Genomic DNA, 69,181 nt, shown 5'->3' with positions numbered 1-69,181 from the left:
TAGGAAGATTCTATCCTCGAGACTTATTACGGTGGGATATATTCAGAAGTCAGAGAATGTATGGATAATATCTAGTGAGGAAACACTAGAACTACACGTGGATACACATTCTCCAACGGACAACGTGGCGCCAGAAGAGTTTTCTCACTGGTGTGCATTCTTCGGAAGTTATTGGGGAAATTCTGTCTGAGCCGAAAATCCTTTTGGGCGATAAAGACTTTGACTCCTTTAAGTCGCCAGGCCCTGTTAATGTATCACCGTTTGAATGACAATCTGTGTCTGACAGACAGGCTCCTTGGCTTAGGGAAATATACTCTGCTTGTCTCAGCATGACATATATACCTATGGGGTGGAAGGACACAAAGATCATTTTCATTCCGAATACAGGAAAACCTTACCACCAAAGGCGTAAAGATTTTCGACCTATTAGTCTGTCGTCCTTTATGCTGAAGACTCTTGAGAGGTTGTTAGAAACATATCTTATCGGACAAAAATTGTGGCTTCGATGGGCTCAGGAAGTCCAATCGGCAGATCGATTTATATGGGAGCTATATCAGGTTATAGACCGATTTGAACCGTACTTGGTTCCGTTGTTGGAAGTCATAACAGAATACTATGCGCAAAATTTCAGCTGAATCGGATGAAAATTGAGACTTCCAGTGGCTCAAGAATTTAAATCGGGAGATCGGTTTATATGGGAGCTATATAAGTTGTTTACCGATTTGGAATGTACTTGTTGGAAGTCATAACAAAATACTATGTGCAAAATTTCAGCCAAATCGGACACAAACTGTGGCTTCCATGAACTCAAGAAGTTAAATCTGGAAATCTGTTTAAATGGGACCTATATCAGCTTATAGACCGATTTGGACCGTCCTTGGCACAGTTGTAGAAAGTCATAACAGAACACTGTGAAAAATTTCAGCCAAATTGGACAACATTGTTGCTTCCATCGACTCAAGAAGTCAAATCGGGAGATCGGTTTATATGGGAGCTATACCAGGTTATAGACCGATTTGGACCGTGCTTGACACAGATGTTGTAAGTCATAACAGAAAACACAGGACAACAGGACAAAAATTGCTGCTTCCAGGGGCTCAATAAATCAAATCGGGAGATCGATTTATATGGGAGCTATGTCCAAATCTGGACCGATATGGCCAATTTGCAATCCCCAACGATCTACATCAATATAAAATATCTACAAAATTTCAAGTGGGTAGCTCTACGCGTTCGACTGCTATCGTGATTTCGACAGACGGACGGACATGGCTAGTTCGAACCAGAATTTCGAGACGATCAAGAAAATATATACTTTATGGGCTCCTAGATCAATATTTCGAGGTGTTACAAACGGAATGACTAGATTAGTATACCCCCATCCTATGGTGGTGGGTATAATAGCTAAAGCAATTAACACCTTGTTTGAAATGATTTTTTAAGTTAATACCATGTTTAATCGGTCAAATTTAAGCATATTTTTTTCTGTGTGCCATATATGTATATACCGATCTCTCGATTTAGGATATTGGGACAATAAAAGTACGTTTATTACTATTATTCGCTGAAACAGTGGGCTGTGTTTGGCTCTTCGATATTCGTGTTCAATATGGTTCAGATCGGTTCAAATACATATACATATATCGATCGCGCGATTTAAGTTCTTAGGCCCATAAAAGGTGAATTTTTAAACGATAAATTTGTAACAACGAGTTGTGTTAGACCCTATATAAATATATATATATCCCAGGTGGTGGGTATCCAAAGTATATATATATATATATATATATATATATATTGGGTTGCCCAAAAAGTTGCGGATTTTTTAAAAGAAAGTAAATGCATTTTTAATAAAACTTAGAATGAACTTTAATCAAATATACTTTTTTTACACTTTTTTTCTAAAGCAAGCTAAAAGTAACAGCTGATTACTGACAGAAGAAAGAATGGAATTACAGAGTCACAAGCTGTGAAAAAAATTGTCAACGCCGACTATATGAAAAATCCGCAATTACCCAATATATACATATCCCAGGTGGTGGATATCCAAAGTTCGAATTTAATGCCTTTTTACTTGCTTTTAAATAGTTTCGGCAAAATTTCATTAAAATTTTTCTTTCGGGAAATTTTTATTAAACTTCTTACGTTATTAAAATTTTTATTCAAATGTTCTCGTTAGAGACAATTTTATTAAAATTCTTGCTTAGAACTTTTTTTTTATTGAAATTTAAAGAAAATTTTATTGAAGTTTTATATTAACAGATTTTTATACCCTTTACCATAAGATGGGGGGTATACTAATTTCGTCATTCTGTTTGTAACTATTCGAAATATTCGTCTGAGACCCCATAAAGTATATATATTCTTGATCGTCGTGACATTTTATGTCGATCTAGCCATGTCCGTCCGTCTGTCCGTCCGTCCGTCCGTCCGTCCGTCCGTCCGTCCGTCCGTCCGTCTGTCTGTCGAAAGCACGCTAACTTCCGAAGGAGTAAAGCTAGCCGCTTGAAATTTTGCACAAATACTTCTTATTAGTGTAGGTCGGTTGGTATTGTAAATGGGCCATATCGGTCCATGTTTTGATATAGCTGCCATGTAAACCTATCTTGGGTCTTGACTTCTTGAGCCTCTAGAGTGCGCAATTCTTATCCGATTGGAATGAATTTTGGCACGACGTGTTTTGCTATGATATCCAACAACTGTGCCAAGTATGGTTCAAATCGGTCCATAACCTGATATAGCTGCCATATAAACCGATCTTGGGTCTTGACTTCTTGAGCCTCTAGCGTGCGCAATTCTTATCCGATCAGAATGAAATTTTGCACAACGTGTTTTGTTATGATATCCAACAACTGTGCCAAGTATGGTTCAAATCGGTCAATAACCTGATATAGCTGCCATATGAACCGATCTTGGGTCTTGACTTCTTGAGCCTCTAGAGTGCGCAATTCTTATCCGATTGAAATGAAATTTTGCACGACGTGTTTTCTTATTATATCCAACAACAGTGCCAAGTATGGTTCAAATCGGTCCATAACCTGATATAGCTGCCATATAAACCGATCTTGGGTCTTGATTTCTTGACCCTCTAGAGGCCGCAATTCTTATCCGATTGGAATGGAATTTCGCACGACGGGTTTTGTTATGATACCCAACAACTGTGCCAAGTATGGTTCAAATCGGTCCATAACCTGATATAGCTACCATATAAACCGATCTTGGGTCTTGACTTCTTGACCCTCTAGAGGGCACAATTCTTATCCGATTTGAATGAATTTTTGCACGAAGTATTTCGTTATGATATCCAACAACTTTGCCAAGTATGGTTCAAATCGGTTCATAACCTGATATAGCTGTCATATAAACAGATCTGCGGATTTGATTTCTTGAGCTTCTAGAGGGCGCAATTCCTATCCGATTTGGCTGAAATTTTGCATGACGTATTTTATTTTTACTTTCAACAACTGTGTCAAATAAGGTTCAAATCGGTTCATAACCTGATATAGCTGCCATATAAACCGATCTGGGATCTTGACTTCTTGACCCCTAGAGGTCGCAATTATTATCCGATATGCCTGAAATTTTGTACGATGGATCCTCTCATGACCATCAACAAACGTGTTTATTATGGTCTGAATCGGTCTATAGCCCGATACAGATCCCATATAAATCGTTCTCTCTATTTTACTTCGTGAGCCCCAATGGGCGCAATTCTTATACGAATTGGCTGAAATTTTACACAGGTCTCCAACATATAATTTAATTGTGGTCCGTACCGGACCATATCTTGATATCGTTTTAATAGCAGAGCAACTCTTTTCTTATATCCTTTTTTTGCCTAAGAAGAGATGCCGGGAAAAGAACTCGACAAATGCGATCCATGGTGGAGGGTATATAAGATTCGGCCCGGCCGAACTTAGCACGCTTTTACTTGTTTTTTATTTTGCTTTTCTTAACAAAAAACTTTTATTGAAATTTTGTTGTATTTTATCTGCCATAGATCCATTAAAATACAAACATTTAATGTTTTTTCTTTTATGTCTTTTCAATATTTCGGTAGACTCTGTCTACCATTTTCAACGCTTAATGGATTTAAACAAAAACAAGTAAAAAGGCCACCACCTCGGGTATATATGTAAAATACATTTCGTCAAAATCCGGTGAAAAATGCATACCTTATGCCCCATAGCAGCTATATCGAAATATGTTCCGATTTGGACCAAGTACTTATAAGTACAAGTCATTTTTCAATTGCGTATAACAAAATATTGGTCTTTTAAATAGCTATATCTAAAATTAAACCGATTTGAACCATGTACTAAACGGATGTCGAAATGCTTAGCATAAGTCACTGTGTAAAATTTAAGTGAAATCGGATTATAAATGCGACTTTATGGGACCAAGACAATAAATCGGGATATCGGTCTATATGGCAGATCTGGACGGATCTTGATCAAATTTAAAAAGGATATCGAAGGGCCTTATACAACACACCGTCCCAAATTTCGGCGTCATCCGACAATAAACGCGCCTTTTATGACCCCAAAACCTTAGATCGAGAGATCGGGCTATATGGCAGCTATATCCAAATCTGAACCGATCTGTGCCATATTGCAGAAGTATGTCGAAGGGCTTAATTTAACCACTGTCCCCAATTTCGGCTACATCGGAGAATAAATTCGCCTTTTATGGGCCAAAACCTTTAATCGAGAGATCGGTCTATATGGCAGCTATATCCAAATCTGAACCGATCTGAGCCAAATTGACGAGGGATGTCGAAGGGCCTAACTCTACCCACTGTCCCAAATTTCAACAAAATAGGGTAATAAATGTGGCTTTTATGGGCCTAAACCCCTAAACCAGGTGATCGGTCTATATGGCAGCTATATCCAAATCTGGATCAGATCTGTGCCATAATGCAGAAGTATGTCAAGGGGTTTAACTTAACTCACTGTCCCAAATTTCAGCAAAATCGGATAATAAATGTGGCTTTTATGGGCCTAGGACCCTAAATCGTAGGATGGTCTATATGGCAGCTATATCCAAATCTGAACCGATCTGAGCCAAATTGACGCAGGATATCGAGGGGCCTAACACAACTCACTGTCCCAAATTTCAGCAAAATCGGATAATAAATGTGGCTTTTATGGGCCTAAGACCCTAAATCGGAGGATCGGTCTATATGGCAGCTATATCGACATCTGAACCGATCTGGGCCAAATTGACGAAGGATGTCGAGGGGCCTAACATAACTCACTGTCCCAAATTTCAGCAAAATCGGATAATAAATTTGGCTTTTATGGGCCTAAGACCCTATATTGGCGGATCGGTCTATATGGGGGCTATATCAAGATATAGTCCGATATGGCCCATCTTCGAACTTAACCTGCTTATAGACAAAAAAAGAATCTGTGCAAAATTTCAGCTAAATATCTCTACTTTTGAAGACTGTAGCGTGATTTCAACAGACAGACGGACAGACGGACGGACATGTCTAGATCGTCTTAGATTTTTACGCTGATCAAGAATATATGTACTTTATAGGGTCGGAAATGGATATTTCGATGTGTTGCAAACGGAATGACAAAATGAATATACCCCCATACTTTGGTTGTTGGTATAAAAAACAGAAAAACACAAATTTTAGTTAAAACGAATTTCACAGTAATAAGAGAAACTTTAATTGACCTTAAGAAAAATGTATTAAAATCTTATCTTCGCAGAAAATTTCATAGAATATTAGTATGTTTATTACTTTATTTGTGACTCTGTAATTGCATTCTTTCTTCTGTCAGTTATCAGCTGTTACTTTTAGCTTGCTTTAAAAAAAAAGAGTGTAAAAAAAGTATATTTGATTAAAATTCATTCTAAGTTTTATTAAAAATGCATTTACTTTCTTTTAAAAAATCCGCAATTACTTTTTGGGCAACCCAATATTTGTCTAAGACCCCTTCAAGTATATTTATTCTTGATCGTCATGACATTTTAAGTCGAACTAGCCGTGTCCGTTCGTCTGTCTGTCGACGGCTGCTAGCCGCTTGAAATTTTACACAAATACTTCTTATTTGTGTAGGTTGGTTGGGATTGTAAATGGGCTATATCGGCCCACGTTTTGATATAGCTACCATATATACCGATCTGGGATCTTGACTTCTTGAGCCGCTAGAGGTCTCAATTCTTATCCGATTTGGCTGAAATTTTGCATGAGGTGTTTTATTATGACTTCCAATAACTGTACTGAGCATGGTTCAAATCGGTCTATAACCTGATATAGCTGTCATATAAACCGATCTGGGGTCTTGACTTCTTGAGCCTCTAGAGGGTGCAAATCTCGTCCGATTTGAATTTTGCACGTGGTGTTTTGGTATATTTGGTCTACAGGGAGCAATTCCTACCCAATTTGGTTGAAATAATGCATGAAGTGTTTTGTCATGACTTCCAACAACTGTATTAAAAATGGTTCACATCGGTCCATAACCTGATATAGCTGCCATAAAAACCGATCTGGGTTCTTGACTTCTTGAGCCTCTAGAGGGTGCAAATCTCGTCCGATTTGAATTTTGCACGTGGTGTTTTGGTATGACTTCCAATACCTGTGTTAGGTGTGATACAAATTGGTTCATAATCTGGTATAGCTGTCATATAAAACGATCTTGGATCTTGAATTCTTGAGCCAATAGAGCGCGCAATTCTCATCCGATTTGGCCGAAATTACACGAGGTGTTGTTGTTTGACTTCCAATAACTGTGCTAAGTGTGGCGCAAATCGGTACATAACATGATATAGCTGCCATATAAACCTTTCAGGGATCTTGACTTCTTGAGCGTCTAGAGCCTCTCATCCAATTTGGCAGAAATTTTGTACAACGGCTTCTCTTGCGACATTCAACATACGTGTCTAATATGGTCTGAATCGATCAATAGCTTGATACAGCTCCCATATAAACCGATCTACCGATTTTGCTTCTTGAGCTCCAAGGCGCAATTCTTATCCGAATGATCTGAAATGTTACACAATGACTTCTTGAATGTTCAGCATTCATTTATGGTCCGAATCGGACTATAACTTGATATAGCTCCAATAGCATAACATACCTCATTCAATATTCTTTGTTTGCCTGAAAAGAGATACCGCGCATAGAACTCGATAAATGCAATCCATGGTGGAGGACATATAAGATTCGGCCCGGCCGAACTTAGCACGCTCTTACTTGTTTTTGTCATTATATTTATTTGCGAAAAAAATATAAAACCATAAATGCAGATAAAGCACGTAAATATTTTCGTATTAAAATACACTCCACCAAATTTGTTATTCAAAACAGCAAAAATTTTTGCTAAAACTGCAGTCTTTGTCTGCTGAAAATGGGAAAGCAGACATTAATGTTGTTTCAGCAAACATAGGGCTGCTGTGTTAGCTAACATTTCTTACTGACATTCAACTAACAAAATCTGCTGTTTTAAGTACACAAGACTGCTGAAAAAAATTGTATTTATGGTTGCCGGTTACTTGTTTTGATTACTTTGGGCATTTTTTAGATTTTTTTTAGAAATTGTGTTGGAAGAGATGATTTTAATTTGAGGAATATTACTGTAAAGAAACTAGCTGATCCATCCATTGGTATACATTTCGAAATGTAGCTGGGCTAGCTTGCTTTTTTTAAACCCACCACCGAATGAGGGGGTCCATAAGCAGGTTAAGTTCGAAGATGGGCTAATACGGACTATATCTTGATATAGCCCCCATATAGACCGATCCGCCGATTTAGGGTCTAAGGCGCATAAAAGCCACATTCATTATCCGTTTATGCTGATATTTGGAACAGTGAGTTGCGTTAGGCACCTCGACATCCTTCTTCTATTTGACACAGATCGGTCCAGATTTGGACATAGCTGTCATATAGACCGATCCACCGAGTTAGGGTTTTAGGCCCATAAAAGCCACATTTATTATTCAATTCTGCCAAAATTTGGGACAGTGAGTTGTGTTAGGCCCTTCGACATCCTTCTTCTATTTGGCTCAGATCGGTCCAGATTTGGATATAGCTGCCATATAGACCGATCTGTCGATTTAAGACTTTGGGCCCCTAAAAGGCGCATTTATTGTCCGATGTCGCCGAAATTTGGGACAGTAAGTTAAGTTAAGCCTTCTGCAATATGGCACAGATCGGTCCAGATTTGGATATAGCTGGCATATAGGTCAATCTCTCGAATTAAGATTTTGGGCCCATAAAAGGCGCAAACATTGTCCGATATCGCCGAAATTTGGGACAATGAGTTGTATTGGGCCCTTCAACATTCGTTTTCAATTTGGCTCAGATCGGTACAGATTTGTATATACCTCGATTTAAGGATTTGGGGCATTAAAAGGCGCATTTGTTGTACGATTTCGCAGAAATTTGAGACTGTGAGTTGTGTAAGGCTTCGACATTCTTCTGCAACTTGAACCATATCTGTCCAGATTTGGATATAGCTGCCATATAGACCGATATCTCGATTTAAAGTTTTGGCCCCATAAAAGGCGCATTTATAATCCGATTTCACTGAAATTTTACACGCATTTTTCAACGAATCTCAAATTTTTACACAACAATTTCCTCTATGATTCTAAAATATATGCGATTCCTTCAAAATTCTACATAGAGACCAGATTTTAATAAAATTTTTCTATAAACAAAATTTCAATGCAAATTTTTAATGAAATCTTTAATACAGCCTAAAAATTAAATGTAATTATAAATTAAATATAAAATTACTGTTTTCGAAATAAAAACAAAAAAACGATGCGTTTACCTCTGCGTATGTTCATTCGCTGCTGTCTCAACAACCATGACATAATAACCAGGTAGGGTACCGTTAACAGCTGAGTACAATTTTTTCTCGCGAAGTGCACTATCTGTCAACGAGATTTGGTTGTGTGTGTGTATTAAATATACATACAAACAAGGAAAAATGGCGCGAACTAGTAACATACTCAAAATCAAAGTTGCACTAATCACTGATTTTGACAGATAGTGCACTCAATATTTTGTTGTTGGGCAACTGCCACTACCTGTAAATGAATATATCTTGCTCAACAACGACTGAAACAAATAGAATAATGCTGAGTTTACATTGCACATCTGATGTATGGTCATTGTAAAAGTTTTGGTGTAAACAAAGGTGTATTCGTCATTCCCAGTCCATCGCACTTATGCCTTACAGGACGTGCGATGGACTGGGAATGGCGTTACTAAAACACCAAACGGTGACGAACTATACTATAGCTGCCATAACATGAGTCATAAAGTTGGCTGTGGATTTGTGGTTAGTAGGAGACTGAAACACTTTGTCTCCAGCTTTACTTCGGTGGATGAGAGGCTAGCCACAATCCGCATGTAGCCAAATTCTTTAACAGCAACCTTTGTTTGTGGCCATACTTCGAATGACAATCGCTTTGAAGCTTCAAAGTTTAAAATTTTTTAACTTTTTCGTGGTGCTTTTGTTGCATTTTTGAAACGCGACGAACAGAAAAGTACGCAGACGGGCTATATAATTTATCGTCTGTGTTTTGGCATCGCATTTTCGACTAGTATCGATTTTACAATTAAAAAGTCGAATAATCGATAAGTCACCTTTTAGAAAAAACAAAACTCAGCTGTTTGTTTTTAATACTGTTTCGTTTAATTTTTCTACTTTATACGAGTAATTTACAAAAATGACATCGGCATTTTCTAGCCCTGATGCGGCTGTCTTGGAAAGAGAAGCAGATCTCGCAGATAACGAAGCACCGGAAGTTACAATCGATCTAATATGGGGAGAAGACCAAAGCAAGAAATGCATGGAATGGATAAGAGCTAATAAATACAAGAGGGTAAATACGCAATAGGTATTTCCACGATGTAGTCTAATGATTTCCCTGCGATTCTATTGAAGGTGTGTTTACAGTTTCCCGATAGCTATTTGAAATGTAGTGAAGCGATTGCCTCAAGCATAAAGGATCAATTGGGGGAACCAGATGATGTTAAAACTTTTATTTTGGCGGACACCTCTTATGGCAGTTGTTGCGTAGATGAAGTAGGTCTCCCTTTTAAATATTTTTCTCGAGTGGACTCTGCATTATTTTCATTTACTATTCAGATAGCTGCTGCTCATGTGGATGCCGATAGTCTAGTTCATTTTGGAAATGCATGTCGCAGCAAGGTATGCCGTTTGCCCGTTTTATACTGCTTTCCTCAACTGCACACAGACTTGTCCAAATTCAATGAATATGTAAAATCCCTTGTCGAGCACACCGAAGAGAAAAATGTCACTGTATACTTGGATATTGGCTATCATCAATTGCTTAGTGACTCTTTAGAACAACAGTTAGTGGGCATTTTCCAACAACTTAAAGCTAAACAAGTTGACATTATATCATATTGCGGTGACAAACATGCAGCCATTACAGAGGGCAAAATTTCCATTACGGCCGAAGGCGAATTGGCAAATGAAATGGACCCCTCAAGATTGTGCCTATTTGTGGGTGGTGACAACCAACGATTCTTCAATCTGTCACTTACAACCAAGGCAGCTAAATGGTTTATTTATGATACATACAAAGCTGTTGGCAGCGAAAAGAATCCTCTCACAGCTAATTACATAAGGCGCAGATATTTCTATATAGAGAAGTGCAAGGACGCCCAGATGTTGGGCCTGGTAGTGGCTACCCTAACCTCCAATGGCTACTTAGATGTCGTCAAACGTTTACAGACTATGGCCAAGGCTAGAGGCATCAAAACGCAAATTATCTCAGTTGGTCGCATAAATCCAGCCAAACTTGCTAATTTCCTAGAAATTGACTGCTTTGTCCTGATTGGCTGTCCATTCAATAATATGTTCGAGTCAAAAGAGTTTTATAAACCAATTGTGTCTGTTTTTGAAGCCGAAATGGCGTTGAATCCCGCTTGGCATATGCGTTATCCAGAATCCTATGTTACTGATTTCATGGATTTGCTACCAGCAGGTCGATGTTTTCTTGAATTCAACGCCAACGATGTAAACCCAGAAGATGTTAGTTTGCTCACCGGGCGTCTGCGCTCCAATGGCACAAATGGCAATTGTGTGGAAACGGCTAATTTATCGGCTTTATCCGAACAACAACAATCAGTGGCAACTCAAGCGAGAATGGAAATGATGACAACAAACACTGGGTTAACATTCGAAGACCGAACTTGGCGAGGACTTAATCCCGCCCTGGGACAAACGGAACCAGCAAAATTAGAAAAGGGATTAAGTGGAATACCCATTCGATATACACACGATTAACAGAATAATTTAACGCCAAGTACTTAATTACAATTCCACGAACAACATCGTCCTATGTATTGTATTCGTTTAATAGTATAACTTTGATATGTAACTTTTTATGTATATGTCCATAGTGGCATGGGGCGGATTTGTATCCGCATCCACTTTTCAACCTAAACTTTTATGCTTTTCGTATAATTTAATAACCATAAAATTTGCAAAAATAAGAGATTAGGACTATGCATTTTTGGAATTTATAAGGATCATACATCTAAATATAATTGTCATTTCAATTTCTTCCAGCCATCGGTTTATTCTGTTTTCGCTATACACATGTACAGTGCTGCTCAAAACGTTTGCAAGCACCACATTAAAAAAAGTGCCAATGAAATCGAAATTTTTTATTATTTCTATAAACACAGTGTTCCTTTTTACACGACAAAAAATAAATGTATGTATATTAAAATTCCATGACAGCCGGTTGCACGTACTGAATTCACCCGATGGAGTCCTTAATCGGCAAGGGCTGCCGCCTCAGTGTACAACACACAATTTGTAGCCTTCCGAACGGCTAAATGCAGATGATCGAAGTCGTAATGTCATCTACAGACTTTATCGTCATTATGATCATTAGTTATTTACAGGTGACAATTACTCGCCTTGTCATATGGAGTATCTTAGCCACTCAGTATGTAAGCTCACATTGAGACTCTCCACTCGATACCGCCGATTTTCCGCGACTGAGGTTAAAGCTTCTCCACTTTCACTTCGTCCTTAAAAACAACTTTAGGTTATCGCTCGAATAAAGTGCAAACGCATCATAAGTTTTCATCACATGATTTATGAAATTAAATTCATTGATTCTTTTCCCCAACAGACATTCATTTGGCCATATTTTTCACGTGATGTTTATTTTTAAAATTGTTTACAAGAGCGTGAGGCGAAACCAACGACTATTCATCCGTGTTACTGCACGGGATTCATCCCGACACGGGATAATTGTGAGCACCCCACAGGCTGGAACACTGAGGTCCAATCTGTGTGGTGTTCATTGCTGACACGAGAAGCTTAGCTGCGAGCTATTGGGCGCGTCCACAGGTTGCGGATAGTGGAATAATCCATATAATGGCAGTCGCGGACAATTAGCGGTATCAAGCGGAGAGTCTCAATGAAAGGCTTGCACAAATACTGAGTGCCTATGATGCTCGATATGACAAGGCGAGTTGTTGGCGCCTTTAAATAACCAATGGCCCTGACCCTGTTCCCGCGGCGATCGGTCTTTGGACCGGAACAAGCTTGCTCACCTACAGGAGTCGATTTGGATCGGCAATATATACTAAATATTGTCGTCAGTTATTTTTTCTTGGATAGCTTCGTCGGTGCTACTAACCAATGGCTAAGGATGGATTAAATTTCCGTATCTAGTCCAAACCACTTTTTTCGTCAGACTAACTTCGCATTATCTCTGGTGAACATATTTCTGAATTGAAAAAAAAACCGAAATGATTGAATGACTTATTCACCTGTTCTGGGTACCGGGCCACAGAGATATCCCAGGGAATTGTAAAGCAATAAAACTTGCGAGAATAGGAACTACCTTACTCTTTCCAAGAGAACTGGAATATGTGGTAATGGCTCAAGCGACATGTAAGATAAGTCTACAGAATCAGGCCCAAAGGACATATGTTCACAAAGTGCGGTTTGTGAACACTCCAGAATTATGCGGCCCAATCTAGACTTGAAGAGTTCTACCGAAGAAGCTGTAAGGAGTTCCACTTTAAGCGGATGTGAATATTTGCAGAATTTATTGGATTTGTAAAGCGATCCGGATGGTTCAACGGTAGGACCTCCAGTTCCTGTGGTATCACAATGGATTTAAACGTATAAGTGAGTCTGATGGCAGACTACCACATGCACCTAACCTAGCCTACCTTCGTCGTAAACCTTGACCGTTTCTCTAACTTATTTATATGTATGCATTAAGGTTTTCGAAAAAAAAATTATTTGATAAAACGCCCCATGGGTTGTTAGAGGTAGGCTTCTGTTGCCTTAAAAGAAGAAATGGGCTTCCTTTTCGGGTCGGTCAACAGTGAATTGAAATGCCATAATGCAAGTCAAATCATGATGTAATATGTGATAACAAATGCAAGATAAAACAGTCCGATATTACCAGGCGAGTCAAGAAATAAACTAATCTCTACCATGCTATCACAATGGACCAACAAAGTCTTCGTAGGTCTGATTGCAGGCTGCCGCTATTACTATTACCTATCCAAGTAAATGATACATTTGACAAAACACAACTGGAGGCGATTCCTTATCCTTTGCACCAATCAACTGGATAACTCGAGGTCATAATCAAATTTTTGATTTTGCTTCACTTCTTAGAGACATGAAAAGGGAATGGCTGTCGCTTTTTATCATTTATCGTCCTTCTTACACATTCCTTTTTATGTTGTATTTAACAAGATAATTGTTTTATTTTGTTTAGGTATTATGATGGTTTTCTTGTTTTGGATAGTGTTATCATTAAATTAATTTTCTATAATTTTTTTCGTAACTTCGTTTCGAAATTATGACTGTGAACTCCTTATCAATTATTATTGACTTTAAACTCTCAACCAGTACATAGAAGAGCGGATTCTGTTGTAGTCGGGGAGATTTTCAACAGGACCAACGGCAGCAACAGCAGGGCATCTATCGAAGATGTATTTCATGGCCACATCACGAATATTTTGCACATCAACAGAATCAATACGTTGCTCCAACTCGTGCAAAGGAATACGGCGGTTATAGCAGAGCATTTGGCGACCGATGTCTTCACAGATTGGAGTAGTACCGTCCAATTGCAGCAACATGTTAGTCTTCAACAAGTTCTTTGCACGTTCGACTTCAGCTTCGGTGACCATTGTGCACAAACGCATCCACTCAGCTTGAACATTGAAGAGCATGTTTTCGCATTCCAGTGGGTCGCAAACGTAATAAATGCCCCACAAACCAGTATCTTTGTAGCAAGTGTTGAAGGATTGGAAGCTGTGGCACAAATCTGCAAAAAAAAAAAAAGTTAACTTTGTCCATCATGGGGTTCTTTAATAAATTGTTCACACTTACTGTCTTCAGCGCTGGCACGAGCCAAGTTAGAAGCATTGTTGGCACCGCCACCTTGAGAACGGTCCCAGGCTCCAATAAGGGTGTTGGCAACCATCAAGGGAATGTTATCCTGATCCGTCCATCCACAGCCTTCAACAGCCACAGCAATATGAGCCAAAGGCAAGGAATCGTCACGTACACGCACTTCAGAGCCAGTGAATCGGCAGGGTGTTACCTCTGGGGGCTTGCCATCATAAGTGTTGGCCAATTTGCCCAAATGTTGATCAGCCAATTTAACCAATTCATTGTGCTTTACACCACCGGCACCAGCCAAAATAATACGAGAGGCCTTGTAGTGAGTGCTAATATAGTCTTGCAAATCAGATTTACCAATGGACCTTGAAATAGGGTTCATATTTAACTATTTTATCTTTTTCAAAAAAGAACTCCCATATCACATACTTAATGTTCTTGGTGGGGCCCAAGATGGTTTGACCCAATGGGGTACCTTGATAGGCAGTAGCGTGCAAGTGATCAAAGACAACTTCTTGCAAGTTGCTTTCAACTTCTTGCATTTCACGCAAAATCACGGAACGTTCCCGCTCAATTTCAGATTCACCTAATTTGGAGTTCTGAATGATGTCGGATAAGATCTCTACAGCCTTTGGTACGTCTTTGGACAAACATTTAGCGTAGAAAACAGTTTGTTCCCGAGAAGTGTAGGCGTTCAAATGAGCGCCCATGTTTTCAACTTCCAACTCCAGATCAGTCTGGGAACGCTTAGCTGTACCCTAGAAATCAATAAGAATGAATTGAGTAAAGAAAACAATTGTTATGGCAAATAAAACACCTTGAATGCCATGTGTTCCAAAAAGTGAGCAACACCGTTGTTTTGGGGCGTCTCGGAGCGAGAACCAGCATCGATCCATAGACCAACAGTGGCAGTGGCAGCACCCGAATCTTCACTGGCAACACGCAAGCTATTATCCAAAGTTGTTACTTGAGTGGCTGGGATGTTGACGAGAGTTTTCTTCAAGCTAGCGGCATCGGAAGCTTTGTAGCGCTGCAAGAAAACATTATTTGGATTAATAAAACTACCTAACCTCAAAAGATATCACGGAGTTAGCATTAACAAATTTAGTTTTTACTTATGCAAGGAATTAAAAATTGTTAGCTTCAATAGCGGATTGGTTAAAAAACAAATCCAAAACGACTTTTCAAAATTTATTTTCATGATTTACAATTTTTTTCATTACGTAATGTCAAAAGTTCTTAGTTCCCCTTTTGTAATCGTTTTCATGGATATAACCATTGGTTATGCTTTTTTTAACCATTTTTACCTTCAACAAATTAACCCCTTTGGATAATTGTCGCAAGTTTTGCGAAACGCCAAGCACACGCATAGCCATAGTGACCGATTTTCTTATTTTAATTTACTTGTACACTAAAATTATTACAAAATTCTCTCGTAAAAGGAGCCCACTGGACGAAAATTTCTATCGTACGAAGTTAGCTGCAGCAAATGACATTCAAAGGTATGTTCAGTGCTCTTCATATGTAATACCTTTTCGGACAATTAATGAGCTGGTGCATGTCAAATCAAAACACAACATTGGCAGCTTTAATGTCCAGTTTATCTCGCTTTAAATTTTTTTGTTTTTGGCCAAGGCGGATTAAAAGAGGTGGTCTCACGCGAACTGCTGTAAACAGCCGCCCAGGTTTCGCGGTATTAAGATATAAGATTTTTGTTTGCATTCTCTTTTTTGTTATTTTTTTTCTCGCATATTCTCTGCTTATGTACCCACATGCACACAAATTTGTTTGAGTGTGTTGGCAAATCGCCGATCAGCTTGATGACAAGATAGCGGATTGCATCCACCACCTTTAATTGTTTCGACGTGGCTTTTGCATAGAGACAATTTAAATTACGTGACATCAACAAAGCGAATAATGACAGTCGTCGTCTTCTCATAAAATTGAACACGAAAGTCCATGGCAACAACAGCACATCATTTGTAGCAAAATGTCATTTCAAAATTGACATTGTTCCCAACACAAGCAAGTTAAACGAGAGAAAAAGAAATACAAATAAATAACACGTGAGAACGTGCAAAATAATGGGGTAGTTTGCTGTGAATGTAAACACAGAACTGACATCTTAATACCTACCGTCAAATTGGTCGGCTGTTTTCAGCTTTTCGCGTGAGACCACCTTCATTAATCCACATTGGTCAATGCCCAACTCTTCTGTACATATTCACAAAACTTAATGCAGTTTTAAAGTAGGTTTAGTTGACAGCTTCTTTTATAGAACTGTGAAATAGACCCAATTTAAAGCTGCATTAAAATTTGTGAATATGAGCATTTGTTTGTAAGTCTTATTATGCAAGATTTGCAAGAAACATCACATGTTCCAATAACAATACATTGATTTCTTCTTTTCTTTGCGTTTCTTTACTTTTTTATCTTTTTTACACTTGTCGTTAAAACCTGTTTTAATAGCTCAATCATCAGTTTCTCTTTTATAAGATCAACTGACTCGAGTCATAAATCCTGATTTAATGAGCAGAATAGAAGTGCTTTTTTCAATGTCTGTCAAATAATTGCTGTTTTATTTTAGCCCTATCGATTGCAAGCCAGATGTTCTGGAAAGAATATTGGAGCAAACTTGTTCTAAATTGCATCGATATAATGCGAAAATAGATAAAAATACAAATAAATCGATATTTGCCCTAAGTAGTACTGAAATAAAACACAGCAAATGATAACACATTTCGTTTAAAAACGGTACAAGGATTTTGATACGTTTTTGTTGTTGTTGTAGCCGTGCCCTTGCCGATGAAAGATTTCATCGGGTCAATCCGGTACGTATAACCGGCTGCCATGGGATTGACGTTTTTGTTGTTGTTGTTGTTGTTGTTGTTGTAGCAGTGTGTTTTACACCGAGACGGCAGCCCTTGCCGATGGAGGATTCCATCGGGTCAATCCGGTACGTACAACCGGCTGCCATGGGATTGGATGATACCATTGGGTCAATCTGGTACGTACAATGGGATTGTTTTTGGTCATTACTGATTGTCATTTGACACATAAGCAGAGTATTCTGCTTCAGGCGGAACGCTGTCAAAATCCATATAAAAAGACCGGCAAAACGCTAAAGGAAAATAGGCCAAAAAGTAATACTCTGTTTAGAGTGAGGAAAATGGAAAAAAGAAAGTTTAGTTGCAACGCAGGATTCACTGAATAAGGTTAAGCCAAGCGATCAGCCGATATACTTTTTTTTTAATATTTGGCAGTACTTGGCATTGAGGATGTCAACTTGTTCTCTTTTTACATTCATTCTTTGTTTACGTTTTCTCCTATATGATGACATTTTCAATCGTCAGATTTGACATCCTTAATGATGTTTATGGGGCCTATCCACTTTGTGTTTTTGCATGTGACCTAACCTTCTATTAGTGAATCCTGGTTGCAACGCTTGACTTCATTGTCGGCATCATTTTTGTTATATTGTTTTTTCTTTCTGTTATTGGATTTATTTGCGAAAAAATAATAAAACCATAAGTGCTGATAAAAAACGACTTTGGTATGAAAATAAAAAGAAAACATAACTGTCAAATTCCGCTCGCGGAACAATTAATGATTTCCGCGACTGCTCCGAAAGCAGAATACAATACCAACCCATACACATTTATTTTCACCAACACATTTATTGCGATCACCCATTATGATGCACCGTGCAAAACGGCCAATACGAGCCAAAAGTAATTGATTCCAAGGTGGATTTTGCAAGGTGGTCTCCTGCGAACAGCTGTTAATAGCCGGCCAGGTTTGACGGTATTAAGATGTAAGATTTCTCTACCCTACCTTTGGGTTGACGCAACTTTAAATAACAAAAAAAAAAAAAAGATGTAAGATTTTTGGTTGCATTTTTTTACTGTTATCTTTTTTCTCCTATATTATCTGCTCATGTACGCACACTTATACACACACGGACACAAATTTGTTTATGTGTGTTGGCAAAACATCGATCAGCTTGATGACAACGTTTACATTGAGATTTTTATGATCTGGATTTAAGTAAATCCAAGGCGGTTTTAAGATGACAGATTTTTGTTTGCATTTTCTTTTTTGTTATCTTCTTTCTCGCGTATTCTCTGCTAATGTAGGCAACGTATGCACGCACGCACACAAATTTCTTTGTGTGTGTTGGCAAATCGTCAATCAGCTTGATAACAACATAGCGGATTGCACCATATGATTTGTGGTTGTTGTATAAAAGGGACCATCTTTCATTGTTTGGCCATGAACTAAATCCGAAAACAAATCCTGCCAGTATACATAGCGTTTGTTGGGGATTTAAGTGACATACACAAGCTTACATGCGTATCCATGAATGTGCATATCATACACAACCATACATTTGTGTATGAATTTATTTTTGTACGTTGAAATTTGCAATAAACACAGGGTTTAGCACTTAAATCTCCTAAAACACTACTTTACGTCCGGCAACACAGAATGACGCTTGCTTTCAACTGTCAACGTTGAAAATTTTCTAGCTTTTCCGCGTTGCTTTTGTGGAATTTGCTGTGATATTATGCGAACAGCTGAGTACTTTTGCATCGATTTGATTTTTCAATAATTCTTTATGTCAAATGCTTGTTAACATATCTATGATTTTCATCTAAAATCTTACAACGATGTTTTATTTAATCCGATATGTCAGAATGGTAACAATACAAATATAAAGCACATTTAAAGAAAATAAGTGGTAAAACAATTTTTCTAAAACCACTAACATTCAAAGTTATGGCGTTTGTATTAATGACGGTATATTTAATTGTACCATGAGTTGATTCGATTTTTTAACCACGACTAGAGTACCTCGAATACTCGGTTTAGATTTCTATCCCAAGCTTTGTCTGCTCTCTTCACCTGTTTTATATTTGTGAAAAAAGGATTTCTAATTTTTCTTGGATACTCTGATACTCTTAAGTTGCATACTTTTTTAATGGCTGGAAATTTCTGGCAGAGTTCACACTCCCAACAATGGATACTTGATCGTCAAGACTTAATACGCGAACGTCAATATGATTTACAAATTCTTAGCGAGGAGGAATACCAGAAGGTTTTCATATTTTTCGCCAATGTCATCCAAGTGTTGGGAGAGCAGTTAAAGCTACGACAACAGGTTATTGCCACGGCTACGGTGTATTTTAAACGTTTTTATGCGAGAAATTCTTTGAAGAATATAGATCCTCTGTTATTAGCTCCTACATGCATTTTGTTGGCTTCAAAAGTGGAGGAGTTTGGAGTCATTTCCAATTCTAGGCTAATTTCAATTTGCCAATCGGTCATCAAGAGCAAATTTAGCTATGCATACACTCAAGATTTTCCGTATCGTACAAATCATATATTGGAGTGTGAATTTTATTTACTGGAGAACCTAGACTGCTGTTTGATTGTTTACCAGCCATATCGCCCATTGTTGCAACTAGTCCAGGATATGGGTCAGGAAGACCAGCTGCTGACGCTAAGTTGGCGAATTGTAAATGATTCCCTGCGTACAGATGTTTGTTTACTTTATCCTCCGTACCAGGTAAGTGTAGATATAAAACATATATATCTACATTTACATACATTTTATCTGAAATATAATTCAACAACTATTTTAGATTGCCATTGCTTGCCTTCAAATTGCGTGTGTTATCCTACAGAAGGATTCCATGAAGCAGTGGTTTGCTGAACTAAATGTAGATCTCGATAAAGTGCAAGAAATTGTGCGAGCTATTGTAAATTTATTTGAGCTTTGGAAGGATTGGAAAGAAAAAGATGAAATACAAATGTTGCTGGCGAAAATTCCCAAACCTAAACCTGCGCCTCAACGCTGATAACATTCGTTTTAATTTAGCTGTAATATTATGGATATTTTTTATTTATAATAATATTAAGTTATAAAAAAAAATACAAAAAATAAAATATATTTTGTAATATTTTACTCAAAGGTACTTTGTATGACCTCTTGAAAATTTGCTATCTAATATTTTTGCTTTGTCTACAATTTGTTTGGTTTGATTACTATCGATTTTATTAAGCTTTAAATCAATGTCTCGACTGAAAGGTCGTCTTTCCGGCTTGGCTCCACTTTCCTTTAATTCCTTAGCCTGATAAAAAAATTTAAATTTTATTGAAAATTTAATACATTGCGTGTACATACCTTTCTTTTTTCCTCTTTTCTTAATTTTTTTTGATGCATATCCACCAAAGATTCTTCACGTTTTTGTTTCTTTTTATGTTTCTTCGCTAATGCTTCCTGTTCAGCATCTCTTTGTTTATCGAACTCGGCTTTGGCTATGGCCTTAAGACTTTCTTTGGATGTATTGGGTCTCGCCTGTTTAGTTTCTTCATTTTGCGGTGTTTTTGTCCAAGATGATCTGCAATAAGAGTAAATATTTTCATTTGCTTTTACTTTGAAATATCGAATTATGTACCTGTCGCTAAAATCAGGTCTCTCCTTGCCTTGGTGGAATCCTCTTTTCAAATTATTAAGTGCTGCCAGTCCACCTTTGAGACCGACCTCTGGCAATTCTAACATCCATTCTTCGCGGACTGTTGAATCGACATTAGTTGAGCAGTTTACGCCGTCTATCGCAGCCAATTTTAATTCTAAAGCCCTCTTTTCAAGTTCAATTTGAGTCGTTGACATTTCTTGTTTGTCCGCCGTGGGTATAGGGCCATACGATCCTTGCAAATTATCCTCTTCGTCATCGGGTTTGTCAACGCCGGAACTGCAACTTAGACTTGCTGCGGTCTCTTGCTGGTTTTGGTTGAGTGAAATATCTTTTGGCATAGTTGGACCTATAACTCTTGTTTCTTGAACACTATGTTTAACTAATAAGTGTGGTGGTAGGGCGGGTCCAAAAGATTCTTCTTCCTGGCCGGCGGCATTTGGGTCTAAAATTCTTGGAGGAGCAATGGGTTTTACATCTTCTTTTCTCAAGAGAGTTACCTTGTCCTTCCTTAGGCGTTTTTTCTCTTTGTGACTCTTTTTCTCTTTTTTATGTTTTTTCATTTTCTTCAACTTCTTAAGTTGCTTCCTTTTTCTCTCGCTTTCGGAGGAGGATGACGATGACGTGATTGAATCTGTGTCGCTAGTCATTCTAGTGTAGGATGTGATGTGTGAACTCAAAAAATATGTATTGTGATAACAACTAAAAGTAGAGGAAAGAAACACTTCAGCTCAAGCATTGGGAATACGTCTCGTTTTTATTAAATTCAAGTAAATCTACAATATGTACATATGCATACATTTTCTAAAATATATTTAGTTGGCTACAAGATAATTTTGTTTTCAAGTTGTAGTCATAGCATAGATTTCTGTAGCACAGTAGTAGATGCATGCATTTTTAGTATTTCGTTGTACTTGTCTCTTTCAATTGAGATATGGTTGTTAGCCTCAAATGCATAGCTAAATACTGGACCCACTTATTGTTTTGGCGTCTTATTTGCCAAGTTAAATATATGAAAAAAGACAAGCATATATTAAGAATTTTAACATTAAGAAATGAGACAACGGTTCGTGTGTCAGTTTATACTATATTTAGTGTTTAACATTGTAAGCCTTCCTCGAAAAGAAAGTGTTGAATTAGACTTAGCAAAATATTATTGCGTATTTATATTCAGAAAGATGGGATGGTAAAATGTATTGCTTATCATATGGTACCTCTTAGGAGTTGACTTAAAAATAATATGGTACAGAACCCTTTGTTTCGCCATACATTCTGCCTTTTTACAACTAATAATTGCAAATTTGCGCATGATCATATCAAGAGGAACAGGCCAAACTTCTTAAATATAATGATATTTAAACTCAACGATAAGTAACTACATTTTTATAGCCGAGTCTAAACGGCGTGCCGAACTTCCCTCTTTGGGAAATTTTATTTTTTTTTTAAACCTTACAATTTTTTTATGGAGCAACGCATAATCCATATACATTTTTGCCATTAAAACCAAAATTTATTAATTTATTACCACCGAATTTGCCAAAACACAGGTTACATAATTTGGATGTTCCTTAGAAATTTAATCTTAAGTCTTCTTATAATTAATGCGGTTTTTATAAGGGGGCCCTTTTATACAAGTGTTTTCATTAATTATTACATTATGCCATAACTATTTAAGCATACTAAGACTCCACAACGACATTCTAACAAAAGAAACATATCGAACCTTCACTTTAATTTCCATATAATTTATAAAATATTCCTTTATTAGCGCAACGATGGCTAGTTGGAACTTTGTCTCAATAAAAATCCAGATCTCTTGGTCAGATTTACTTTTAGACAAGTGCAGATAAATAATAAATGCATTGACTTCTTTGATAACTGAAAATTAAGCTCGTCTTTACTCTACTAATAAATACATACTATAGCAACAATCCCTTATAATTCTCATTAAAAACATCAACAACAACAATGTCGACAGGATGGATTATCTTCTTATTTGGCAAATGTCTTCATTGCTTTCCGTGAGGCATAAACTAATGTTTTCATCACACCGGCACTAGGTATATTTTTCAATGTCTGAGTTATGCTGCTGCGCCAGACTATATCGTTTACCGATATCTGTACAATCTCATGCAAATTTTTTAGTGCAGCCAAGGGACCAATTATATCAATATAACTACCCTTAAACACCGCATTACGTATTAGTCGCCTTCGCAATTCCGCTGGGGCTTGTCGCAGGTGATATTCTACAGCCTTTAATGACTTGTCCTGTTCAAATTGAGTAACTACTCTTTCGGATCCCTTCTCCTTCGCTCCAAAATCCACCGCTACAAACTTTGCTAAATCTTTCATGATCGGTGCATAGAGTTCAAAGAACTCGTTTTCTTGTGCCTGAACAATATTCGCAACCTTGTTTTTATTTTCGCCGAAAATCATTCGAAAATCGCCTTTATAGCTCAAATTAGAGATGGTGTGAAACAAATGGAACGATGTAAACTTTTCCGGCAGAAGGAGCAAGGCTACTTGGAAGGCATTTCGCAAGTTTGTAGCCAGCGCTTCTTTTAATTGCTTGTCATCATCTGGTGGCACAATGTCTTCCACTGGTTTATGCAAACGTCCTGCCATATATAAATGTTTCCATTCTAGAAGATCTTGCAGCATTTGTTCTTTTGATATAACACCGTACTTTATTTGAACTCCCAAATCTGAAAGTGGCACTAGGGTATTAAAGTAAACACCAGCTCCGAAATTCTCCTGATACTTCATTATACATTTTGGCCCTAAAAGTCGCATAGAAGAGTAATGGCTTTCGTGTCGGTTAATATTTTCCGCATGCCAACCCAGTGGATCACGCACGCAAAACACCAAATCGATAATGTTATCCTTTTGTTTGTTCACGTCGGAATATCCGACTTGCTGCTTGACCCCAGAACCATAAGCAAAAACATAGGAAATTGCACCGCGTGGAAATCTTGCCAATATATCTTTATACAAACTCATTGGTCACTACACTTTTGTTGGATGCTACAAAATTTATTGAAGGAAATTATGCCAATTTTTAATTTTTCATTTAAGAAATGCTCAACCTTGCTCAAGTTAAGGATTTGTAATTGTCGCAAAAATACGGCTGTTAATGTATGTTCAGTGTTACACTTTTGCGGCCTGTCATATTTGGCAGTGTATGTTCAATGTTTTGAATTGAATTGCAAGATAGCGCAACGTAAAAGAACGTAACAGCCAGTTTTTACACAGTTAAAAAAAGCTTGCCCCTCAAGGCAAAGGTATGCGCCTCAAACGAAATTGTTTAATGACATTGTTTCAATTAGGAGGTAGCATCATAAGATGAGATCATGCGAACAGCTGAGAACAATTTTTTATTTTTGGTTTGATTTTGCAAAAGCCCAAATGATTTTTAACATAGACGCGATATTAAAAATAGATCTTAAAACGATGTTTTATTTGATCCGATATTCAATACAGGTAGTGTACCGTTAACAGGAGAGTACAATTTTTCTCGCAAAGTGAACTATCTTTCAACGAGTTTTGGTTGTGTGTGTATTATAGTTAAGAACTTTAAAACATATAAACAACGAAAAATGGTGCGACAGAGCATACCCAAAACTTAAGTTGCACAAATCATTGATTTTGACAGCTAGTGAACTCAATACTTTGTTGTTGGGCAACTGTCACCACCTGTAAATAAATATATCTTGGTTTAAACTGTGTCACTCTAGGTAGATATAAAAAGCTAACGTCATATGTCCAGCTGATAAAATTTTCCAATTTCAGAGTTGTATCCAAATACACTCTCGTTGTTTAGATTTTAAAGTTTTTGCAACATTTGAATTATTTTTCCCATTTTTTATACGTTTTTAATCACAATCTCTTAATTTTTTTGCTGCTGTACGTGAAAATGCAAATAAAAATTAAATGTCAATTTGACAGTTGGAAGAGTTGGAATTTTTACTCCCATTTCCACAATGCTGTACCATTGATTTCGTCGTTGTTGGGCTTATGACTTTACCTTATTACATCTAACCACTTTTACGAGATTGAGCAGAACAAGCAGACCGTCAAGGGTGAATTACTTAAAAGGTTGTCTCATTTGTACAACAACATAAAAACCATATGGTGAAATCGCCATCTGGCCGGCTGCTAACAGCTGTTTGCGTGAGACCACCTTTTTAAATCTGCTTTGGTCGTATACGGTCTCTGGGGTTTATTAAATCTTTTATAAATCTGGCACCTTTGTTTGATTTTCATTAGGATATCATCTGTTTGTCAATTGAATTGACTAATTGACCGATTGAGCTGCAGGTACACGTTTCACACTTCCGATAGAACTTTGCTTTGGTACTTGAATTTTTTTATACTTAACTAATATGAGTGAAACTGTGGCTGAAGGTGTCGAGGCATTAACACTGAATAATGCAAAAGAAACCGAAGAGCCTGTCGCAACAGGAGAAGAAGTTATTGCTGGCGATGATGACCAGAATGATGTAGTTGATCCATGGAATGTGACAAGTAGCAGTGATACTGGAGTTGACTACGAGAAATTAATAAGTAAATGTTATGTTAGATGTTTCAATTATTATTGTTGGTACTATTATTTTTTATACAGAACGTTTCGGGTCATCCAGAATCGATGATGAATTAATAGCACGTATTGAGAAGATAACTGGGAAGCCGGCTCATCCTTTAATACGACGTGGAATATTCTTCTCTCATCGCGAACTAAACACAATTTTAAACTTGAAAGAACAAGGAAAACCATTTTACTTGTACACAGGTCGAGGACCTAGTTCGGAGTCTTTGCATTTAGGTCATTTAATTCCATTTATTATGACAAAGTAAGTGAATAAGTTTATTTCAAGCGTAAAACTTACCGATTGTGTTTTTTAGATACTTGCAGGAAGCGTTTGACGTGCCTTTAGTCGTGCAGATGTCCGATGACGAGAAAACATTATGGAAGGACTTAAAAGTTGAAGATGCAATCAAATTAGCTCACGAAAATGCCAAGGATATTATCGCCATGGGATTTGACGTCGACAAAACGTTTATATTCAATAACTTGACGTTCATGGGGTAAGTCGTTTAGGTTTTATCGCAAAAAGGGTTTTTATAATATGCTTTTGAGTTGTGAGTCATCGACTTCTAGAAAACTGTATATTGAATTGAGAGCGCTGCTAAGCCCATTTTGCGTAAGTTACAACAAAGTATGACATGACCAATTTCAGAGTAGCTTTCAACAATCTCTTTTTTATCATTTGTATTTCTTCAAGGTTATTTGAGATTATTTGAGATATTCCCGGCTTTAGTCTCAAACAACTTTTATATGAGCCCCATATTTCCACAGCTGGTAAATATGCCCGGGAGTTGTTCTGCGGGTTTGGCGATCACCCAAAAACTTGGATTGATAAGGTCATGATTTGTCTATATATCCTTTCGCGATTTTTTGGATGGGACGCAATAAATTTGACCCCAAATTTTTATACAAAATTCTTGTTATTAGGTTGCTATGAGAGAGCAACAACTCATCTCCGAGACCTGGCGTTTTTAAAAACTAGGATAAGGGCGTGGTCCCCTTTAATATCAACAAATGATGTGTCCTAGTTTCTGCACCAATTGTGAAAATTTCAAGAACATTGGCTCTGCCACCTTTAAGTCTATGCCAAACGGGGTGAAAATCCGAGCTCCGAATTGTGTTGCTCATGTTGAGAAATGTGGAATGCACAGACAGCCAACTGTATGGGTGCAGTCTTAGTGAGTGGCCGCCCGGCACCGACTCTAGCTTAAATACTGAGAGCCTAAGTAGAGTATATTAGTATGACAAGACCAGTTATTGATGCCTTTAAATAACCAATGGCCATAACATTTTAAATAAAACAATCTTACGGTTTGATTTTTTTTTAAATAATGACAGTTGGTGGTATTACTTTTGTAAAATGAAATGAAATGTCTTTCAACATATGGATATGTCGAAAATGGCATTGTGATCAACAAATAGATAAACATTTGCAACATTTCTTTTTTGAATTCATCACTGACCAGAATTTACTTTGATTACTTACAAAATCTAAAATCGAATGTTCAAATTGACACGTATCGCAAATTTTTTTTTTCAGACAATGCCCAGCTTTTTATCAAAATGTAATACGCATGCAAAAATGTGTCACATTCAATCAAGTAAAGGGTATTTTTGGATTTGGCGATTCAGATATAATAGGCAAAATTGGTTTCCCCGCTGTTCAAGCAGCTCCGGCGCTTTCAAGTACATTTCCATTTATTTTTGGCAACCGCAAGATACACTGCCTTGTTCCTTGTGCTATTGATCAAGACCCATATTTTCGTATGTGTCGAGATGTGGCACCACGATTGGGTTTTCCAAAATGTGCTCTGATACATTCAACATTCTTCCCAGCTTTACAAGGTGCAAAATCGAAAATGTCTGCCAGTGATCAGAATTCTGCCGTGTTCTTAACCGATACCCCCAAGCAAATAAAAAATAAAATAAACAAATATGCCTTTTCTGGCGGGCGTGTTACAGTTGAAGAGCACAGAAAATTGGGTGGCATACCGGACATTGATGTTGCTTATCAGTTGTTGAAATTCTTTTTGGAAGATGACGCAAAATTAGAAGAAATTCGAATTGCATACAGCAAGGGAGAACTTTTGACCGGTGAAATAAAGAAAATAGCAATTGAGGTGAGTAGAAATATGACTGGTTAAATGTCTTAGTAAATATAATTTTTTGTTTGCAGACTGTAACGCCTATTGTTGAGCAACATCAAGCTGCACGCAAATTAGTTACTGATGAAGCATTACAAAAGTTCATGGAAATTCGTCCACTTAAGTTTGGAAATAGTAGTTAAACTACCTACATATATTTATTTACGTATGTCACAACTTGAAAAGTTTTTATTTCTTTTTTATTTGCGCTTGTAAAACAATGAATTTATCAATAATCATTATTGTATTTTTTAAACTGTTTAGTATTAAATACATACATACTTTAGTTTTTGTACGTTTCCTTATATTTGCATAACTGATATCTAAATACATATGTGCAGGATAAATAATTAGCATTTTTAATACCTTTCTGGCGCCATCTCTTATCCACAATTAAAAAAAATCCTTTAAAATATATTGAAAAATTTATAAAACTATGCGTAAAAGATGAAAAAGGCAGAATTCCAATCTACGGGCTTTAGCCAGTACCCACCACAACAGATCTTTTATAATGTCTGTATTATGTAGTTCAGATAATATGGAACACAGCCCTCGACTACTTAGAGCATCTATAGGTTAAGATAATGATCTGGAAAGAAACCTTTCCCTGTTGTTGTAGCGATGTGTTATACATTGAGACGGCATCCTTTGCCGATGAAGTACTCCATCGAGTCAATCCGGTACGTACAACCCGCTGACATGTTAATCAAGTTAATCCCTTTTGAGAATTTAATCAGAGTGCTCTATAAGAAACTGCTTCAACAATGGAACTAAACAGCATGCTCATAGATAAGTTTTATATATTGGGTTGATAAAGAATTTGAACTTCGCACTTTGACTGGTTGGTGGCGCTTGTGAACGTTGACAACATTTCAGCTTTGTTCAGTTCTTCAATAAAACTCTTGTTCTGTCGCTAGCCGTTTGTTCGTTGCTATGTAGTAAAAATAGTTCTTTTTATTATTGAGCCAAACTTAAATCGGACAATAGACATTCAAAAAAGTACAAAGGAAGCCAATCTTAAATCGGACAAACCACATTCAGAGGAAAAAGTAGGTATTCTGAATCAAAATAAAAGAGAGAATGAGATGATAAAATTTGGGAAAACTTCCAACATTCATATGGAAGGAAGTTAGCATAAAAAAATGTGAATTTAATTATTTTCATAAAAAATGCCACTTCTTGTTATTTACGAACAATTTATTATGTACAGAAATAATTTTTCTTTTTTCATCAAAAACAAATTCAAATTTTATTAGGTTCTCCCGGTTTATATATGTCATGTACCCGCCATAAAAGGTTTGCATAAGTTTTTCAGTTTTATTGACAATAAAAGAATTCTAGAATTGGTGTATGAATATAGATAGGAATCAAAATATGTGTTTCATATTTTAATATTCTTAGACCCATATGTATAAAGAGATATCGCTAAGGAGCACACCGTTCAGAGTTGAATTCTAAAAGTAGATCCCTTATCATTAGAGAGCGAATATATGTATATACTTTTTGTTTATTGGGCCGATTTTGACCAAAATTTGTATTAAGACATAATTTGGTGTACACATGAGGTGAGAGGCGCGAATTTATATTTAATAATGTTATGTGTAAGTAATATCCTTATATTCTGTCGGGCCAAACTTTGGATACCCATCGCTACGAATATATGTTTAAATCGGGAGATTATGGTCGGGTCTAGATGATATGTGTCCGAATACCTTACATTTGAGTCATATATTGTCCCAATCTACCAACGTCCTTTTGGGTTGGGCCCAATAGCTTGACCGTAAACTTGCCATCAGATTCGTATTTTTGAGTTGTTATTAAGGTAAAAATAAAAATAAGATTAAATCGGTTTGGTCATTTTCGATATCGAGCGTTTTTTATGTCAACAAATATGAAAAATATGCAAACGATGCAAAAAGTATGCAAAATACTGCAAAAGATAAGCAAAATACACAGTTTTCATATAATATACAAAAATTTCTTAGTTTTTTCTTAACGTACATTCAGTGAATTGAATTTCTGTGTTTTTAAAAATGTTTCCGGTGCTCAAAAATTTATATGCAATTGCATATGTATCCGCTCTCTTCAGATCATTAAGTAGCAGCACTCTATGGAATGTTCGTGGTCAACTTTGCAACATTGGACTTCAGACCATAGATTATTCAAAAATACTTGGTGCCACATTTGTCAGCATTTACTTCACAGGAGTAGGAATAAATCCAAGTCGCTTTTCTGTAGCACTATGTCCAAGCAGCCGGCCAAACCACCAAGAAAAGTGGCCGCCGCCCAGAAATATCGATTAGATCTTAAAGTTCTAGCTCCATTAAAGTAGGCCTTAAGATAAAACAGCGTATCAGCCAGACCATTACAGCATTCATGACGCGAAGTAGAAGCAATGCTCTATACTACTCACTAAAATAGTTCTGCCCAAGAAACCGCATCGTTCGATGCGATAGATTCAGCCAACTAAACTTCTTTTGGCAAGGGAAAACGCTAATGTTCAGACTGTGTGTTCCGAATGCAACCAGGGACAACAATTAATATACATATCTCTCCTCTTAATTAGTATTGGGTTGCCCAAAAAGTAATTGCGGATTTTTCATATAGTCGGCGTTGAAAAATTTTTTCACAGCTTGTGACTCTGTATTTGCATTCTTTCTTCTGTCAGTTATCAGCTGTTACTTTTAGCTTGCTTTAGAAAATAGTGTAAAAAAGTATATTTAATTAAAGTTCATTCTAAGTTATATTAAAAATGCATTTACTTTCTTTTAAAAAATCAGCAATTACTTTTTGGGTAACCCAATAATATCCGCACCCTCTTTTCAACCTATCCTAATTGATGTATTCATCTTTCCACCAGACCACTCTGGAAGCACCTCATTTTAGCCAACGATTGTTGGATGAATGCGGAAAGTTGTTATCAAAACACAGAAATATCGTGACAAGCTCTAGGCCATAATTGTGCAAATACAAAAACTAAAGGTAAAGTCGGCACGGGATAATTATGAGCAAGCATCAAACAGGCTGGAACTCTGCGCTCAAATCTGTGCGTTGTTCTTCGTTATCACGAGAAGCTTAGCTGGAAGCTAACGGGCGCGTCCATAGGTTGTGGATAGTGGAATGCGGAGTAGCTGCAACGACAGTCGCGGACAATCAGCGGTATCGAGTGGAGAGTCTCAGTGAGAGGACGGGTGGCACCTGATTTTGCTTAAATACTTAGTGCGTATGATGCTCGATACAAGTCAAGTTATAACCAATGGCCATCATGTTCCCACGGCGATCGATCGTATAGACCGAAACGAGCTTGCTCGCCTATAAAAGCTTGACGAGGGTCGCCACCTCCACATGCAAATGTGGCTACAACAACAACAAAAAGTAAAACAAACATTACGAAAGGCACTTCTTTTTGGTTGTTTTTCCATTTTATGTTCTTTTTCTTCCAAAAAAATAGTAGTCAAATGTTTAACCAAAATAAAACAGCTGAAGCAAAACGGCTGTTTTCTAAAATTCGAAATTTTTCCACTCCCCATTTAATCAGAATAAAAGGATTTTATTCGAGGGAGAAATAAATTCCCTGAAAGTTTATTCCCAGGGAGTTTTCACAATTGGGTTGTATGTCAGGAACTCCGTGTTGCTCATAATATGCCTAATCGGACTCCATTCTACTGATCTGAGTTGGTTCAAGTCTGGTATCATTCTCTCACCCAAGTGCCGTGTGTGTGTTGTAGCAGTGTGTTGTTCACTGAGGCGGCAGCCCTTGCCAATGGAGAACTCCATCGGGTCAATCCGGTACGTACAACCGGCTACCATGGGATTGACCCAAGTGCCGTAGTCTGTTAGCTGCGAAAGCCCGACAATGACATAAGAATGTTCCAACGTCTATTCATCTACCCCTTATGCGGATTTAATACTTGACGCTCCTGTTCTGCATAATCCCAATACGATTTTCGTCGTCCTTCCGACCCTTTCACTCTTCCACACTGCCATATACGCGCACATTATGGGAATTCCTGACTTAAATTTCCCTTTTCGAGATTGCTTTTTAGTATTAAGAGCGCACAGCAAGCCTATAAATGGCTTAGGTGTATGTCCATAGTGGCTGGGGCGGATTAATATCCGTGCCCTCTTTTCAACATAACCTAACCGATAATGCAACTTCCAACATTCCTACCAAGTGTAGTTAAAATATATCCAATATAATTTCTATGGGACCGATTTTTCTTCCAAAGTAAGTTAGTACTTCATTCGTTTCACTATTTCCCAATATTAACCTACTGTGCATTTGATAAAAGGCAAATAAGCTGTTTACAACGTTGAAATCAACCTCCAATTAAACAGGTTTTGTTGTTGTTGTTGCCACATATTCATGTGGAGGTGGCGATCCTCGCCAAGCTCCTGTAGGTGAGCAAGCTCGTTCCGGTCCAAAGGACCGATCGCCTCGGGTTCAAGGTGGCCATTGGTTATTAAAAGGTGTCATATCAAGCATCATAAGCACTCAGTATTTGTGCAAGAGCCGGTGCAACCCGACATCTCACTGAGACTCTCCGCTCGATACCGCTGATTGTCCGCGACTGCCGTTGCAGCTACTCCGTATGGAGCATTCCACTATCCGCAATCTGTGGACGCCGCGGTAGCTCGCAGTTAAGCTTCTCGGAATAGCAATGAATACCACACAGATCGGACCTCAATGTTCCGGCGTGTGTGGTGTTGACAGCTATCCCGTGTCGGGTTGTTGCTGTGGTTGTTGTAGCAGTATGTTGTACACTGAGGCGGCAGCCCTTGCCGTTGAAGGAATCCATCGGATCAATCCTGTAATTACAACCGGCTGCCATAGGATTGAGTTTTTTTTTTGTACTTTTACTTTTGGTACACCAACATATACAATATAATAACATAATATTCGTAAACCCTCGTGTTAACGAAAAAACCCTGAACACACTTCTTAAATTACTACCTTTGGACATAAATTTTAAGAAACGCTTATAATTGTATGTGTAATATATTTAAAAGGTAAGTTATTTGAATAATTACATTGAAATGAAACGTAAAAAATAAAATATGGTGAATAAAATTTCATTAGGAAATAATAATTTTATGGCGATACCCATATAAATAAAATAAATACATATATTGGATTTGTTTGCTGTGTATATAAGATCAAACAGAGTAACAAACATCACAGAATTAAAATATATGCGGCACATCTTGTCCAGTTAGCGGATGGCCTGCGCCATATGTAGAGGTGTGACCATAAGAGTAAGCTCTGCATCTTTCAGATTAGCTCCCCTTAAATTGGCTTCCTGTAGATCGCTTCCAGACAAATTGCAACGCTCCAAATCAGCCCCAGCTAGCACAGCGGAACGCAAATTGCAGTTTTTCATGTTGGCATTTTTAAGATTGGCTACTCTAAGGTTTACAGCCGCCATATTGGAACTTTCCAAGCAGGCCCCTTTGAGATTTACACCCTCAAGATTAGTACGAAGGCCAGATGGGTCCTCAAAATTGCATCCTCTTAAATTCGCACCTTCCATATTGGCACATAAACCTGAAAATAATTGGTAACATCTTTAAACACAACCTTTTTTGTGGAAGTAATTTATCATCATTATTGAGCAGTTCTTATGTGAATTAGCAACTGAAGAGCAGTAAACAGAGACAACCTCTTGATTTTATTAATGACTTGAACTGTTTGCAATACACGAGAAAAAATGATATGGTCAAATCTAATTATCTGTTATATGCATATGCCATATCCAGCTATATCTTGTGCCAGATATAATTATACTTGTTATTAGAGTGTGGCATGTCCGTCTATGGCGCTGAACGCCTCAGTTCATATCCTGGGGAAAACATGAGAAAACTTTCCAGCGGTGGTTATCCCCTCTAAATGATGGCGACATTTGTGAGGTACTATGCCATGTTGCCTGCTTGTTCTACCACAATATTTATTTTCTTGCACTGTTTGCACGGTTTGATATTTAAGTCTTCCTGTCATGTGTCTTGTTGTGTTAGGATTTCACCACCGTAGGATAGGGGGTATATTCATTTAGTCATTCCGTTTGCAAGACATCGAAATATCAATTTCCGACCCTACAAATTGTATATATTTCGGATCGTCGTAAAATTCTAAGACCATTTAACGATGCCCGTGTTTCTGTCCGTTTATCCGTCTGTCCGTCCGTCTGTTGTAATCACTCTACAGCCTTCAAAAATTGAAATTTGCTGAAATTTGGCACAGATACGTCTTTTTCATGCACGTTGCTTAAGTTCTTGAACGGCCCAAATCGGACCATATTTTGATATAGCTGCTATATAGACCGATCTGACGATAACGGGTCAAATGCCCATAAATGCTTTAGTTTTTATCCGATTTCGCCGAAATTTGAAACAGTGAGTAGTTTAAGGCCTCCCGATATCTGAACTAAATATGGTCCAGATCGGACTATATCTAGATATAGCTGCCATTTGACCGACCTCCCGATCAAGGGTCTGAAGCCCATAAAAGCTTTATTTTTTAACCGATTTCGATGAAATAAGAAACAGTGAGTTGTTTTGAGCTTCCCGATATCCGAGCTTAATATGGTTGAGGTCGGACTCTATTTAGATATAGGTGCCATATATTTCGATCTGCCGATAAAGTGTCTGAAGGTCTCCCGACATCCGTCTCAAATATGGTTCGGATCGGACTATATTTAGATATAGCTGCCATACAGACCGATCTCCTGATAAAGAGTATGACGCCCATAAAAGCTTTATTTTTTATCCGATTTCACTGAAATTTGAAACAGTAAGTAGTTTTAGGCCACCCGCCATCTGACCCAAATATGGTAAAGATCGGACTGTATTTAGATCTAGCTGTCATATAGACCGATATGGCGATTAAGGGTCTGAAGCTCATAAAAGCTTTATTTATTACCTGATTTCGTTGAAATTTGAAATACGAAATTCAACAGTGACTTATAAATATAAGATTTTATGATCTTCAGACCTTTAATCGCCATATCGGTCTATATGACAGCTATATCTAAATACAGTCCGATCTTTACCATATTTGGGTCAGATGGTGGGTAGCCTAAAACTACTTACAGTTTAAAATTTCAGCGAAATCGAATAAAAACTAAAGCGTTTATGGGCGTCATACTCTTTACCAGGCCACTCAATGTCCGTGCCAAATTTGGGTGCATAAGTTATCCAAAAATTATTTTTTTTGAGTTATGTTTCATTTTGTCCTTGTCACTCCATTTGCAAAACATCGAAATATCCATTTCCCTGCACAGCATACAGCGGTCAAAAAAAGTATTCATCATTCAATGTTTTTTTTTTAATAAGTCTACAAAAGACAATTGGAATAAAAACATATTAAACTAATGATGCAGTAGTGCTTGTGTGATATATATGTACACAATTTCATTGTTTTTAAAGAAAAAAATAGTATTTATTGGAACAAAAAGGGCCATTTTACAGCTGAACACAAAAAATTAAACAAAAAAAGTATTCATCATTGCAAAAAAACAAAAAAATAAATAACATAATTTAAAAAAATTAATACTTTGTTATTCGACCACCGCGTCTTATAACTTCTTTTAAACGGTTTGACATCGGTTATATTTTGGTCTATATTAGTCCATTCCTCCATTATCACCTGTTGCATTTGACTCTTGCTCGAAAAATTGCGCGTTCTCAATTTGCGTTCGAGATGTTCCCAAAGATGTTCAATTGGGTTCAAGTCGGGACTTTGAGGAGGAGTTTTAATGACTTTGGGGCAGTTATACAGCATCCACATCTTGGTATTTAAAGCAGAATGTTTGGGGTCATTATCTTGATAATATTGAAAGTTTTTACCAAGCCCAAGTTTTACAGCACTATCTTTTAAATTCCTCTTTAAAATGTCAATGTAATACTTATGATCCATTACTCCATTAATAATTTCAAGATTTCCCGCTCCTGAAGCCGCCATACACCCCCAAACCATTAAACCACCTCCACCATGTTTTACAGTAGCAACTGTGTTTCGTTCTTCAAGCTCTGTATTTGGTTTTCTGTACACTATGACCTTTCCATCGCACCCAAAAAGATTAAACTTGCTCTCGTCTGCAAAAATGACTGTTTTCCAAAATGATTCGGGCTGTTTTACATACATTTTTGCGAAGTTTAGCCTTTTCACTCGGTTTATTTTATTTATAAAGGGCTTCTTACGTGCAGTTCTTCCTCTGTAACTATGCCTTTTGAGTGTATTTCGAATTGTTTGTGTAGTAACTTCCTTCCCTAAATATTCCATAGTGTTTTTACGAAGAATGGTCGCATTTGTCTTCGGAGTTTTCTGAACTTGCCGCACTAGCCAACGCACAACTCCAACTGAAAGTGCTTTTGGTCGACCAGATCTTGGTTTATTGTCAACAGTTTTCGTTTCTGTCCACTTTCTGATGATGGATTGTATAGTAGATCGTGGTCTATTTAATATTTCACTGATAGTTTTTTGAGTTAAACCATTCCTGTGGTGTTTTATTATCAAAACTTTTACCTCATCAGAAACCTCGTTTTGCTTACGACCCATTTTGACAAAAACTATATTTTCAATGAAATTAAATATTTGCTGTCAAGGGCAAAGCCTCCTTTACTAAATAAAGCAGAAAAGGGGGATTCCCAAATAATATTTGAATTTGACTTTGATGATAGCACATCAATGATGAATACTTTTTTTGTTCTGTTTTTGGTGTTATTATATAAAATTGCATTTTTTGCGCTAATTAAATTTATTTTTTGAATTTATTTTAAAACATATTACGAAAAATAAACTATTGCATAAAACTGCATTATTTGTTTACTTTAAATTTTCTTCAATTACCCAAAATAAGTGAATTTATTATCAATTTTGCTAATGATGAATACTTTTTTTGACCGCTGTATATATTCTTGTTCCACGTAAAATTCTAAGACAATTTAACGATGTCGGTATGTCTGTCCGTCGTTTGTAATCCAGCTACAGCCAAACAAATTTGGTTAATACGCTGAAATATGGCACAGACCCGTATTTTTTGTTATTTAGCGGGTAAAGGCTGGTACTATATTCGCTTTTCGCGATATTTTTCGGCGATTACTTTTTTTGGATAATAGATTTTAAAGCAAATCACCATGCTGATTTCATTCAGTAGGACTTTTTCTTATTACTCATGGTACAATTTTAATAAAACTGTTTTTAATGTAGTGTTTTAAAAAATTAATCACGAAAAAATGTGTTTTCAACGATGAAATACGAACATAGTACCAGCCATAAATCGGAACATGTTTTGATATAGCTGTCGATTATGGATGGCAACCTTAGTTTAATTGCGTTGTCAGTTGACAAATTTTCATAACGACATGCAACTTTAAACTAAAGTTGCCAATGCCAGTTGCTAAAAATGGGATTTTTTCGGCAGCCACTTTTTTTGTGGTTGCTCTGTTGTTTTTATTAGCAAACTCGCTGGATAGGGCCTGCTGCTTCTTCTTTCACTCTCTTATTTTGTCTGAGCCCTCCCTATACTGGCACGGTCAGCAAAAAACCGTTTGGGGGTGCTAGTACCGGCCTTTTAGATATTTCGCCCCAAAGGGATTGGTTCTCTACTACCAAATTTCTTTCATTTGAGCCTAAATATATTTCATATGAGCCTAATATTGTCATTATTGGTTAAAATTTCCATTTGGCGTCCTTTGGAGATGGGACGGCCGCACCTGTTTTTGAGCTGTTATAAACATACTAAATTTCGCGTAAATTGCCCCATCCATCTGCGAGATCTGGCGCTTTTGAAAATATGGTAAGGAGAGGGTCCACTCACTAAAGTTTGGATTTTAGATCTACTTCATTCTCTTGGTTTTGTTGGTGGATTGGAGTAGCCAAACTCTTTGCCCCGAAAGTGGATATCAGATTCATACTCTACTCCCAAAAACCACATTTGAGCTACATATGGCTATAGTCGGTATATATTTGTGGTTCAGGGGGAGTTTATGAGATGACTCGTCCCTGAAACACTTGGCCATAAAACAGATATCAGGTTTGAACCCCTTTTTGCCATAATCCACAAATATGTCCAGTTTGAGGCGTTAGTAGAGTGGGGCGGCCACTCACACACTTCGCCCTGAAAAAATATAAGCGTCGTGCTCTACTGTGGGAAAAAAGTTATCTTTTATTTGAGCTGCAATTGGTTTTGGGAGAGTTTATGGGGTGAGACGACCCCCAAACACTTGGCCTCAAAATTGAATATCAATTTCGTTTTCTTCTATCAAATACCTGTAATTTTAGCCCCTTATTGTCATAGTAGGTAAACATGGACGGTTTAAAAGGAGTTTAGGAGGTGGACCTGAAATAATATCAGCATCGTGCTAGAGCACGATTTTTTTGAGCCTCATTATGTCAAGCATTTTGAAGGTGACGATCAAGATATTAATTTTTTTTTGTATTGGTTATCTACTTTCAAAATCATATTTAAAAGCTACCACTTGGGATACCACATTTTAAAGATCCGCAGGTCCTCCTGTGGCTATCCCAATTTGTGGGTAAAAAGTGTACTATCCTACCAAAGGCCTTTGTTTTGCAGATCTATTCTATCCCGATCGGCCTTCATTTATTATTTCTAATTCTTTTTTTCTTTGGGTAGGCGTTTGCCCTCTGACACATCCTTTCATTTGAATACAAGATATTCTCGCTCGTCCTACATGACAGTTTGGTGTTGTTTTTATTGGGAGGAGAGGGTCGGTGCTAAGTCCCAAAAGACAATATATTTGAGTTCTTTAATGTCGAGATCTACATATCCGGCTGAACGGCAGGACGTGACCCAGATACTTAAATCCTTATATTATATATATTCGTTTATATTCGTTTATTTCCCATATTTTCCCGATGGAACTACACGTCTTATTGAAGCATATTAGGTGGGTGGGTCGGTCCCAGACTCTGTCCAAAATGTGTAAATCAGATTCGTAGTCAAAGACCTTTAATTTTATACCCATTTTGTGACGTTCGATTCACAAAAAAAAATGTGTTCTAACTCTCCTGCAAATTTGTACTGGCAAACAGACCTAAAATTGTTTTTGTTGTTATTGTAGCCCCTTTTTCATATGGGGGTGGCGATCCTCATCAACTCATCAAAGGACCGATCGCCGCGGGTACAGGCGCCTTGTCATTTCGAGCATCATAAGCACTCAGCATTTGTGCAAGAACCGGTGCCGCCCGGCCTCTCACCGCTGATTGCCCGCGACTGCCGTTGCGGCTACTCCGTATGAAGCATTCCACTATCCGCAACCTGTGGACGCGCCCGGTAGCTCGCAGCTAAGTTTCTCATGACAGCAATGAACACCACACAAATTGGAGTTAAATTTTCCAGCCTGCGTGGTGCTTACATTAGAATCACTTCCTACATGTTCATTAGCATCACTTCCTACAATGAGGCTTTTTTCCCTGCAGAAGCGGCTTAAATCAGCAACTTAAGGCAAGATGGCGGTATCTTTGAATCGCGTGGCATATATAAGTAAGCCAGTCAGTAATGATATTTATTTCAAGGCTGGCTACTACTGAATCTTTAGTGCTTAGCGACGGAAAAAGAAAAACAGGCTCTGTTTCGAAAGTCGAAGTCGAGTTTATGCCCCGACAACTGTGCTGAGTTTGGATAAAATTCGAAAAGACCCCTTAACAATTGTACCACTTACAGTCAATACCAGAACTTACATCCTTTTTTCTGAAATTTAAAACAGTGAGGCCTTTTCTAGCATTACTTGGACCTTCGATATCTATGGTTTTTTCTGCACTCCTAACAAATACACAAAAACGACAAGAAACAAATTTTGAGTGATCCCCGACGATTTTTTCAGTAATTGACTTGGTATTTATCTGTTGGAAAGTCCTGATGGTCATGAGGTCAGCCTACCAACCTACCAAAAAAATAAAAACCTATCAATTTTGGTAGGAACCTACCAAAAACGGGAACACTGATCTAGACTTGAAGAAGTCTTAGGCTTCGCTGTCACTGGCTAGAACAGACGACTCAACCATCGTATGGAAATACATGCTGACAGCCTTAAGGTTGCCAGTATCGAGTTTTGCTGAAACTGAGAGGACGTCGAGGAAGAGAAAACTATAAAACATCTGCTGTGTGTGTGTGTCAGCATATGATACCTAGTCCTGTGGTATCACGATGGGCGAAAACGTCTAAGTGAGCCTGCCACTTTAACTTAACCTAAACTAAGGCGGGATTTGAGACAAAATTGTGGCTTCTAGGGTTCAAGAAAACATTAATAAGAAGTATCCTTGCTAAATTTCAGGCGCGTGTGCTTCACTCGTTCCGATTTTGACAAATGAACGGACGGAAGGACATAGCTAGATTGTCAAGACAAGAATTTATAAACTTTATGGGGTCGCAGATCGCTATATCACAACATTTACTACTAAATGCGAGTACGTGGTAACACGAGCACAAACTTACTTAGTTCGACTTAGTAATAAACATTAAAAATATTTCACGATGACAAAAAATTAGTTTGGTGAATATGATTTCCAATCAAGATGAATTTTAAATAAAAAAACTAAGTACCTTTAACTGATATAAGCTGAGCGCATTCCAAGTTGGCATATGCTAAATCAGTACGTTCCAAACAGCAGTACGTTAAATTTGCATGGGACAGATTACATCTTTGCATGCAGGCATACTAAAACAAACATCAACTTAGTTCAAGTACTTAATAATAACATTTACATTACATACACACCTTGAAATTTATATTACGAAAGTCTAACTTTCTCAAATCAGCTCCGGCCAAGTTCACACCCTGAAAACGTATCTCTGTCATGTGCGACGTTTGTATTAATGCTTTAATAACATCTCTTCGGGTCAATGGCTGGTTATCTAAAGACTGGTTGTTTTGCATTATTTGTGATTCCAGCTGGCTTACTAGTGATTCTAAACCAAAAAATTTCGCTTCCTCCAAAACCCCCTCCAAACTAATGTTGGGATCTACAATGAGCTGTCCGTGCCTTAAGTAATTTATAATGGGTTCGAAATAGTGTGCACTTCTGTCTATTAGGTATGCTCCTTGTTCGTCCTGATCACTTGGCATCATTGCACCGTCTTGCGAAAACATTCGTGCCAACATACTGTCTGGTTCTTTGCTCACCAAAGTCCATATGGTGGTTTGGAAAACTTTACCTCCAACATTTATTTTCACCCATTTTGATGAAGGAAACTTTTGTTGTTTGCTTGCTACTTTAACCACCGCCGAGGTTGAAGGGGCCGATGTTCTTTCCTTATCTTGAGACGATGCAGCATTGCAAGTGTCCCCTTCTATATTCATAATATATATAAAGTTCTTTAAACTTTTTTTTATTTTCTAATTCTTAACTTAGAACTCGATATCCTACGAAATCTCAATGTTTGTGCACTAGATGTAAATATAGAACGGTAAAAGCTGAAACTGAAATGAAATGAATCGGTGACAAACATAAATGGATAATCAGCTGGTTTATTTTCGCTTAGTCTAACGTAATTGTATATTTAATAGGGTATCCCTCCAAGGCGGATTTAAAAAGGTGGCGGTATTAAGATGACAGATTTTGTTTGCATTCTCTTATTTGTACCGCACCAGGTAGTGTACGGTAAGGTGGTCTCAGGCGAGCAGCTGTTTTTTGTTTGCAATAGCTTTGTTGTTACTTTCTTTCTCGCATATTCTCTGCTAATGTTCGCACACGTATACACACACAATTATTTGTGCGTGTTGGCAAAACATCGAGCAGCGTGCTGACAAGATGGCGGATTGCACCATATGATTTATGTTTGTTGTACAAATGAGACCACCTTTGTTTCGCCATGCATACTTACAAACACGAGGGTAAGATTCTTTGTGTTGTTGTTTGACTTTTGTTTGTGTTCTGGCAATGATTAGGGTCCGTCAGGCATTTCGCTGCGAAATCAGTAGCGAAATATATACTGACGCAGCCACATGTCACTAATATTTTGCTCATAGTACTCCAAGATGCACTACAAGTACAATCTTTTTATTTTTGCTTTGATTTTGCAGTAAGTCTAAATGTCAAAGACTTGATATCACAGCTGTGATATTCCTCTAAAATCTTAAAAAGATATTCTATTCGATCCGATATTCCACACAAAAGCAAAAAAAAAACAGTGTTATAATTATGAAAATACAAATATAAAACACACTTGTAGAAGATAAGTTGTAAAACAAAGTTTATTTCTAAAACCACTTTGACATATCAATTTACGGCATTTGCCACTCAATGTAGTTTCGTTGGGGGTAGATTTTTGTTGCTGTGCTAATGAATCTACCTCTTAATTGTTCCATGATAGAACTCAGTACTTCTACTGAATGTGTTCACATATTCTTCGTCACTATTTTTTTACAATGCGTTTTGACGTAGAGATTTTTTCTTACTTCAAAGTCGATTATTCGATTTTTTTAGTTAGTAAAAGTCTACTTCGACTTTTTTGTACGAAAAGTCGAATTAATTATTATTAACCCTTATCCAAGGCCTTATAACGCCTTGCCCTTATCGTTATTAGATCCCTATTGTGTTGTCCCGGGTAACACAAAATTATATATATTTTTGAATTAATAATATTATTTTAGCCATGTCCTTCGAGTGTGTAACTAAAAGTGATGGTCGCCATAAAGGAGTTGGAAATTCTGAGAATTACTTTCAAAAGTACATTCTCGATGAAGAAAGGCGCCTGAAAACAAATGAAACACGGCAGCAAAAAGTACCGAATCCGAACCATTCATCGATTCCATTGGATGTTGACATATGCAATGAACTAAGGGAGTATAAAAACCAGGACATATTGGAACAGAAACGTAGACAAAAATTGCGTTGTGAAAGCCATGAACTGCGTTTGCTTCAAAATCAACTGCAGGTTGCTTTTGTTTCCAGAGAGTTGGCAGAACAACGAGCAGAACAAGAAAAACGGAAACAATTGGAAATCCAAAGAAAACGTGAGGAAGACGACAACTGGCTAGCTGAATGTGAAAAATCTAAAAGGATTATCCTACAACAGGAGGAAAAGGAACGACAAAAGAAGAACAAAGTTCGGGAAATTTTACAAGAACAGATGAGAGAAATGCAACAAAAACGCAAGAATGAGTTTGAATCTGTTATAAAAGATCGCGAAGATATGGAAAAGACCCTTAAACATATACAGGCCGAGGAAAAAGCGGAAAAAGATTTAAGTCAACGTTTTAGGGATCTGTGTAGAAAGGAAATGGAGGAATGTGTGCGCAGTAGAGAAATTCAAAGACAATTGGAGAAAGAGCAAAACTTGGACGACACTGAGAAACTCATGGCATATCAAATGGAAAGAGACGAAATGAAGAGCCGAATGGAAGCACAAAAAAGACAAATCATTGCAGAAAAAATGGCACTTAGCGAAAGGATTGGTAATGAACTGGCGGCAGTAAAAAGTGAGAAGGAAAAAAGGGAGGAACTTTTAATTTCCCTCTTGATAGAAGAACGTAAAGCTAAGGAGGATTTGAAGTACCGGCAGAATATTGAAAGAAAGATTAGAGAACAAGGGGCAATAAAATCACAATTAGAAGCTTATCGGAAAGAAATTGCTGCCCAAAAGCAGCTCAAACTGCAGGAAGAAGAGAAAAGAATACGTGAGGAGTTTATGCGTCAGATGGCAGAGCAAGATAAATTAGATCAATTGTCAGACGAAAAGCGTCGTCGCAAAGTTATGGAACACAATAAAGCATTGAGGGAAATGATTGAGTTGAGACGTAGCCAACGTGCTGAAGAAATAGCCGAAAGAATAAGTGAATACGGAAGGTTGTTGAAAACGGAGCAAAGAAGGTAATTTACAATTTGCTTAAAAACTACATGTCCTGTCTAAATGTATGCATCATTTTTTAGGAATCAATGTATAGAAGACGAACGCATCCGTATTTTGCAATCGACTCCGAAAGAATTGCTACGTTATTTACCACCTGGAGTAATAAAGCCTTCGGATAGGGAGTTTTTATCGCTACAACCGGAGTAGAATTGATTATTAAAATTCTTTCAAATACGCTGGTTCTAAAATGTATACTGATTGCAGCTTACATAAAATATGACGAGTACAACATTTGATATTGACTTTTGTAAATAAATATTTTTAAAAATTTTGATTTTATAACGCTTATAAAAAGCAATATCATAGATAAGAAATCCTTTCGTCTGTTGAGTACTGTTAAGCGTCCAGATCTAGGAACTCTGCGAGTTAGGTCGAGAAAGATCTAGTTCAAGTCGATTAGGATTGGCTGGGTAGTTAAACAGGTGGGGTGTATTGCGTTGTGCCAGGTTACAATCGTTATAGTTACAGTCGATTTACCCATGTCAGTCTGTTCGTATATGGAAATCGCAATGGCGGTTGAAGGAGAAAAGATAAGGGTTTGAAGTTATGCACAGACACACGTTGAGGATTACAAATGGGTTAAATTGGTATATATATTTGGCGGTAGGTTAGGTGTAGGTGGGAGTCTGCAATCAGATTCACCTAGATATTTTAGTCCATTGTAGTACTACAGGAATAGAAGAAGGAAAATGACTTCTTGTTCCTTTCCTCGAACCAATCAGATCGCTAGCTAAAAGAAATAAGAACCTAAAGACGAATTTCTTGAGGACATACACAGCAGGCGTTCTATTTGTTTCTCTTCCCCGACGACCTATCATAGCACACATGATGATGATTCTTCTTCTTCAAATATATGTTGGGCCATACAATTTTGGATTTTGCACAATTGTTGTTGCTGTAGCACCATTCGCTGTAATTTTCTAAGCAGATTTATTCTATGAGTATTTTGAACCGTCTCCAGATCTAGCTCCTGGAAACTGCCCGCCTCAATTGGACCGGCCCGGAAGTCAAATTAGTCGGTTTTTCCGGGTATGAAAATATGTGATTGTAGTCATGGGATCATGTGTTGCATGCAGGGCACATATAGGGGATATTCCCCCTTATTCCGGTTGACGATGGCGTAGTCGAATGTCGACATTTTTCAAAATGGTATTATGGTTGTCGAAGACGGAAATTCCTTTACATTTTTGGTACACCATAAGTGGAATTCGACTGTCAAATTTGACGAAAACCATCGATATACATATAAGTTAATTACATTCTAACTACTACACCGCGCCTTTTTGCCGAGAGAGTACGAAGCTAACTTCAATATTATTTTTTTTTTATTTACCACAATATTTTTCTGTTATCAAACTGTCGAAGGCGAGTAAGTTACAGAATACCACGAAATGTGAAATTCACCTTTGACTACACCTTTTCGCCTTCGACAACGGGCTTGAGGGATATGAGTTCAGTTTGCTACACCATCAGGATCTTAATTGGGCCAGAGTAACTCTTGTTTTTCTGGGTAGGTCTTTCTCAACGTATGCTATTGATGTTTGGCATTTACAAAGGACTATATTCGGCTGATACGATGGAGTCGCATTTATTGCAATATCCTGATGCATATTCTGTAAGCCCCTTCTGTATGAGAAAGTTGTGAGTGGATCGGTGATGTGTTGTCCGATCGCCTTGCTAAGCATCCAGATACTCATCCAGATACAGCTCCTGTAGGTGAGCAAGCTCAGGAGTAGCAGTGTGTACAACACACCGCTACAGCAACAACATCTGTAGGAAGCCCGTGATGGTCCTTAGGGTTTAGTTTTAACAGGTCCGTAGATTTCATATGAATAATTCACTGCTGTACGCCCAATCGTGTAAAAAGTTGTTAATAAGGTCTCGTTATCCATACCCAAAAAGCTGCCTGCCAAAGTTTTGAGTATTTCCTTTCTGTTTCTTGCCTTATCGCAGACTTTAGTCAATTACTGTCGGAATGATCCGGCACGCGATGACAATGGTGGTGTTCATTATTGGAACTCTGATCTCCGATTTGTGTGGTGTTTATCGTCATCACGAGAAGCTCTGCTGTAAGCTACCGGGGGCGTCCACAGGTTGCGGATAGTGGAACGCGGATCGATGAACCACACGATCGGTTCTTTAAACCACATACATTGAAGCTCAAAGTTTTAGCCTGCGTGGTGCTCATAGTTATCTCGTGCTGGGTCGATGATATCATTAAAAAGAGTGATATGTATGGCGATAGTGGTAAGTGCCGTTTTCGTGCTGGGCTTCTTCCTAAATTCATTCTGGTGGTTGGAAAAAGGGGCCTTGTTCGGCATGTTGGTCTAAGTAAGTAAGTGGTTAGCTAGTCTTGCAAGCTCATTCGGTCTACAATTCCCTGCGATATCTCAGTGGCCCGGCATCCAGAACAGTTCATTTTGAAACAGTTTAGCCATCTAGTTGAGATATCTATGACAATCAAGGGCGGCTACGTGTATGTCCACGTACCTAAAATTGGATATTGTAACTCCAATCCAATGGTGGAACAGTACTTTTTATCAAATAGCGGCTGAGACAACGCATAGAATGACAAGGATAACACAATGTTCATCCACGCTGCTAAAGAAAGCTCACTCAACCACACGGCTGTGGTCACAGGCATTTTTCGAATTATAATTCAGTGCTTCTGTGACGCACCATCAAGTCAACTTTTGGAGTCGGCTGAGTATTGAGCAGTAGGTTAATTTTTAAAACGCCATTTAAATTAATTAACGGTATATTCTTTCACAAACATTTGCACGATAAATCTAATAATAGATAGATGACAGCCTCAAACGCCATATGACATTCATTAGGAATGATGTATTGTATATCATTTCAACATGTCAAAATGTTTGAAGAAGAAGAATTCTTATTTAGTCGATGAAAAATAAAATTTGCATATTATTTTTTTCGGAGAGTTAAGAAATTTGGGATTAAGTGTAAAATTGGGCATTCTATATTTTTGTTAAGTTCAGAAACAAAGAGTTGGAATAGTATACGTTGATATAATTGAGTAGATATGATGACAGCTCCCGAAAAATCGACAACGGCTGCCACTGAGAGGGGCCAACGAGGTGTTAGTCGGGTCTTGGCTAAATTGGATAGCTCCCTCGAGTCGGGGAACTACTATGAGGCACATCAAATGTATAGAACATTGTATTTTCGCTATACGGCACAACGGAAATTTGAAGATTGTCTGGAATTGCTGTATAATGGATCATTGAAGTTAATTTCGAAACAGCAGGAGGCAAGTGCAGCAGATTTGGGTCTACTGATTTTGGACACATTGGAAAAACGGGGCAATTGCAAAGATGGCGATTTGTGGATAGAACGAATCGGTAATATTATAACATGTCTGAGTTCAGGCTGTGTTGAACGTGATACCCTAATTGTATGCAATCCCGTATAAAACCATGGCTTGGCTTTATAATAACGTCTCTTTCATTTTTAGAATCGTTCTATTAAGTGGAGCGCTGAAATATCAGGAAATTACCCAGGTGATCCGGCATTGTATAAAATCCTGGCCCATGTTTTCTGGTCAGAAGGCAATACTGAATTGGCTCGACGCTATTATATGCTTTGTCGTGATGGCAACCTTTGTGGTCGCATATTAATTAAAATCAATGAATCTAAGGGTTATAGTAGTGAAGTCGATTTGTTTATCGTACAAGCAGTGTTGCAGCAAATAAGCGTCAATGATCGCAATACCGCGCAGGATACGTTTGCCTCGTACACACGCTTTCATCCAAAAATAAATCGCAAGCAAGCTCCTTTTAAACAGCCTTTACTAAATTTTGTACATTTTCTGTTCCGTTTAATGGACACCAAGAACTTGGAAGCCTTTAGGGCTTTGTGTACACTATATAAAGCCCAATTAGAACGAGACCCAGCCTTCGACAAATATTTAACGAAAATAGGCGTTCAACATTTCGGTGCCAGTCCTCCTGCACCTGAAAATCGATTTGGTGGTATGTTTGGCGATGTTTTATCCCATTTGCTGCAGGGTATTGACGAAGATGACGATGAGGATGAATCCAGTGCTGGACATGTACAACGCGGTCGTGGCGATGGTGCTCATGCATTGGACTGACGTAGTCCGATTTGGTGGGAATAAAGGAGTGTATGTTGCTATATAGAAGTAAATTTCAACAGTTGCTTTGATGACTTTATTTTTTCAAACCTATGGTTAAAGTTTCATTTTTATGTCATAAATATTTAAACGTTTCTTAAATTACCTTTTCATATGTTTCATTTGCTGTCCAAATACCCAGCTACATTTCATATGTCAGGAAATCTATATGTTTACTTGTGTAGTAATCGTCCAGTCGTCAGGTTTTCTGATAAGTAAAAAATTCAATTCAAACCGGCATTCGTTGTATAATAAATTAAAGGCAGGGATTTTTCCATTTAATACATATTGGTATCAATATTTTCCCTGTGTGCAGATCTGGTTATGTTATGAAAAAATTTTAAAGATCACATTATAGGATGTCTTGCATATCGTTTGGTGCTGTCTATTACGAGAAGAACTTCCATTATGTTAAAAAATTTATTATCAAGGGTAAAACTTCAATTTTCGAAATTGAAAATTAATTCTTATTGCATAAAAACACTGGACAAAAGAGTAGAATTCAAATGAGAACAAGATTCAAAACCGTCTTCATGTTGTTGTTGTTGTTGTAGCAGTTTATTGTGTACTATCTTTCGTCTGCTTGATTCTGTTGAGTGTCAAGACCCAGGAACTCCGCGACTAAGATGGGGTGCGTCCACAGGGATCTGGGTCTGAGTCGAGTGGGTCTGGCCGGGCAGTTAAACAGGTGACGTGTATCGTGCGGTCCCTGGTTACAATCGGGACATACATCTTGCACGTCGGCATCAATCCTAGCTCTGTGGGAATTGAGGCGGCTGCATCTGCCGGAACGTAATTGAGCCAGAACCACTCTGGTTTGCCGGGGGAGGTCGATTTCTTCGGGTGCAATGGGTGGCGGTCGTTCTCCAAGGACTACATTAACCCGGTAGCCAATTAACGCGTCTGCTACCGTGCCTGCATGAATGTTGTTCAGACCCGCTTGATATGCCGCTTGATCTAGAGGTTCTCTCTTGATCAAGCGGGTCTGAACAACATTCATGCAGACCGTCTTCATGTTACAGGTTTGCTAAAATCAGAGGAAAAGTGAAAAAATCGATATAATTATATCAGAATGAGAACTGCTCTTAGCCACAATGTACTTAAAGCGTTCTAAGTTTGGCTGGGACAGATTTTATATTTTTTATCATTAATCGCAATTGTGAAGTTCTTTGCAAGGTTTCCTTTATAGGAAATGGGATGTAAAAATAAGAAATCCCATGTTTTTTTTATATTTTAGTAAAATAATTGCTTTATTATGGGAGAAATACCTAAAAGTGGGCCGATATGTACTGTTCTTGATGATATGGACTATTGGAGGTTATGGGCCAATTCATTTGCAGATCATAGGAGAAGTCAACAAATTTCCCACGAACATTCCATAAAAAACAGGAACTGTAAACTTCTCACATATCAATGAGTGCTGTCCGATTCAATTTAAGCTCAAAGTTAGAAGAAGTCATTATGCAAATTTCAGTCAAATCGGACAAGAATTGAACCCAATCGGGTAATCGGTTTATATGAGAGCTATGTCTAAACATGGAAAGAATTGATCCATATAAGTCCCGAGCGGACTTAAGCCGTAGGATGTGTTTGCGGCAACCGATCCAATGGACCGGAATGATCTTGGAGCGATTACCTATTGGAGATGGACGAGGATCGATACCTCCACAAACAAACAGTTGGCCAGTGGGTACAATAACAACAATAAGTGTTATTGTAAAATTTTAAGCTGTAGCTTTACTCGTTCGAAAATCAGCTTGCTTTCCACCAACGGACGGAAATGGCTAGATCGACTTAAAAGACGATCAAGAATAGAACTGTGCACGTTTGACAAAACAACATATCTCGAAATAAGACAATTTTCCAGGATTTTTGTTATAAATGTATCTACTGAAGGCGGTTCTCTCTGTCTTACCAGGGTCTTTCGTCCTTTTCTAATTTATCCAATACGTAAAATCAACATATATCCGTTTTTATTTTGAAATTGTATATGACAAAGAACGTAATTCAAATAAGTTGCCCGTTTTTCAAAAGATTGAAAAAAGTTGGACACAGACTACAAGCTCACTTATACAAGATAGGTGCGGCAAGTGATAGCATGTGTAGGGCATGTGGGGAAGATGATGAGACGTTGGAGCATTTCCTGTGTCATAGCAATAACAGAGATGAATCAACCTAGGGGCGAGGTATGGAAAACAATTAGGGATTTTGCAAGTAGCATGGAATTCCCGACTTAGATTTTCTTTTTCGAAGCTGCTTGTAGTACTTAGAGCGCACACCAAGACGATTACTGGCTGAGGTATAAAATTCAAGGTTCCTTTCCTGACTACAGACATTGGCTAACTCCTTGGGGTCTGCGTTTAAGACCTTTGAAACTGTGGTTTGTATGGTGTGTTAAATCTTCTGTCCCACATTAGACGTCACTGCAAATTCGCCCAAGATTTTGCCACCCTATTTAGAACTGATGAATATTTCGAGACTGTAGGGGTTAAATGGGGACATGAGATGAGCGAAAATTAATTTAATGGTCGAAGCAGTACATTATTCCTTCTAAAATCCTAGATTTTTACTTCACTCTCATAGACGTGTGCTGCCAGGCGCAATATGTGGTACTAGCGGACGAGCGTAATGGGACTTGTTCCACTGACCCCACTAATCTCAGAACGAGCGAGCTGAATCTGGAAATAAACAGGGTCGTCAGTAGTAATATGTGGTTGGAACACTTGAAACAATGTGCTATGGGCCCTATGACCAGTTTTAGATGCAAAATGTCCTCTTTTAAACTTAGTAATCTCCAAGAAGTACAGATGGTATTTTGTAGCTATGACTTTGTAAAGCTCAAAACAAAATATTGGACCTAACCTTGGTGGCATTTAGAAATCATCTGGTAAAGATGTAGTTAGTTGTTGTGTTTGTTTTTTTTTTAACCAAATTATGAAAAATAATCATTTGTATATAAAAGACGTTTAAAGTGTATTATAATGAAATAAATAGCGAAATGGTCCTACAGAGATTTAGGAAAGTTTCGAAAATTTGCTAAACTGTTGTTGTCGGCTATAATTATGTGTGTTAAAGCTCGTCTTTCTTGGAGCACAAGTTTGTTCTTTCGAGCTAGTCTGACCAAATATATATACTGTTTAAAATTTCACTTAAATATGGTTTTATCTGCAGCAATTTGCCGTTAATAGGAAAATACGTTAAATATTTCGATATAGCTCTCATATAAACCGACATTTGTGTTGATTTCTTGAGCCCCTACAGGGCTCAATTATTATCCAAATTGGTTGATTCTCCTATGACCTCCAATATTCACGCCAAGTATTGTTCAAATCGGTTCATAACCTGATAGAACTCCCTGATCGAGCACCTAGATGGCACAGTTCTCATCCCAAATGGCTGAAATTTGCTAAGACTGACAAAATGTAAATGAACAAAATATTTAAATATCAGAGGAATCGGTTAGGTGTCCGTAAACTGCACTTGGGCAAGATTGATTTGTCTAACAGCTTTATTTAATTGTAGTTCTGTCAAGGATTCGGATCCAGGCCTTCATCGTCATAGGTGGGCAGGCTAACAACCATCAATAGTCGTTATAATATAAAAGTCGACTTTTCAATTTTGTAGCCATTAAAAGTCGACTTTGACTTTTTACACAAAAAGTCGAGAAATCGATTAGTGGAAAGTCTACTTTAAGTACAGACAGTAAATAGGTATAGATAGACCACCGACTCTTTATAGAGAACGCAGTACAAAGATTGGAAATAAACGAAGAAAAGAGAGAATTTCAAGAGAAACTGAATATGATTTAGCTTGTTTTCTATCGATTGTAGACTTTTTGTTTGTCCTTAAACTTTAAATTAGTTTTACAAAACACTTTTAAACATCTTTTTTGTTAAATTACCTGTGTTTTTCTACAGTTTACATGTTCCCCCAATTCCTTTTTCTTCTCTCTTAGATGACAAACAATAACAAACAAACAACAAACGAAAGAAAACGTCAGATTTCTAAATGTTGTTCGTGGTTGCCATTTTTTGAGGGAGGGAATATTCATCTATATGACGTCTATTGTCTGTGACTTTAAGATACAAAAACAATAGTCAAATAGTCAATAAAAAAAGCAACGCAAATAAATATATATTATAAAAAAAAATAAAAGTTGGTCACTGGTCAAGTTGAGCATAGTGATTTTTCGTTAAGTTGTAGAAAATGAAAAGAATTTAATATATATTTTATGACTGGAGCGAAATTTCACGAGGAGTGTTGGTTTTGCAAGAGAATAAAATACGAACAAAATGAGTGATTCCCATACGACGATAACAACAAAAGCCGTAATCGAGACGGCTTCCAACGAAGGACACGGGGAAGGCAATTCTGACAACCAAAGCCAGGAAGATGCCATATGCGAGTCTGCCACGCCCGTATCGCCCTTGAAGTCAGTTGTTGTTGTTGAGGAAGGAAAAAACAGCGAAAGGAGCACAACCATTGAAGATATCCAACGTCGAACATCCCTACAGTCAAGTACATCTGCCATAAACATTCTCAGCTCTGTTGGAGATATAATGACCCTGCCCTCTGCAACAAATTTGAATGCTACCAACGAAAATGAAGGTTCTTTTCAACAGACTTTTAATCCCCAGGACGGCACCGAAGGCGAACGCAGTTGTTGGATATGTTTTGCGACTGATGAAGACAATCGGTTGGCCGCTTGGGTTCAACCTTGTAAGTGTCGCGGCACCACGAAATGGGTGCATCAAAGCTGTTTGTACCGCTGGGTAGATGAAAAACAGAAAGGCAATGCCCTACGCACGGTAAATTGTCAACAATGCCAAACGGAATACATCATCGTATTTCCTCAAATGGGCAAAGTGGCCAATATATTAGAAGCCTTTGATAACATAATTAGGCGCGTAAGTCCATTTTTGGCAGCAGGTATATTTGTTGGCTCTCTCTACTGGACTGCTGTAACATATGGGGCAGTGACGTTTCTACAGGTGCTGTTGGTGTTTTCCCGACTACCCAAAAAAGAATGCTTTAGTCATACATCAAACTCTTACATTTATCTTTTAGATTGTCGGACACAAAAAGGGTCTAGCCCTAATGGAAAATGGCGATCCCATTTTATTGCTAATTGGTCTTCCAGTCATACCTGTCGGTTTGGTATTGGGTCGCATGATTCGCTGGGAAGATGCTGTAATTCGCCTAATCCGCAACCGCCGCAATGTGGCTCGTAAATTGCCACTTATGAATTTTATCATACCTTATCCGTAAGTTTACCTATATTCATTGCATAATAATGAGTCATAAAAACCATACAAATAGTTTTAAAGATTACAATTTGCATTTAGCTCAGCTGATGCAAACACAAACAAACAATTTAGTTATTAACTATTCGCACACAGACATCGCATACAGTATTTGTTGCTGTTACGAAATGAGTTAGATTGCAGCCAGAGCAAACATGACCGATATGCGAAGATTTACATATATTCTAAATTTAAAGTCCGCCCTACGATAGACTAAGTTTTTAAGTAATTGCTATTTGACCATCTTTCTTGAACACGCACACTAGGTAATGCATTTTAAAATCGACTTTCATGTTATGGCTTTAATGATTCGAGTGAGTTAGAGAGCTTTTCTTTCCTGAAAATAGAAAAATGGACTACAAATCACTTTGGCTTTATAAATCCGATCGTTATACCAATTTTATGAAGGGTTCATAGTTCTATACAAAAAAAAAAAAAAACAAATAAGATACGTTTATGCAATATTAGGTGAAACAAAAATTAAAAAATATCTAATCGAACAATATCAGTAAATTGATTGTCAATTTGTATCGCATAATTTTTTGTCGTTGTTTTAAAGGCGCCAATAACACGCCTTGTTATATCGAGCATCATAAGCAATCAATATTTGTGCAAGAGCCGGTGCCGCCCGGCCTCTCTCAGAGACTCTCCGCTCTACACCGCTGTTTGTACGCGAGTGCCGTTGCAGCTATTCCTTATGAATCATTCCACTATTCGCAACCTGTGGACGGTCCCGGTAGCTCCCAGCTAAGCTTCTCGTGAGATCATTGAAGTTGTTAGTTGCTTTTATCTGAGTCAGATATTATCTTACGTTTGTAAGTTAGCTGTTTAATGGATGTTAGAATATCGAATAAGTTACCGTGATCATTCTTTTTGTGTTGAGAAATGTATTTACTATTTCAGACGCTGTAACACCAACCCAGTAAGTAGTTTTTTGTCAATGCAAATGTTCTAACGAACAATCTATAAAGATGTGTAGAGATATTTTACAAGACGTCTGGGCTCAATTAGGAAGATTTTGACTAGAGGAACTCCGCAAGAAGGGGGTTTCCCGCTCTTTGGTGTCTTCCGAGGTGCTTCCTTTTTACTAAAACTGATCTCGTCGGATGTCGTCGAGGAAGTACAGCTTCCTCGACGACGACAGCCACATCTGATTACATCCCTAATGCGGATGGGTCTAAATTGGACTGAAGAATCATACAGGCTTCTAGACATGTGTAACTTCTTTCAGGCCAAGGACTTCGCGGTGCTGAAGGCACTAAAGACGAGGTCGATGAGGGAGCGGCGGCCTGATCGGGCTATCAGTATGTATATAGGTGAACCGTTAAGCGGCCCTGAAGGCTCTAGCGACACCGCAAAGTCTCTGAAAGTCTTAAATCTTTAATTCAAAACACGTTTAAGGATTTCGAAATACTTCTCTCCGAAACGAAAGCTGAAATGATTTTGGTGTAAACGCCATTTATGGTTTGTTTATATTATTTATAATTTGACTACGGTCTGTAGCTGGACAATATCCGCTAGTATGAATTATTTCAAGACCGAATAAATTTAGCGCAAAACGTGTAATTTGTCTATATTATTAAGAATTGTTTTTTTTTTTATCTAAGAAGTTTTGTAACAAATCATTACTTATGACGTAAGTTTTAGCTTGACTTTTTATATTTGCAAATGTTAAACAAGAGAAAGTGTGTTAATGGAAATACGGCCAAATCATCATATATTAAACCCCGTTTACACTGCTTTTTAAATCCCGATTTAATGGCTCGATCATCTGTTTTCCCTTTATAAAATCAGCTGACGAGAGCCTTCAATCCGGATTTAAGGAGCAGTGTAAACAGGGTTATATGTTTTTATCTAAATTTTCACAAATTTTGATGGACTTTGCCGTGTGTAGGCAATTTTGTGCATACAAAAAATCTGCCATTACACAAAAACACATTCAGTGGGAAAGAAACAGCTAGGGGACAGGGTTGTCAAGCGTGGGTAATGTGGCATTTATATAATAGAGGCGTTTTCGCAACAAATACGATAAAAATACAACATACCAACGTACGGCCCTTGAAGCCTTCTCGTCTAATATGGTTGAAAAGTCTTCTAACCAAAGACGAAACGGGTCCCATAGTGGTTGGTGTGTGTGTGTGTGGTGATCTCTGGCTTTTCTTTTCCATTGCAGAAAAATCTCCGATCATTGAGCTCGTCTCGAAAGAAACGAAGATTGTAAAAAAATTGAAAGCATCTTCGCCCTTATAGGCAAAAAATACCTGAAAATTACAAATAAGAGATAAATTTAATTTCCACGTCTGCGTACAAGTTGATCTATACGTATTTACTTGGACGTTCCCAATATGTGGAAATAAATGGGACGAAATCGGCTGTTTATAATGTCACATCTGGTGTACCTACTTTAATGATATGATATCACAGTTTGAGAATGAGTTTTGCAAACCTTTTGTTTTTGCATATGACTTATATTTATTATTTAACGAAAATTTTGCGGAGTCTTGTATTAATGACCATCTTAGTAGCATTGTCAATTTAACGAATCAAAATAGACTGCTTATTAATCCTGCTAAAAGCAAGGCTTTGTTTTTCCATTCTCATTACCGAACTGTATCATTCGCACGTCTTTTTTTTGAGGACCATATGGTTGAGTTTGTAGAATCTTTTAAATGTCTTGGCTTGACACTTGATTCCGGCCTGAATTTTGGGTCCTTTTTTTTCAAAAAGAAGGTTGTATGCTCTCAGATCGTATACTCCGAGGCGTGTTCGTCTGCGATTAGAACACTCACTTCTGATGTCACAGGTGGATTATGGCATAGAGGTTTATTGTGGAACTTGCTCTTATAACTTACAAAAGGCGTGTTCGTCTGCGATTAGCACACTCACTTCTGATGTCACAGGTGGATTATATCATAGAGGTTTATTGTGGAACTTAGTCTTTAACTTACAGAAGGTGGAAAGAGTGGTTAGATGAATTGTTCGTATAATTTCGGATTGACCGTGCTTGATCATGATCGGAGACAAGACGGAATGTGCCAACTACAGAGGAATATGTCTTCTCCCCATCGCATACTCTCGAGCGTACTGTGTGAAAGATTAAAACCTAAAGTCAATGAAATAATTGGACCCTATCAATGCGGCTTTAGACCTGGCAAATCCACCCTGAACCAGATATTCACACTGTGCCAAATCCAGGAAAAGACCCCAGAAAGACAAATGAACACCTATCATCTCTTTGTCGACTACAAAGCCTCTTCTGATACCCCTTTACGTTCAAAGGTATTTCAAGCCATGTCTGAGTTTGGCTTCCCTGCTGATACGCGTTCCTCAGTGAGAATAGGAAAGAATCTCTCCGAACTATTTAATACCAAACGAGGTTTCAGACAAGGAGACAGCCTATAGTGTGATCTCTTTAATATCCAGCTGGAAAAGATTATACGAGATGCAGATGTGAATAGATATGGCACACTAATCACAAGTGAACACACGCTACTCGCCTTTTCCGACGACATCGATATCATAGGTCGGTCACTGGAAGTAGTAATTGCAGCCTTTGAAATCGAAAGAGAGTCAGTGAAAATGAGTCTGGCAGTAAATGGAGATAAGACGAAATAGATGGTTTCAAATCCCAAAACGCTTTGTATAACTGAGCAGATAAAGAAAATGGAGAAAGTTGGGAATCACAACTTTGATATAGTCGTAACCGAAACAAATGACACCATTTTTAATATAAAGCGAAGAATAATACTGGCAAACAGACGCTACCTCTCGACAGAGGAAGATTACACTATACAAGACACTGATACTACCCGTGTTGTTATATGGTTCTGAAGCATGGGTACTTGTGAAAGCAGATGAGGCAGTGCTTGGAGTATTTGAGAGAAAGATTCTTCGTAAAATATATGGACCTGTTTGCGTTAATGGAGAATATAGGCGACGTATGAACCACGAGCTGTATGAGCTGTATCACGACGATAACATAGTTACACGCATCAACATACAACGGCTGCGTTGGCTAGGTCATGTTGTCAGAATAGATGAAGAAGCTCCAGCAAAGAAGTCTTTTGAAGGCAACCACGGTGGTATACGCAAACCGGGAAGACCAAAAGCCCTATGGAAAGAACAAGTGGTGGGAGACACACATTCCACTAAGGAACAGGGCCAACTTCTCACATATCAATGAGTGCAGTCCGATTCAAGTTTAAGCTCAATGATAAGGGGCCTTATAGCCGAGTCCGAACGACATGCCGCAGTGCGACACCTCTTTTGGAGAGAAATTTTACATGGGATAGTACCTCACAAATTTTGCTGGCATTAGGAGGCGAAAACCACCGCTGAAAAATTTTTTTGATGGTCTCGCCAGGTTTCGAACCCCGGCGTTCAACGATGTTACCTGCCCCTTTGTATTTTTTCCTAAGAATGCCATGTCATGTTCTTCACAAATTAGTATTGCAAACTGGAGACATATGTTACATCTTCTGTGAATGGCAACTGATAGTTTAAACCAACATTTCCCTCATCTTCATTTCTACATTTGGAAATAAAACTTGTAAAGGATTTCCCTCATTAAGATACAAATTTTTAACTTATTGTAGTTAATAATTTGTATTTTATTGAGGCAAGTTTTATTTACAAATGTACTTTAGGTCATTTCGCGTTGTTGCCACGAGTTGGAAATTTCCTTTGTTTTAACTGCTTGTTTATTGATAATAACCATGCTTTTTTGTGAGAATAGTGCTTTAAAATTCCTTTTTATAATTTTACTAGGTGGCCTAGTGTGTTTCGCTACACCCTAACTAAAGTGGCTTTAGGATGTATTAATATCCAATAATCTTTCATATAAGTTCCATATTGATTGGAGTACTTCCGGATGGGGCAGTCTCCACATTTGGGGCTCCATTCTCTTTCTATGAAAACACAAAATGCAGTTTTTTTACGTTTCCATAGCATTTCTGATTCTTGTTTTGGGTTAAAAAAAAAACAGAACTTTTGTTAGAATCAAGGCGTATTTAATATGGTGGCCGCCTCGGTGAATTGCTACAACAAAGCATCTTTTTGGAAACTTGATATGTCAAAATTTGTAAACAGGGCGAAGAAAATTCAATTCGCCCTGACATATAAAATTTTCAATTTTTGTTTGTTTTTGTTTCGAGACGAGCTCAATGATCGGAGATGCAAATGGAAAAGGAAAGCCAAAGATAGCAAAACACACCAACCACTATGGGACGCGTTTCGTCTTTGGTTAAAAGACTTTTCAACCATATTAGGTGTGATGGCTTCAAGGGCCGTGCGTTGGTATCTTGTATTTGAATCGTATTAATAGCGGAAACGCATCTATGGTATAATTCCCACATTAACCACACTCGATAACCCTGTCTATTAGCTGTACTTTTCCTAATGCAGGTTTTCGGCAAATTTGTTTCGACCAATCAGAGCAAGAAGAAAGAAGTTTATTAATTTTTGGGTGTCAAGAAACCTTATATTTAAAAACGTTAAAAATACCAATTAGCTCCAGAGGCTTTACCCACAAAACTGGCTGGAACATTGAGGTCCGATCTGTGTGGTGTTCATTGCTATCACGAGAAGCTGATCTGCGAGCTACCGGGCGCGTCCACTGGTTGCGGATAGTGGAATGCTCCATAGAGAGTAGCTTCAACGGCAGTTGCGGACAATCAGCGGTATCGAACGGAGATTCTCAGAGAGAGGCCGGACGGCACCGACTCTTGCATAAATACTGAGTGCCTATGATGCTCGATATGACAAGGCGGGTTATTGGAGCCTTTAAATAACCAAAGCAAAACTGTTCCCGCTGCGATCGTTCCTTTGGACCGGAACGAGCTTGCCACATAAATATGTGGCTACAACCACCAAGATGCCAGGTTTAAATAGTTTTCATAAGGTTACTGTAGTCGTAGATAGCTACCAAGTGAATGCTAACAGATGGACCAAATAGGAAGATTGTAATTAGAGCTCAATCGCCACAAGAAGGGGTTGTGTACCCCTTTTTGGCTCTTGGATATCTGTCGGATTTTCAGGTCACTTGAAAAGGACAATTAAAATTTGTTGGCTACGAGGATGACGTTGTCGTCATGGTGTGTGGCCGTTCAGAGTGCATATAGTATGCTGCCAAAGTACTAGGTGCCATGGTATGTTCAGGGGACCTCTGCTAGTTGTGATGGAGCTGCCGCTCTCTCTACTGAATGTCCTGAAAAGCCATTGCAATGTCTGGACTTTGACCTTGCGCTGGTCACATGGCGGACTTAAGCTTGATTTGTGGGGATGTGGAGTCATAGACGGTTGAGCACCTATTGTGAGACTGCCTTGAAATTGCGAGAGTAGGTGCAGGATTATGGCTACACAAAATCTGTTTTCCTGTTTAAATGATCTTGTTGCAAAAGACCTTTCGCCATTCTTGACTACTATAACTTTAAATTTCATGTTGGGAGAGCTTCTCCAGACCTCCTGACCGTTTTGTAATGCATGTTGGCTCCTAATCTTCTTCATTTTAATGTTTGGCATTGTATTGGGTTGCCCAAAAAGTAATTGTGGATTTTTTAAAAGAAAGTAAATGCATTTTTAATAAAACTTAGAATGAGCTTTAATCAAATATACTTTTTTTACACTTTTTTTCTAAAGCAAGCTAAAAATAACAGCTAATAAGAAAGAATGCAATTACAGAGTCACCAGCTGTGAAAAAATTTGTCAACGCCGACTATATGAAAAATCCGCAATTACTTTTTGGGCAACGCAATACTTCTTCTGCGTTTTTTGAATCTTTCGGGGGCGACACAATAGATCTAAGTTCCCTGAGTGAAAGTGATAGTGAATGAGGTTGCTGGACGCGTGCCATTATATACCCTACCCTAAGTTGAGAATGTTTTCATAAAAAATCAAAAATGAAAATACATGTTTTCATGTTTTCTTAGAAAAAAAAATTGAGCCCCATGAGCTCATCTAAAAACCTTTCAGGGGTGCGCCCCCTAACGATAGCAGAAAATTATATGGCCTATTATTCCTTTCAAATCGGTTCAGTCGTTTTCGAGCCTATCGTAACAAACAAACAGACAGACCAAAAACAGACATTCACCCTTATTTCGGTTGTCGAAGTCGAAAGTCGTCAGCAGTTGTAGTCCAAGACAAATTTAACATTTCTTGGTATTCTCTAACATATTTGCCTTCGACAGTTTGTAAATAGAAATATTTTGAAGTATATATAGCAAAATAATGTAAAAGAATGATCCCTACCCATTACACAAAATTGTGTGGTGCACTTAAGATTGTCATTAAATTATATACAAATCTTTTTCGCCAAATTTGAAATCGAATTCGGTTTACGAATTGCCAAAAACGCCAACGTATTTTCGAAATTCGACTACGCCATCGCCAACCGGTATTAGAGTGATTATGACTTCTATATAATAGACTCTATATGTTCTAAGAACCTATCTATATAATTAACTAGCTTACACGGGCCCGCTCCGCTGTTTCTTCTCTTACTTTATATGGAACAAAAGTTTCCTTGGAAAATTTATTTTCGACAATTAAAGATATTTTAGTGAAATACCATGCTAGCTGGACTAACAGTTCAACAATATAAGTACCTTTATCTGAATCCCATATGATCTTTATTGGTCTACGAATTTAAGTTTGGATGTAAGGTGTACTCCATTCTTTAAATACTTCATTTCAGTCCGATATTCTCATGATGTCTGATTAAGTGGTGTTTTCGGGGGAGAGGAGGTCCCCCAGATACTTGACCCTGAAAAAATATCAGCATCGTGCTCTTCTCTCAAATACCATTTATTTAAACCCCATATTGCCATTGGCTTAAGAGGAGTTTACAGGATGCGGCGTCCCCCAAACACATGGCCCCAAAATAGGTTATCAAATTCGTTTTCTAATCTCAAGTACCTTTTAGTTTCACTCTCTTTAAGACCCAAATTGTCTTGGTGAGCAAATTTGTCCTATTTGAGGGTTGTTATGGAGGTGGGACGTCCGTTAGACAGTTGGCCCCTAATGTTGATATCAGATACGTGGTCTACTCCCACATACCTTTAATTTGAGCCCCATATTTCCATAGTCGGCAAACATGGCCGGCTTGGGGGCTGCTTTGGGGGATGAGCGGCCATTCAGTGAGTTGGCCTTGAAAATATATACCGGATTCGTGTACCACTTTAAAAACCCTTTTATTTTTAAGCTTCAATTAAATTTTTGTATAATAATTAACAAATTAAAAATTAAACTTCATAAATTATTTTTTATTATAAATTAAACAATTTTACTTGTCCTACATACAATAGTCAGAAAATACTTACTATTTGGGTGGTGTTGCCCCACATTGCTAAGGTTGTAAATTTGTCCCCTTTGTTTGATGTTTTTGGGGGGCGGCCCCCAAACACTTGTTCCCATATTTGGATATCAGATTCGTATTCTACATTCAAATACCTTTTATTTAAGCCCCATATTCCCATGGTCAGTAAATAAGTCCAGTTTGGGGGGTGTTTTGGGAAAGGGGTGGACCCCCAGGAACGTGGTCCCACATTTGGATATCAGATTCGTATTCTACTCGCAAATACCTTTCATTTGAGTCCCATATAGCCATGGTCGGTAAATATGCCCGATTTAGGTGTGTTTTGGGGCTTGGGGTGTTCCCCCTAGCACTTGGTCCGACAATTGGATATCAGATACGTTTTCTTATCCTAAATACCTTTCATTTGAGTCCCATATTGTCGTGATTGGTCTAAATATATGTTTGGTAGGTTTTAGGGTGGGCAGCCCCCCTAGGTACCCCATCCGAAATTTGGATACCAAATTTTTATTTTTAGGGTACTATATGAGAGCACACAAAATTTCGCTTAAATCACACCACCCATCTCCGAGATCTGGCGTTTCTGAAAATTCTGGTAAGGGGGAGGGTCCGCCCCCCCTTCAGATATCAAAAAATGTACCTATTTTCACAACGGGGTCATTATGCACCATCTGTGAAAATTTCAAGAAAATCGGTTCAGCCGTTTTTGAGTCTATAAGGAACGCACAAACAAACAAACAGATATCAAAAAATGTACCTATTTTCACAACGGGGTCATTATGCACCATCTGTGAAAATTTCAAGAAAATCGGTTCAGCCGTTTTTGAGTCTATAAGGAACGCACAAACAAACAAACAAACACAAATTGATTTTTATATATTGGGTTGCCCAAAAAGTAATTGCGGACTTTTCATATAGTCGGCGTTGACAAATTTTTTCACAGCTTGTGACTCTGTAATTGCATTCTTTCTTCTGTCAGTTATCAGCTGTTACTTTTAGCTTGCTTTAGAAAAAAAGTATATTTAATTAAAGTTCATTCCAAGTTTTATTAAAAATGCATATTAATTATATTGGGCAACCCAATATAATTAATATTTTCTATAGAATCCGTAAACACTAATCTTATTTTCATTTTTAATATTTCAGAGAAGAAGATGAGGAACAAACAGCTCAAAATCCTGCAACACCAACGCTTTCGGATCCTGTGTCAGCAACACGTATATTTTGTGGAGCTCTCTTATTGCCAACGATATCCTCGATTGTTGGACGACTGCTATTTGAATCAATTGAAAATACCTTGCACCGAACTTTATTGGGTGGTCTGACATTCATAACGGTTAAGGGAATTTTGAAAATTTATCTAAAACAACAACAGCACACACGTAAAAAGAAACGTCGTATTGTAGACTATACAGAGGAGAATGTACGCGTCTATGTAAATCGATCTAATTCTAATAGAAGTCAAGGAAATCCTGCTGGAGCAACAGCTGCATCGGGTGCTCAACAACAACAAGCAAATGTGCCAAGAACCAATGAACGTGACAGTGTAGTGTAGGTTAATTAACCACATTAATCAAAAACAAATATTTGGTAAGACCAACAAAAACTACACGCTATAATAACAATTATTAAAAAGAGGTTCCGTCGTATAGTAGTTAATCTTTTTTATATATAAATATATAAAAAAAACTAATATGTGCTGTTAACAAAGCTACCACGTTAATCTTCTTCTTTGAACTCTATGACACACTCTCCCACACACACACACACACACACTCTATCCAATAAATACTGGAATAAATTGAAATCTAAATAAATGAATAATTGAATTAGTATACCACATGCATATACATACAATATATAGGGCAAGATAAACTCTTTTTGTATAAATAATATTTAACCGTTGGCATGCCATGAAAATCCGACATAAAACAAAATGTTTTAGTAGCCAATAAAGAATTAAAAACTTTTATGTGGGTACATAAAGCTACGGGTAGGTTGATTGATAATTTAGTTTTTGTCCAGTAAGGGTGTGGCCTTGACCACTTATGTTTTTTTAGTTTGTCGACTTTTCTTACAATTTGTTAACTTTATATTGAATTGGTATGGGTGCAGAAGCCTAATTTTTAAAAACCTTAACAAAAAACCATTTCTTTTTATATGTAGATTAACGTTCTCACCATTGCACCGGATGGTTTTTATGGTTACGATAATAAAGAGTTCGTTTTTATTTGCACCCAAAAATATAAAGTCGGGTTTCTTTGCTAAACTGTTATATATGTTTTAATGTAAAATTCTAAAAATAAATCTTGTTTTCATCATTACCTTCGGCTGATATTTTATTTGATATTTTTAGCCATTTTTTTTGCTTAAAATATTTTTAATTTAACTTACAAAAATGTGGAGTAAAAAAAAAACAAAAATAAATCATGAAAATTTTTTCAATTAAAATTTTAATTGAAAATAAAAACGTTTTCAATTACAAAATTAATTGAATTCTGTTTTTATTTCATTTACGATCTTGTTTGAAATTTAGGAAATTTTCAATTACAAACATAATTGATTCAATCATTTTTATACCCACCACCGAAGAATGGGGGTACATTCATTTTGTCATTCCGTTTGCAACACATCGAAATATCCATTTCCGAACCTATAAAGTATATATATTCTTGATCAGCGTAAAAATCTAAGACGAACAAGCCATGCCCGTCCGTCTGTCTGTTGAAATCACGCTACAGTCTTTAAAAATAGAGATATTGAGCTGAAATTTTGCACAGATTCTTTTTTTTGTACATAAGCAGCAGGACTATATCGGACTATATCTTGATAGATTCGCCGATTTAGGGTCTTAGGCCCATAAAATCCACATTTATTATCCGATTTTGCTGAAATTTTGGACAGTGAGTTGTGTTTATCCCTTCGACTTCCTTCGTTAATTTGGCAAAGATCGGTTTAGATTTGGATATAGCTGCCATATAGACCGATCCTCCGATTTAGGGTCTTAGGCCCACAAAAGCCACATTTATTATCCGAATTTGATGAAATTCGGGACAGGGAATTGTGTTAGGTCCATCGACACCCTTCGTCTATTTGGCCGAGATTGGTCCAGATTTGGATATAGCTGCCATATAGACCGATCCTCCGATTTATGGTGTTAGGCCCATAAAAGCCACATTTATTGTCCGATTTTGCTGAAATTTGGGACAGTGAGTTGTGTAAGGCCCTTAGACATCTTTCTTTAATTTGGCCAAGATCGGTTCAAATTAGGATATAGCTGTCATATATACCGATTTCTTGATTTAAGGTTTTGGGCCCATAAAAAGCTCATTTATTGTCCGATGTCCCCGAAATTTGGGACAGTGTGTTAAGTTAAGCCCCTTCACACACTTCTGCAATATCGCAAAGATCGGTCCAGATTTGGATATAGCTGCATAATAGACCGATATCTAGGTTTAGGTTTTGGGGCCATAAAAGAAGCATTTATTGTCCGATTTCACCGAAATTTGGGACAGTGCTTTGTGTTAGGCTCTTCGATATTTTTATGCAACTTGGCCCAAATCGGTCCAGATTTGGATATAGCTGCCATGTAGATCGATATCTCGATTTAAAGTCTTGGCCCCATAAAAGGCGCATTTATAATCCGATTTCACTGAAATTTGGCACAGTGACTTATGTTAGGCTTTTCGACATCCGTGTCGAAAATGGTTCAGACCGGTTTATTTTTAGAAATAGCTACTGTCCTTACTAGTATTTGGTTCAAATCGGAACATATTTTGGTATAACTGATATGGGACAAAGGTATGAAATTTTCACCGAATTTTGATGAAAGGTGGTTTACATATATACCTGAGGTGGTGGGTATCCAAAGTTCAGCCCGGCCGAACTTTACGCCTTTTTACTTGTTTTAATTGAACCTGAACTTTTTTCTATTACGATCTTGATGAAATTTTGTAATTATCTATTAAAAAATTTAATTGGTTTTATCTTTTTATACCTTCCACCATATGATGGGGGTATACTAATTTCGTTATTCTGTTTGTAACTCCTCTAAATATTTGACTACGACACCATAAAGTATATATATTCTTGTTCGTCGTGACATTTTAAGTCAATTTATCTATGTCGAAAAGCACGCTAACTTTCGAAGGATTAAAGCCAAATTTTGCATAAATACTTCTTATTTGCGCAGGTCGGTTGGGATTGTAAATGCGCTATAGCGGTCCATGTTTTGATATAGCTGCCATATAAACCGATCTCGGGTCTTGATTTCTTGAGCCACTAAAAGGCACAATTTTTATCTGATTTGGCTGAAATTTTGCATAAGGTGTTTTGTTATAATTTCCAACAACTGTGCTGAGTATGGTTGAAATCGTTCCATAACCTCATATAGCTGCCATATAAACCGATCTCGGGTCTTGACTTCTTGAGCCACTAGAGCGCACAATTCTTATTCGATTTGGCTGAAATTTTGAATGAGGTGTTTGTTTATGACTTCCAACAACTGTGCTGAGTATGGTTGAAATCGGAACATAATCTGATATAGCTGCCATATACACCGATCTGGGGTCTTGACTTCTTGAGCCACTAGAAAGCACAATTCTCTTGATTTGGTTGAAATTTTGCACGAGGTGTTTTACTAGGGCTTTTAATAACTTTGCCGAATATTTTTCAAATCGGTCCATAACCTGATATATTGTAGCTGCTATATAAACCGATCTGGGATCTTGACTTCTTGAGCCTCCAAAGGGCGTAATTATCCGATTTGGCCGAAATTAAGTACAACGCCTTCTCCCATGACCTTCAACCTGCGTGTCAAATATGGTCCGAATCGGTCCATAGCCTGATATATTGTAGCTCCCATATAAACCGATCTTTATTATTCTTGAGACCCTAAAGGGCACAATTCTTACTCGAATTGGCTGAAATTTAACACAATGACTTCTACTATGGTCTCCAACATTCAGTTCAGACCGGACCATAACTTGACATAGCTCCAATATTATAGTAATTCCTTTCTTTTATCCTTTGTTTTCCTAAAAAGAAATATCGGGAAAAGAACTCGACAATCTATGGTGGAGGGTATATAAGATTCGGCCCGGCCGAACTTAGCACGCTTTTACTTGTTTTTAATAGAATCTGAACTTTTCTTCAATTACGATTGTGATTGAAATTTTCGTCATTTTCCATTAAAAAATTAATTGTGCAATAAATTTTTTAATTGAATTCTAAAAAATGTTTTATATAAAATGATTTAAAATTTTATTTTTTTCAATTAAACAACAACCACTAAATTTTTTTCTTTTTGTCACTCGATTCGTTCGCTGATTCATAGAAAGCAGCTGATTTTATATAGGGAAAACAGCTGTTTTCATTGAATTGGCGAACGAATCGAGTGACAAAAAAAAATATTAGTGGTCTAGGCAGTAAATTCTTTCAATCATAAGGTCTGTTCGCGGACTTTTTAGTAATAATTTGCAGGAGAATAAGAATAAACTAAGTGAACGACTTCCATTAACAATTTGTGCAAATTTGCACAATATTTTTGAGTATACGACTTAACAGCACTGTTAAGTTTTAGACTCAACAGTACTGTTCTGACTGTCCGTTTTTGAAAAAGTCTAGCCATTCGAAATTTTGATAACTACTTTCTTTATTTAGAATATAAAACTCCCCAACAAACTGTCTTTCGACTGCTTTTTTGATTTTCTAGACGCAATTCTAATCTTATTTGTGATCAAAATATATGTTAATGGCATAACGGCTTCTTTATCATCGATCTAATTATGACATATTCTATATTAATGTTTTTCTGTTGGGTTTACTTCCCCAATACATGAAATTCACAAAGTTACTGTAATAAAAATATATTAATTACTGTTAGTCTACGTCGTTAGCTAGACCTAAACCCGTTTCTACGCTTTATTTTATAATTCGGGAAACAATATTTCCGTTTAATTTTAAGGCGTCCGAATCCCAAAAATAAACTTCAAATTCGTGTTCCAGGAGTTTTACATATGTGAACCATGTTTCATCGCAAAAATTTCAATAACATTTGCATATTTTCAATGTTTTCAATTACAATCAGACTATATTTGGATATAGCTGCCATATAGACCGATCTTGGGTCTTAAGCCCGTAAAAACCGCATATTTTGTCTGATTTCGCTGAAATTTGAAACAGGAAGTTGTACTAGAGGCCCCGACATTCAAACCTAATATGGCCCATATCGGGACATACTTACATATAGCTGCCACATAGACCGCATTTAATATCCGATTTCAATAAAATTAGCAACAGTGAGTTGTTTTAAGCTTAGCGACATCCGACTTTAATATGGTTCAGATTGGATCTTATTTAGATATAGCTTTTGTATAGTCCAATCTGCTGATCTCTCTCAATCTCCGATTTTGCTGAAATTTGAATCAGTGAGTTCATTAAAGCTTCACGATATCCGACTCAAATATGGTTCAAATCGGGCTATATCCAGCTATACTGCCATAGATCGATCTGCCAATTAAGGGTATTGAGCCCATAAAAGTTGCATTTATAACCTGATTTCGCTGAGACATGAAAAAGTGAGTTGCTCCAAGATTTCCGTAATAACATTTAAATGTGGTTCAGATCGGGAAATATTTAGATATAGCTGCCATATAGACTGCCGATTGATTGTCTTAAGGACTTAATATCGGACATGGACAATATCGGACAATATAGTTTTGGTCGGACTATATTTAGATATAGTTGCCATATAGATCGATCTGCCGACGTAGGGTATTAAGTCATTAAAGGCTGCAATTGTTATCCTATTTCTCTGATTAAAGCTTTCCGATATCCGACTCAAATATGGTTCAGATCGGTCTTTATTCAGATTTAGCTGCCATATTGACCAATCTGCCGATTAAGGGTCTTAAGCCCATAAAAGCTGCATTTATTACCCGATTTCGCTGGAATTTGACACAGTGACTTGTATTAAACCGCCCCTCATCCGAACAGCATAAAGTCCAGACCAGACTATATTTAGATATAGCTGTCATATAGACCGATCTTCCAATGAGACCCTAACCTAATCCCATAAAAAGCGGTTTTGTTGCCCGATTTCGCTGAAACTGTGACTTGTATAAGGGTTCTCGGGACCTCAATCAAATATGATCGAGACCAGTTCTCATCTGCACATTACTTTGGATATATTTTACTTGTTAATCATATTTTTATGCACTTTGGATTACTTTCATTCGGTTAAGTAGGAGCTAGGGGCTAAGGCAAGACCTCCGCGGCATTTGAGTGCCAAGGCGGTTTGTAGTTGAGGTACAGACAGCCCCAGTGGAATGTTCATGGGTAAATTTGTATTTTGCAGTTAAGACTAGGTTTTAGTGGCAGCTTGCGGGTGACCTCTTCTAGTTTAGATAAACGTATGTTATCTTGGAGCGTTTACCATTTCCAATTCATGACCGCCTGCTATCCGTTGCCCTTTAAGGCTAACATCGAAGAAATAGTATAATTGTCAGAGTCATACTCACAGATTCCAGTTTCACTGAAATTTTAAGGTAGCTACATGTCTCGCAACCTGAGCTACATGCATCCATAACAGATGACTTAAATACGTGTACAGCAATCCAATGGACATTTTAGGGCGATGTTTGAATTCAGAAGTACTTTCTTCGGAGATTTATGTTAATGGCTGCCAGGCGTCTTAGAAGATATTTATGACTCATTCCTTAATACATTATATTATAGCTATTCAATCGCTTTTTTATTGCAAGGATCTCCGCTTGACATACACTAGAGTGATCGGTTGGGCTTTAGAGAAAGCCCCTTTAAGCTCTCGACAAAAGTCCAATAGTGGGGCCTTTCAATGGGACAATGCATCTAAATTTAGCTTGTTCTCTGGAATAAATGAATGAGTATTCGAAGTTCTGAGAATGGGGACTTTTTTTAATTACCTTC

General features: G+C 37.6%; 10 protein-coding genes across 10 annotated transcripts; 6 read left to right on the top strand and 4 right to left on the bottom strand.

Moving 5' to 3' along the window:
• The first annotated feature begins 9,619 nt into the window (after window positions 1-9,619).
• On the top strand, window positions 9,620-11,501 carry LOC106087195 (2-(3-amino-3-carboxypropyl)histidine synthase subunit 2). The gene is made up of 3 exons (XM_013252159.2): window positions 9,620-9,852; window positions 9,915-10,055; window positions 10,119-11,501. Exons 1-3 carry the CDS (start codon window positions 9,697-9,699, stop codon window positions 11,283-11,285), a joined length of 1,464 nt encoding a protein of 487 aa, XP_013107613.1. The 5' UTR covers window positions 9,620-9,696; the 3' UTR covers window positions 11,286-11,501.
• A 2,213-nt stretch (window positions 11,502-13,714) lies between these two features.
• On the bottom strand, window positions 13,715-15,874 carry LOC106087192 (mitochondrial-processing peptidase subunit beta). Its single transcript, XM_013252154.2, has 5 exons — window positions 15,698-15,874; window positions 15,208-15,420; window positions 14,820-15,148; window positions 14,379-14,755; window positions 13,715-14,313 (listed from the first exon to the last, which is right to left on the bottom strand). Exons 1-5 carry the CDS (start codon window positions 15,764-15,766, stop codon window positions 13,877-13,879), a joined length of 1,425 nt encoding a protein of 474 aa, XP_013107608.1. The 5' UTR covers window positions 15,767-15,874; the 3' UTR covers window positions 13,715-13,876.
• A 3,362-nt stretch (window positions 15,875-19,236) lies between these two features.
• On the top strand, window positions 19,237-20,364 carry LOC106087190 (cyclin-C). Its single transcript, XM_013252152.2, has 2 exons — window positions 19,237-19,959; window positions 20,036-20,364. Exons 1-2 carry the CDS (start codon window positions 19,372-19,374, stop codon window positions 20,249-20,251), a joined length of 804 nt encoding a protein of 267 aa, XP_013107606.1. The 5' UTR covers window positions 19,237-19,371; the 3' UTR covers window positions 20,252-20,364.
• Window positions 20,294-25,845, bottom strand: LOC106087188 (GPALPP motifs-containing protein 1). Its single transcript, XM_013252150.2, has 4 exons — window positions 25,756-25,845; window positions 20,852-21,571; window positions 20,578-20,794; window positions 20,294-20,524 (listed from the first exon to the last, which is right to left on the bottom strand). Exons 2-4 carry the CDS (start codon window positions 21,517-21,519, stop codon window positions 20,360-20,362), a joined length of 1,050 nt encoding a protein of 349 aa, XP_013107604.2. The 5' UTR covers window positions 21,520-21,571; window positions 25,756-25,845; the 3' UTR covers window positions 20,294-20,359.
• Window positions 21,601-23,911, bottom strand: LOC106087189 (phosphatidate cytidylyltransferase, mitochondrial). The gene has a single exon (XM_013252151.2). It carries the CDS (start codon window positions 23,867-23,869, stop codon window positions 22,862-22,864), a length of 1,008 nt encoding a protein of 335 aa, XP_013107605.2. The 5' UTR covers window positions 23,870-23,911; the 3' UTR covers window positions 21,601-22,861.
• On the top strand, window positions 25,149-27,893 carry LOC106087187 (tryptophan--tRNA ligase, cytoplasmic). Its single transcript, XM_013252147.2, has 5 exons — window positions 25,149-25,432; window positions 25,491-25,719; window positions 25,772-25,954; window positions 26,995-27,574; window positions 27,631-27,893. The coding sequence occupies exons 1-5, from the start codon at window positions 25,252-25,254 to the stop codon at window positions 27,739-27,741; spliced, it is 1,284 nt and encodes a 427-aa protein (XP_013107601.1). The 5' UTR covers window positions 25,149-25,251; the 3' UTR covers window positions 27,742-27,893.
• A 4,685-nt stretch (window positions 27,894-32,578) lies between these two features.
• Window positions 32,579-41,043, bottom strand: LOC106087181 (BTB/POZ domain-containing protein KCTD9). Its single transcript, XM_013252140.2, has 3 exons — window positions 40,337-41,043; window positions 40,162-40,276; window positions 32,579-33,143 (listed from the first exon to the last, which is right to left on the bottom strand). The coding sequence occupies exons 1-3, from the start codon at window positions 40,916-40,918 to the stop codon at window positions 32,812-32,814; spliced, it is 1,029 nt and encodes a 342-aa protein (XP_013107594.1). The 5' UTR covers window positions 40,919-41,043; the 3' UTR covers window positions 32,579-32,811.
• Window positions 41,044-42,077: 1,034 nt separating this feature from the next.
• LOC106087183 (trichohyalin) lies at window positions 42,078-43,741 on the top strand. The gene is made up of 2 exons (XM_013252143.2): window positions 42,078-43,430; window positions 43,491-43,741. The coding sequence occupies exons 1-2, from the start codon at window positions 42,214-42,216 to the stop codon at window positions 43,615-43,617; spliced, it is 1,344 nt and encodes a 447-aa protein (XP_013107597.1). The 5' UTR covers window positions 42,078-42,213; the 3' UTR covers window positions 43,618-43,741.
• A 2,603-nt stretch (window positions 43,742-46,344) lies between these two features.
• LOC106087180 (Golgi to ER traffic protein 4 homolog) lies at window positions 46,345-47,728 on the top strand. Its single transcript, XM_013252139.2, has 2 exons — window positions 46,345-46,885; window positions 46,946-47,728. The coding sequence occupies exons 1-2, from the start codon at window positions 46,514-46,516 to the stop codon at window positions 47,582-47,584; spliced, it is 1,011 nt and encodes a 336-aa protein (XP_013107593.1). The 5' UTR covers window positions 46,345-46,513; the 3' UTR covers window positions 47,585-47,728.
• A 3,973-nt stretch (window positions 47,729-51,701) lies between these two features.
• Window positions 51,702-63,558, top strand: LOC106087185 (E3 ubiquitin-protein ligase MARCHF5). Its single transcript, XM_059363927.1, has 3 exons — window positions 51,702-52,614; window positions 52,691-52,887; window positions 62,381-63,558. Exons 1-3 carry the CDS (start codon window positions 51,916-51,918, stop codon window positions 62,787-62,789), a joined length of 1,305 nt encoding a protein of 434 aa, XP_059219910.1. The 5' UTR covers window positions 51,702-51,915; the 3' UTR covers window positions 62,790-63,558.
• Window positions 63,559-69,181: the final 5,623 nt, after the last annotated feature.

The sequence above is a fragment of the Stomoxys calcitrans genome, chromosome 2 (assembly GCF_963082655.1).
Source record: "Stomoxys calcitrans chromosome 2, idStoCalc2.1, whole genome shotgun sequence".
NCBI classification, from domain to species: domain Eukaryota; kingdom Metazoa; phylum Arthropoda; class Insecta; order Diptera; family Muscidae; genus Stomoxys; species Stomoxys calcitrans.
The sequence above is the reverse complement of the archived record's forward strand: the minus strand, read 5'-3'. Positions and strand labels throughout refer to the sequence as shown.

What these genes read in the sequence shown, in the direction of transcription:
- LOC106087185 (XM_059363927.1), top strand. Translation starts at nt 51,916, where the DNA reads ATGAGTGATTCCCATACGACGATAACAACAAAAGCCGTAATCGAGACG. An exon ending in GGGCAGTGACGTTTCTACAG is followed by an intron (nt 52,615 to 52,690) that starts GTGCTGTTGGTG and finishes TTTATCTTTTAG; the next exon opens with ATTGTCGGACACAAAAAGGG. An exon ending in AATTTTATCATACCTTATCC is followed by an intron (nt 52,888 to 62,380) that starts GTAAGTTTACCT and finishes TTAATATTTCAG; the next exon opens with AGAAGAAGATGAGGAACAAA.
- LOC106087195 (XM_013252159.2), top strand. Translation starts at nt 9,697, where the DNA reads ATGACATCGGCATTTTCTAGCCCTGATGCGGCTGTCTTGGAAAGAGAA. An exon ending in GAGCTAATAAATACAAGAGG is followed by an intron (nt 9,853 to 9,914) that starts GTAAATACGCAA and finishes ATTCTATTGAAG; the next exon opens with GTGTGTTTACAGTTTCCCGA. An exon ending in GCAGTTGTTGCGTAGATGAA is followed by an intron (nt 10,056 to 10,118) that starts GTAGGTCTCCCT and finishes TTTACTATTCAG; the next exon opens with ATAGCTGCTGCTCATGTGGA.
- LOC106087189 (XM_013252151.2), bottom strand. Translation starts at nt 23,869, where the DNA reads ATGAGTTTGTATAAAGATATATTGGCAAGATTTCCACGCGGTGCAATT.
- LOC106087192 (XM_013252154.2), bottom strand. Translation starts at nt 15,766, where the DNA reads ATGGCTATGCGTGTGCTTGGCGTTTCGCAAAACTTGCGACAATTATCC. An exon ending in AAGGGGTTAATTTGTTGAAG is followed by an intron (nt 15,421 to 15,697) that starts GTAAAAATGGTT and finishes GTTTTCTTGCAG; the next exon opens with CGCTACAAAGCTTCCGATGC. An exon ending in TGGAACACATGGCATTCAAG is followed by an intron (nt 15,149 to 15,207) that starts GTGTTTTATTTG and finishes ATTGATTTCTAG; the next exon opens with GGTACAGCTAAGCGTTCCCA.
- LOC106087190 (XM_013252152.2), top strand. Translation starts at nt 19,372, where the DNA reads ATGGCTGGAAATTTCTGGCAGAGTTCACACTCCCAACAATGGATACTT. An exon ending in TACTTTATCCTCCGTACCAG is followed by an intron (nt 19,960 to 20,035) that starts GTAAGTGTAGAT and finishes CAACTATTTTAG; the next exon opens with ATTGCCATTGCTTGCCTTCA.
- LOC106087187 (XM_013252147.2), top strand. Translation starts at nt 25,252, where the DNA reads ATGAGTGAAACTGTGGCTGAAGGTGTCGAGGCATTAACACTGAATAAT. An exon ending in ATTCCATTTATTATGACAAA is followed by an intron (nt 25,720 to 25,771) that starts GTAAGTGAATAA and finishes TGTGTTTTTTAG; the next exon opens with ATACTTGCAGGAAGCGTTTG. An exon ending in AATAACTTGACGTTCATGGG is followed by an intron (nt 25,955 to 26,994) that starts GTAAGTCGTTTA and finishes TTTTTTTTTCAG; the next exon opens with ACAATGCCCAGCTTTTTATC.
- LOC106087180 (XM_013252139.2), top strand. Translation starts at nt 46,514, where the DNA reads ATGATGACAGCTCCCGAAAAATCGACAACGGCTGCCACTGAGAGGGGC. An exon ending in TTGAACGTGATACCCTAATT is followed by an intron (nt 46,886 to 46,945) that starts GTATGCAATCCC and finishes TTTCATTTTTAG; the next exon opens with AATCGTTCTATTAAGTGGAG.
- LOC106087183 (XM_013252143.2), top strand. Translation starts at nt 42,214, where the DNA reads ATGTCCTTCGAGTGTGTAACTAAAAGTGATGGTCGCCATAAAGGAGTT. An exon ending in TTGAAAACGGAGCAAAGAAG is followed by an intron (nt 43,431 to 43,490) that starts GTAATTTACAAT and finishes ATCATTTTTTAG; the next exon opens with GAATCAATGTATAGAAGACG.
- LOC106087181 (XM_013252140.2), bottom strand. Translation starts at nt 40,918, where the DNA reads ATGAATATAGAAGGGGACACTTGCAATGCTGCATCGTCTCAAGATAAG. An exon ending in TTCGTAATATAAATTTCAAG is followed by an intron (nt 40,277 to 40,336) that starts GTGTGTATGTAA and finishes TGTTTGTTTTAG; the next exon opens with TATGCCTGCATGCAAAGATG. An exon ending in TCAGCTTATATCAGTTAAAG is followed by an intron (nt 33,144 to 40,161) that starts GTACTTAGTTTT and finishes AATTATTTTCAG; the next exon opens with GTTTATGTGCCAATATGGAA.
- LOC106087188 (XM_013252150.2), bottom strand. Translation starts at nt 21,519, where the DNA reads ATGACTAGCGACACAGATTCAATCACGTCATCGTCATCCTCCTCCGAA. An exon ending in AGACCTGATTTTAGCGACAG is followed by an intron (nt 20,795 to 20,851) that starts GTACATAATTCG and finishes CTCTTATTGCAG; the next exon opens with ATCATCTTGGACAAAAACAC. An exon ending in GAAAAGAGGAAAAAAGAAAG is followed by an intron (nt 20,525 to 20,577) that starts GTATGTACACGC and finishes TTTTTTTATCAG; the next exon opens with GCTAAGGAATTAAAGGAAAG.